The following is a 72,089-nucleotide window of genomic DNA, read 5'->3' as shown; positions in this document are numbered from 1 at the left end:
GTGTAGACATCAAGGCATCCGGTGAACGGCACTGCCCTGTCTGCACCCAGAGGCTAATTAGCATAAACCTAAAAGCATTATTTCTCTGATAAGGATGGGAGAACGAGCATCGCACATCTGACCTTGCAGCTGGTTTTAGTTACAGATTCCCTTTAATGAAATAGCACTCCATAAGTTCCGTAGAAGTGAATAGAGCGGAGGATCAATGTGCATATTCCCATACCTCATAAGCAGTACTCCAGCCATCTTGTGGTTATATTTGGCTCTTATCTTCACTCTCTGTATTTAATCAATTATTGCTCTGATTCATTCCTTTAAAGGGAACCTGTCACCAGGATTTTGTGTATAGAGCTGAGGATATGGATTGCTAGTTGGCCGCTAGCACATCCGCAATTCCCAGTCCCCATAGTTCTTTTTTATTTTATTGTGTGTAAAAAAAAAAAGATTTGATACATATGCAAATTAACCTGAAATGAGTCCTGTCCCTGACTCATCTCACATACAGGACTTATCTCAGGTTAATTTGCATATGTGGCAAATCGTTTTTTTTACACAATAGAAGCACACAGAGCTATGGGGACTGGGTATTGCGGATGTGCTAGCGGCCATCTAGCAACCCATATCCTCAGCTCTATACACAAAATCCTGGTGACAGGTTCCCTTTAATTGCTGTAACTCCTTTCTTAACGGTCTCCCCTCTCCAATCTATCCTGAAAGCAGCAGCCAGGGTCAATTTTGTGCCTATCTGCTGCCGCAATGCCTCCACCCTGTTCCAATCACTGTGTGCACCCTCACACTGTGTGCAAACACTGCACAGCTGACAGCAGAGGACAGGAAGTAGTGAGTACAGAGCCTTCTCCGCTTCTTGGTCCTCCTGTACTAATGAGCGCTTTAATAATGGAAGCGCTCATTAGTATTCGCCCCATAAGACTCAGGGGCATTTCCCCCCCCCCCCCCCCACACTTTTGGGGAGAAAAATGCATCTTATGGGGTGAAAAATATGGTACATTTTCCAAAACCCACTTTTAAAGGACCAAGTCAGTTATGAAGTCAGTTTATGGGGCCTACATATTAGAAACCACCCATAAATGTTCCCATTTTAGAAACTACACCCCTCATGTTATTAAAATAGGAGCTTACAAACTTTGTTAACCTTTTTGGTGTTCGACATAGGAGAAATTTCAAAGTTTCACTTTTTGCTGATTTTATCATCGTTATTCATTTTTTCCTGTAAGGCAGCAAGGGTTACCAGCAAAACAAAACTCAATATTTATTATGCTGATTCTGCAGTTTACAGAAGCATCCCATATGTGGTTGTAAACTGTATGGGAACATGGCAGGGCACAAAAGGGAAGGGGCAACATATGGATTTTGGAGGGCATATCGCACTGTGATAATTTTAAGTTGCCATGTCACATTTGATGACCCCCCCCTTGATGCACCCCTACAGTAGCAACTCCCAAAAGGTGACCTCATTTTGGAAACCACCTGGATAAGGTGAGTTTTGTTGTGACGATACCAAATATGTCTATTTTTATTTTTTTGTTTCAGTTTTATATAATAAAGCATTTTAAAAAAATCATGTTTTTTGTTTCCATTTTCTGAAAGCCATGTGTTTTTTTGTTTTTTTTTTTCCTGCCGATCGTCTTGTGTAGGGGGCTCGTTTTTTGCTGGAAGAGTTGATGGTTTTTATTGATACCATGTTTTTTTTAGTTCTTAAGATTCTTTGATCGTTCAGTATTACACTTTTTTAGGGCAAGATGACAAAAAAAATTTGCATAGTTTTTTTAAATTATTTTTATTTTTTTACAGCATTCATAAGAGGCAGTAGATCATGTGATATTTTTTAAGAGCTGCTTGTTACAGATGCAGCAATACCTAATATGTCTTTTTTTTTGTTTTTTAGTTCACATATTTCAGTTTTACACAATAAAAAGCATTTTTGAAAAAAAATATGTTTGTCTCTATTTTGTGAGAGCTGCTTGATACGGATGTGGCAATATCTAATGTCTATTTTTATATTTTAAAAAAAAGAGACAAAACACATTTTTTTTGTACTGTAAACTTTCACTTTTTATTTTTGTCCCAGTACAGGGACTTGAACATTTCAGAGTCTAATCCCGGTTTAAATGTAGTACAATACATGCTGTACTCTGGCATTGATCGGGCGTGCACAGCTCTGATGCCCGGACGATCATCATTACGTGCTAGTACTTCATTTTATGGGAAGTAAGGGGTTTAATCTGCCCTAACAAAAAAGCAATACACACATAGGCTTACCGAAACCAATCACATTCCCTAATCTAACTCTTCGACAACTTCCCTCCTATTCTAACCTTTTCTATTTACCCAATTCTATGTTATTCCTCATAATCTGATCCAACTGTATCACTCCATACACTGAAACGTACCTCACATTTCTTTACACACACACACATACATACTGAGTGGACTGTTGTACAAAACACTCACCATTCGTGAATGTTAAAGGGATTCTGTCACCAGGTTTCACCCCCTCCAGATAAAAATATGGTTATGTTCAGGGAGCTTTAACCATTCCTAATGTGGTCTTATAAATGTAATCTGTAGGCTCATTTTGCTAAAAATACGCTATTACTAACCTGTCATTCATAAAAATAAGGTGCCCAAGGGGATGTAAATGGCTCCAAGCTGCCGTTCGTGCCCAGCACCGCCTCATAATCTTCTGTGACGCCTCCTGCTCTCCCTCCCTCCCCCCTCCTCCTGCTGTAAGATTGCTGTGACGTCTCCTGCTCTCCCTCCCTCCCCCCTCCTCCTGCTGTGACGTCTCCTGCTCTCCCTCCCTCCCCCTCCTCCTGCTGTAACATCGCAATGTTACAGCAGGAGGAGGGGGGAGGGAGGGAGAGCAGGAGGCGTCACAGAAGATTATGAGGTGGCGCTGGGCACGAACGGCAGCAGGTGCGGGCGGCAGCTTGGAGCCATTTACATCCCCTTGGGCACCTTATTTTTATGAATGACAGGTTAGTAATAGCGTATTTTTAGCAAATTGAGCCTACAGATTACATTTATAAGACCACATTAGGAATGGTTAAAGCTCCCTGAACATAACCATATTTTTATCTGGAGGGGGTGAAACCTGGTGACAGAATCCCTTTAACCTTATTACCTCATAGAATGTAAGCTCTTGTGAGCAGATCCCTCACTCCTATTGTTTGATATCAGTTAGTTTTGTTACTCTGTAATGTCTGAGTTTGCCTGTACAAGTAACCCCTGAATTGTAAAGAGTTGCCGAATATGTTTGTGCTATCGCAGGGCTGGCCAACCTGCGGCTCATGAGCCATATGCGGCTCTTTGCCTCTTCAAGTGTGGCTATAGCGGTGGAGTCAGAGAGCAGTCAGACCGGACACACTCTACCCCAATCTCGGATCTCCTCTCCTGATCAGGCACCTTTGCTACTCTTCAGCTCCAGCACGCTCTCCACTACGTCCTGACACACACAGTGGCAAAACATAGTATGTGGAGACACACAGTATGACCTGATGTTGTGCACATCAGCTCAGAGAGGAGAGCGAGTCGAACCTGCAGAGTAGCATTGGTGTCCGATCAGGAGAAGTAGGCGATTATTTTTTTATTTTTTATTATAGAACTGAGCATGAGTGGGGTCTGATCTGAGCATGGGGAGGAGGTAGGGTTGGGCAATAAACAGGTATTGACGATATACCGCGGTATTAAGAAACGGCGATATCTCAATTTCTTAATTACCGCTGTATTTTAGTGACGTCATAGCGGCAGGCACGTCACAGTACTGAATGCCTCTAAAACATCTGGCGCACATTACAGCCGGCACAGTGGAGAAAGAGAGAGTCCCTCCCCACTGTGATCTGGCTGCCGCTGTGCCACCAATGAGAAGGTAATAGTGAGGAGGAGGGGCTGTGGCCGCTGCGCCACCAGTGAGAATTACCTTTAATGGGAACCTGTCACCGGGATTTTGTGTATAGCGCTGAGGACATGGGTTGCTGGATGGCCGCTAGCACATCCGCAATACCCAGTCCACATAGCTCTGTGTGCTTTTATTGTGTAAAAAAAACCCTATTTTATACATATGCAAATTAACCTGAGATGAGTCCTGTCCCTGACTCATTTCACATACAGGACTCATCTCAGGTTAATTTGCATATGTATCAAATCGTTGTTTTTTTTTTTTTACACAATAAAAGCACACAGAGCCATGGGGACTCGGTATTGCGGATGTGCTAGTGGCCATCTAGCAACCCATGTCCTCAGCTCTATACACAAAATCCCGGTGACAGGTTCCCTTTAACCACCTCCCGACCGCTGTACGCACCGATGCGTCCGGGAGGTGGTTGTTTAGTTCCTCCTGGACGCATCGGCGCGTCCTCTCGCGAGACGCGAGATTACGTCACAGCCGGCCCGCGCATGCGCATCGCGGGCCGGCATTTCGCAGAAGACTATTTCGTCAGCAGCCTGCCGGCCACGATCATTGGCTGGCAGGCTGCTGATTTTTAAAAAAAACAATCAGCAGCCATATAACCCCACATATTAGTAAATATGATGGGGTTATATGGCTGCTGTGCTCCTCTGCTGCTTCTTTTGGTCGGTTGGTTCCAGCAGAGGAGCACATCATTACTGTGAGTACCCACCACACCACATTTAGCCCCCAGATCACCCCAATTAACCCTTTGATCACCCCTTTTATCCCCCCCTGTCAATCACTAGTGAAAGGAAAAAAGTGATCAGTGCAAACTGTCACTTTTTTTTTTCACTGTTATTGACCGTTAGGTTTTAGGTATAGTTTAGGTCCCTTGGTTAGGTAGTTAGCGATCAGTTAGCGCCCAGCCCACCGCACCGCAGTCCGTTATTCGCTGATTAGCGTATCGCTAATCAGCATTTGTACTTTTATAGTATCTGAAAGTGATCAAAACTGATCACGGTCAGATCTATAATAGTACTAGTGTCACTTTAGTTCGCCCTCCACCCAAAACGCAGTGTTTGCCCGATCAGGCCTGATCGGTCGCCCACACGTGCGTTTGCCCACGCCCGCCCCACCGCAGTGACAAAAAATTATTTTTTTTTTTGATCACTGCACATTCACTTTACACGCACTGCGGCGATAAAAAAAATCAGTTTTGATATTTTTTATCAACCGCAGCAGCCTCCGGTACTTCGCTAGCCTCCCATTTGTAAGACAGGCATGCTTTTTTTTTCTTGGGTAGTCTCAGGGAATACCCCGAAATTTAGTTGCCCACATGTCTAACAGGGGGTATTCTTCTGAAGAGGCCTACAGGCTTCTGACCCAGTCGGATGAGGAGTGGGAACCCTCATCTGATGAATCCAGCGGGTCAGAATACGAACCTGTAGAAAGCAGTGGCTCTCTGACCCAAAGTTCGGACGAGGAGGCTGAGGTCCCTGATAGCACCAGGCGTACCCGGCCCCGTGTCGCTAGACCGCAGGTTGCGCAGGATCCGCTTCAAGAGCAGCAGAGTGGGGCTGGTGCTGTCGGATTACGTGCCAGCCCTTCCTGGACCTAGTACCAGCACTGCCGTACAACCTGGTGAAGTAGCGAGCACCAGAAGGGCAGTTGAAGCTGGTACGGTGGCACGTGCAGTAGTGACCCCGTCGCAGCCACCGCAAAGACGTGCCCGTAGAGCCCCCAGAATCCCAGAGGTGCTGGCAAACCCTGATTGGCAGTCCCCAACTTCAGCCGCACCCGTAGTTTTCCCTTTCACCGCCCAGTCTGGAGTTCGGGTTGAGACAGCTCAGATCGATTCGGCCCTGGGATTTTTTGAGCTGTTCTTGACTGCGGAGCTTTTAGACTTAGTTGTGGCAGAGACAAACCGGTATGCCACACAATTTATCACCGCTAACCTGGAAAGCTTTTATGCCCAGCCTTTCCGGTGGAAACCAGTCCAAGTTTCCGAATTTAAAACTTTTCTGGGCCTCCTCCTCAACATGGGCCTGACAAAAAAGCATGAATTGAGGTCATATTGGTCCACGAACCCGATTCATCACATGCCCATGTTCTCTGCTGCTATGTCCAGGACACGATTTGAGGTCATCCTGCGTTTCCTGCACTTTAGCGACAACACCGCCTCCCGTCCCAGGGGCCACCCTGCTTTTGACCGGCTCCACAAAATTCGGCCCCTCATAGACCATTTCAACCTGAAATTTGCAGATATTTATACCCCAGAGCAAAACATCTGCATAGACGAGTCCCTAATACATTTTACCGGGCGCCTTGGCTTCAAACAATACATCCCAAGCAAGCGCGCCCGGTATGGGGTCAAATTGTATAAGCTCTGTGAAAGGGCCACAGGCTATACCCACAAATTTCGGGTCTATGAGGGAAAAGATCAGACCCTGGAGCCGGTCGGTTGCCCTGACTACCTGGGGAGCAGTGGGAAGACAGTTTGGGACTTGGTGTCACCCTTATTCGGCAAGGGGTACCATCTTTATGTGGACAATTTCTACACAAGTGTGGCCCTCTTTAGGCATTTGTTTCTAGAACGGATTGGCGCCTGTGGTACCGCGCGAACTAGTCGCGCGGGCTTCCCCCAACGGCTCGTTAGCACCCGTCTTGCAAGGGGGCAGAGGGCCGCACTGTGTAACGAAGAACTGCTCGCGGTGAAATGGAGAGACAAGCGTGACGTTTACATGCTCTCCTCCATTCACGCAGACACGACAATACAAATTGAGCGAGCAACCCGTGTCATTGAAAAGCCCCTCTCAGTCCACGACTATAACCTCCACATGGGAGGGGTCGACTTCAATGACCAGATGTTGGCTCCGTATTTAGTTTCCCGACGCACCAGACGCTGGTATAAGAAGGTGTCTGTATATTTAATTCAATTGGCTCTGTACAATAGTTTTGTTCTCTACAGTAAGGCTGGGAGAACTGGATCCTTCCTCAAATTTCAGGAAGAGATCATCGCGAACCTCCTGTATCCAGGAGGTTCCGTGGCCCCATCCACCAGTGTAGTTAGCCGTCTACACGAGCGACACTTCCCCAGTGTCGTTGCTGGTACCTCAAACCGACCGCCACCCCGAAAAAAATGTCGTGTCTGTAGCAGGAGTGGAATAAGGCGTGACACCCGCTATTTCTGTCCTGACTGTCCCGACCACCCTGCCCTATGCTTAGGGGAGTGTTTCCGAAAGTACCACACACAGGTACACCTAGCATAGGGATCACATCTCACCAGGATAGGCACACAGGGCTATTAGGGCCCATTCACTCACAGCTGCTGCAAACGTCTCCTTTCACATGGGACAAAGTGCATAACGCACTTCGCCACATCTTTGGGCGATTTGCGCTTTGCACATTGACCCATGGGGAAGGAGAGGTTTGTTCTATAAAGGTAAAAAAACAAAAAAAAAAAAACAGGTAAGCAAACAGGTTAATGTTTAGTTCCAAAAGTTAAAGTTACATGTTCTGTTCCAAAGTTAATAAAATTATTGCGTTGCGGCCTGGTTTTTTCTTTTTTTTTTTTTTTTTTTGTCTTTTTACCTTCCAGGTGGACCAACCGATCTACTAGCTGCAGCACCGATGTGCATTCTGACAGAAGCATTGCGCTGCTGTCAGATTACACGCAAGTCGGTGTATGCGGCGCTGCAAGACGGGATTTTCTCCTCTGCAGTGACAGATACGTTTGCCGAGGCATACGAGCTGAGGAGGAGGCGGCGTTCCTATGCTTTGGCAAGCACTTTGTATATATATATATATATATATATATATATATATATATATAAAAAAAAATCCCGGCAATGATTTATTCATCCACATCGATTGATGCGAATGGAGAAATCTGGTTTGCCAGGGCATACGAGCTAAGTGGGTATGGATGTAGGGCGGAGCTCCTATGTCCTGGCAGACGCCTTTCCCCTCCATTTTTTTTTTTTGGTAGAGATTTTTTCATCCACATTGATCGATGCGAATGAAGAAATCTGTGCCATTCATTTTTTTCTTTCAGCCCAGAGGCTGAACGGAAAAAAAAATCTCATTACCTGTATGCTCAATATAAGGAGAATAGCAGAAACTCCTAATGCTGGCCATACATGTAATGATTGCGGAGACCCTCAAATGCCAGGGCAGTACAAACACCCCACAACTGACCCCATTTTGGAAAGAAGACACCCCAAGGTATTTGCTGAGGGGCATATTGAGTCCATGAAAGATTGAAATTTTTGTCCTAAGTTAGCGGAAAGTGAGACTTTGTGAGAAAAAACAAAAAAAAATCAATTTCCGCTAACTTATGCGAAAAAAAAAAATAATTCTATGAACTTGCCAGGCCCCTCATTGGGTACCTTGGGGTGTCTTCTTTCCAAAGTGGGGTCACATGTGGGGTATTTATACTGCCCTGGCTTTTTAGGGGCCCTAAAGCGTGAGAAGAAGTCTGGGATCCAAATGTCTAAAAATGCCCTCCTAAAAGGAATTTGGGCCCCTTTGCGCATCTAGGCTGCAAAAAAGTGTTACACATCTGGTATCGCCGTACTCAGGAGAAGTTGGGGAATGTGTTTTGGGGTGTCATTTTACATATACCCATGCTGGGTGAGAAAAATATCTTGGTCAAATGCCAACTTTGTATAAAAAAATGGGAAAAGTTGTCGTTTGCCAAGATATTTCTCTCACCCAGCATGGGTATATGTAAAATGGCACCCCAAAACACATTCCCCAACTTCTCCTGAGTACGGCGATACCAGATGTGTCACACTTTTTTGCTGCCAAGGTGGGCAAAGGGGCACATATTCCAAAGTGCACCTTTCGGATTTTGCAGGCCATTTTTTACACATTTTGATTGCAAAGTACTTCTCACACATATGGGCCCCTAAATTGCCAGGGCAGTATAACTACGCCACAAGTGACCCCATTTTGGAAAGAAGACACCCCAAGGTATTCCGTGAGGGGCATGGCGAGTTCCTAGAATTTTTTATTTTTTGTCGCAAGTTAGTGGAATATGAGACTTTGTAAGGAAAAAAGAGAAAAAAAAAAAAATCATCATTTTCCGCTAACTTGTGACAAAAAATAAAAAATTCTAGGAACTCGCAGTGCCCCTCACGGAATACCTTGGGGTGTCTTCTTTCCAAAATGGGGTCACTTGTGGCGTAGTTATACTGCCCTGGCAATTTAGGGGCCCAAATGTGTGAGAAGTACCTTGCAATCAAAATGTGTAAAAAATGCCCTGCAAAATCCGAAAGGTGCACTTTGGAATATGTGCCCCTTTGCCCACCTTGGCAGCAAAAAAGTGTGACACATCTGGTATCGCCGTACTCAGGAGAAGTTGGGGAATGTGTTTTGGGGTGTCATTTTACATATACCCATGCTGGGTGAGAAAAATATCTTGGTCAAATGCCAACTTTGTATAAAAAAATGGGAAAAGTTGTCTTTTGCCAAGATATTTCTCTCACCCAGCATGGGTATATGTAAAATGACACCCCAAAACACATTCCCCAACTTCTCCTGAGTACGGCGATACCACATGTGTGACACTTTTTTGCTGCCAAGGTGGGCAAAGGGGCGCATATTCCAAAGTGCACCTTTCGGATTTCACCGGTCATTTCTTACACATTTTGATTGCAAAGTTCTTCTCACACATTTGGGCCCCTAAATTGCCAGGGCAGTATAACTACCCCACAAGTGACCCCATTTTGGAAAGAAGACACCCCAAGGTATTCTGTGAGGGGCATGGTGAGTTCCTAGAATTTTTTATTTTTTGTCGCAAGTTAGTGGAATATGAGACTTTGTAAGAAAAAAAAAAATAAAAAAAATCATCATCATTTTCCGATAACTTGTGACAAAAAATAAAAAGTTCTATGAACTCACTATGCCCATCAGCGAATACCTTAGGGTGTCTACTTTCCGAAATGGGGTAATTTGTGGGGTAGTTATACTGTTTGGGCATTGTAGATCCTCAGGAAACATGACAGGTGCTCAGAAAATCAGAGCAGTTTCAAAAAGCGGAAATTCACATTTTTGTACCATAGTTTGTAAATGCTATAACTTTTACCCAAACCATTTTTTTTTTTTGCCCAAACATTTTTTTTTTATCAAAGACATGTAGAACTATAAATTTAGCGAAAAATTTATATATGGATGTCGTTTTTTTTTGCAAAATTTCACAGCTGAAAGTGAAAAATGTCATTTTTTTGCAAAAAAATCGTTATATTTTGATTAATAACAAAAAAAGTAAAAATGTCAGCAGCAATAAAATACCACCAAATGAAAGCTCCATTAGTGAGAAGAAAAGGAGGTAAAATTCATTTGGGTGGTAAGTTGCATGACCGAGCGATAAACGGTGAAAGGAGTGTAGTGCCGAAGTGTAAAAAGTGGCCTGGTCATGAAGGGGGTTTCACCTAGCGGGGCTGAAGTGGTTAATAAAAATATAGGCTGCGGGTGACTGCCATATCACATACCCGGGATCCGGTCTCAATGACAGGAAGAGGCGATCCCACAAACAGAGGCAATTTACCCCTCAAATTCACCTGAGGGGTTAATTGGCACAGTATGGTGGGATCCCCGTCATTGAGGCAGAGTGCCGGCTGTGTGATATGGCTGGCACCTGCAGTCTATATTTGTATTGTGAGGTTAATTACATTCATTGGTGGCGCAGTGTGCCCCCCCCCCCATACCCCAGAATTATAAACATTGGTGCACCCAAGCCCCCCAGTATTATAATCATTGGTGGCAGTGGCTACAGGGTCCCCTCCCCTCTTCATTGGTGGTGCAGTGGTAGCTTCTGATCGGAGCCCCAGCAGTGAAATCTCAGGGCTCCGATCGGTTACCATGGCAGCCAGGATGTAACTGAAGCCATCCATGGCTGCCATGCTAATTCCCCTGCTGTCGTGTGCACAAAGCACAAAGATTTCTATTAGGGTGCATAGGACAAGGGATGAAAAGATCCCAGGTTCTAGCCCCATAAGGGAGCTAATAGTTATTAAACTAAAATTTTAAATCATCCCCTTTCCCGATTTACATAAAAATATATATAAACAATTAAAAAAAACAACGAATTGGGTATCGCCACGTCCGAAAAAGCCCAAACTATTAAAGTATTAAAAAATATCTCTTATGTGGTGAATGCCAATAACAGAACTTAAAAAAAAAAAAAAAAAAAAAAAAACACGATTCTCAATTTTTTTTCGTTTTCTTCTCCCCTAAAAAATAGGATAGGACTGTTCCATTATGGGCCGCACATTCCATAAATTGCGGAATGCACACTTTTTTGGGAATTTAATTTTTCTTTTGCGTGGTATCGAGTATTGCATTACTTTTTTATGGGACCGAAATTTAATCAAACTTTTGGTATTGTGACAACCCTAGTCACGGGGCTAAGAGTCCTTTAGGTCACAAAGAAATGGCATCTAGTGGCTGTAAACCCCCAGAGCCAGGAGACCAGCGCTGGATAACAGTCGCTGCACTCTGGGGGTCGCTGCAAAGAGAGGCCGGGCTGAGAACAGTCGCTGCACTCTGGGGGTCGCTGCAAAGAGAGGCCGGGGCTGAGAACAGTCGCTGCACTCTGGGGGTTGCTGCAAAGAGAGGCCGGGCTGAGAACAGTCGCTGCACTCTGGGGGTCGCTGCAAAGAGAGGCCGGGGCTGAGAACAGTCACTGCACTCTGGGGGTTGCTGCACAGAGAGGCCGGGGCTGAGAACAGTCACTGCCCTCTGGGGGTTGCTGCACAGAGAGGCCGGGGCTGAGAACAGTCGCTGCACTCTGGGGGTCGCTGCAAAGAGAGGCCGGGGCTGAGAACAGTCGCTGCACTCTGGGGGTTGCTGCAAAGAGAGGCCGGGCTGAGAACAGTCGCTGCACTCTGGGGGTCGCTGCAAAGAGAGGCCGGGGCTGAGAACAGTCACTGCACTCTGGGGGTTGCTGCACAGAGAGGCCGGGGCTGAGAACAGTCACTGCCCTCTGGGGGTTGCAGCACAGAGAGGCCGGGCTGAGAACAGTCACTGCACTCTGGGGGCTGCTGCACAAAGAGGCCCGGGTTGAGAACAGTCACTGCCCTCTGGGGGTTGCAGCACAGAGAGGCCGGGGCTGAGAACAGTCGCTGCCCTCTGGGAGCTGCGGTAATATGGCTGTAGTGTAGGGACTAAGACCCATATGGGAAGCGCCAGTCTTTAGTAAATGACCCCCAATGTTTTATTTGACTGAAAGGCATTATAATGTATGGGGGCAACAAGGAAACACGAGTACATGTTTTGAGTGTTTTTTTTTTTTTCTAAATGAGCATTTATAGCGATATATTTTTATTGGGATTCTTAATACCGTTATTGTGGGAATATTTTTGATCTGAGCACGGGGGAGGTCTGAGCTGAGCACGGGGGAGGTCTGATATTGGGAGTCTGATTTGTGCCGTCTCCTCTGAGCGTTAGGGATCTTATTTTGGAGGTTTGATGAGGATTGGGGGTCTTCTCTTAGGTCCGATGAGGATTGGAGGTCCGATTTAGGAGTGTGATATGAGGCCTGATGCAAAATATATTTTTTCGGATTTTTCTCTGCTAAAACCTAGATGCATCTAAAAGGGCGAAAAATATGGTGACGCGTGTGTTAAATGTATAGCTTGTGGCTCCTGGTAGTCATACATTTTTTTTTCTGGCTTTTTGTGTCTGAAATTTAGGCCACCCCTGTGCTATTGAAACAAAGATTATGGAGGGAATTTTCACACCCTGCATCTCAGAATTCTGCCTTCAAAAAGTCTGACATTACACCCTTATGCCTCATTCACACAGTCAGTGTTCAGTAAGAGGATTTCATCAATGATTATGAGCCAAAACCAGGTGCAGCTTTAGGCCGAATGCACACGGCCGTGAGAGGTCCGTGGTTACACGGCCTGGATTCCTGCCGACAGCAGGAGCGCACAGCGTCATTGGTTGCTATGACGCCGTGCGCTTCATGCCGCCGCTGCACTACAGTAATACACTCATATAGATCATACGAGTATTACTGTAGTGCAGCGGCGGCATGAAGCGCACGGCGTCATAGCAACCAATGACGCTGTGCGCTCCTGTTAACAGCAGGAATCCAGGCCGGCATACTACGGAACACGGCCCTGTGCATTCGGCCTTAAACAAAGAACAGCAGCAGACCTTTCCCCTATACCTTATCTATGTAGAGGCTCCAACCTGGTTTTGGCTCACAATCACTGATGGAAATCACTGACCAAAATCCTGACATGTAAATAAGGCTTTACTTGTCATGTTGTAAATGATCCAAAGAAAATGCTACAAAAAACCCAGCTGATTGCTTGAGATAGTCTTAAGTTTTATTAGGAAGACAATATTTTAGCAGAGCTTAAAGGGAACCTGTCCATCAACTGTATGCTGCCCATACTAACGGCATCATAAAGTAGAGACAGATGAGTTGATTTTAGCGGTCTGTCATTTAAAAGTTAAAAGTAGTGGTTGCCGAGAACCAACATCACAATCATTGCAGACTGGGCCGGGAAAAGAGTCCTGGCCACCTGAGAAGAGTCATGGTTATTCATGAATTCCTGTCCACCTGCTGATGACTGACAGTCTCCTACCGAGTTTTCTCCCTTTCTGTCTAGGAGAGAACTGCCAATCATCAGCAGGTGGGTGAGAGAGCAGGAGATTATGGCTAACCAGGACTCTTCTCAGGTAGATGTGACTCTTTTCAAGGCCTGGGCTGCAATGTTTATGATGCTGGTTCTCAGAAACCACTGACTTTTAGCTCATGAGTGACACACTGCCGAAATCAGCATTTCTGTCACTATTTTATGCTGCCCTCATCGAGGTCAGCATAAAGTTGATGACAGGTTCCCGGCATTGATCAACAAAAATATTCATTCAAATATTGACATATTCTGGTACCAATGACTTTAATAATGCTTAAAGGGGTTTTCCCATCACAGACAATGGGGGCATATCGCTAGGATATGTCCCCATTGTTTCATAGGTGCAGAACCCACCTCTGGGACCCGCACCTACAACGAGAACAGAGCGGGGAGAGCTGTGGCTGGAGGACACCAGATTTCCCAGGGTCCGTCCACCACCAAGCGCTGCTCCCCTAGAAGTGAATGGGAGCGCACCACGCACGCGCAGCCCCTGCTCCCATTCATTTCTATGGGGAAGACTGAAATGGATTTCGGCGGCCCCATAGAAATAAAGGGAGGGCGGCTGCGCATGCGCAGTGCGCCCTCCGTTCATTTCCCTGCTCCGTTCTCATTGTAGGTGCGGATCCCGGAGGTGGAATCCACACCTATCAGACAATGGGGGCATATCCTAGCGATATGCCCTCACTGTCTGTGATGGGAATACCCCTTTAATATTTTCACAAGAGCCAATATCAAGCATGTTTAGAACTATTCAAAACTAACTAAAACTAGCTGAAAAATAACTTATTATTAAGATCAGAACAGCAAATCAAACCTTGCTTTTCTTCCATGCAACATAACAAAATGAGGTATAACAGAACAGAAAGCATCAGAAATGAAACGTGTCCAAAATCCCTCTCAGGTCATTTAAACATTGTGTGCAACATACGTCATCCCTCATCCCAGAACTATAAAGGCTCCTTCACACACATTATTTTTGCAGCGTTTTCAAAAGCTTGTAAAAAAACTTTTTAAACCTATCTTTTTGGTGGCTTTTTTTTTCTCTCTAAAAAGGGGTTATCCGGTAAAAGATACCGTTGACCTGTCCTTAGGATAGATCAATATCAGATCTGCAGGGGCCTGACTTCAGCCAGTAACGTCACCGTACATCAGTCTGGCTTAGTTGCAGCTGAGCCCCATTTACTTGAATGCAATACCGAGCACATCCGCTATACAATGTACAGCGCTATGCTCGGTAAGCTGCCGCGGAATGTCGCAGCTCCCTGAAACAGATGATCGGTGGGTGGGAGGGTGCCAGGATTCGGATAGGTCATTATAATTTTCCGGATAAATGCTTTAACAAGTGCTCTTTCTATGCCAATCCATTCAAAAGTCTATATTTTAGCTGATTGTGGCATTTTCAATAATTTATCATTAAAACGGACCTTTCACCTGGATATCTATAATCTAATTATTATACTACCTTATAGTGCGTCCCCCAGTGATGTCTTGGCAATTATTTTATTTTTTCTGTGGTCCCCGTATCTTTTGGTGCCTCATATGCTAATGAGGCGACTTGGTTATACTAGCCGTGGCCTTGAAGTTCTCCTGGGCGCGGTTATCTTCTCCCTGGCTGGGAGCGCATCCAATCAGAGCGCCCCGCTCTTAGCCAGGGAGAAGGCGCTCAAGTTCTCGCGAGAGATTCTATAAGGTAGTATAATTAGATCATAGATATCCAGGTGAAATGTCCTCTTTAAAGTAATATCGGGCGGCAGGGATGGACATCTCCCAAAAACGCTGTTTAAAAACGGCCACAAAAACGTGTTGCAAAACACTACTAAACATGTGTGACTAAAGCCTTCTACCTACTGTGCAATACTACTTATTCATGTAAGCCATCACTTGTTCTGTTAGCATCTTACACAACTCATTGTGTACCACATACACACTGCTTTCCTCCATTCTTTGATCATTTGGAAGCATTACCCACTTGGGTAGATCACAGAGGAACCATAATTCTGACACCAGAAGTTACAGAACAGTATTTCTGAAATACGAATTCAAGCTTCTCTTTTCATCCGAACCGCGCAGAGCATACCGATGGTGACAGGTGGATATGCATGTAGAGAAGTCATGCTTTAGGTGCAAACCCCAACAGATAGCAAGTACCTTGTGTTCTTATTAAAACAAACAAGAAAAAAAGCGCTAACCGTATAGCAGTTACTACAAAGTATTATTCAGTTCTTCACAAGAGTAAAAATCTCTAAAATACAGGAGTAGGAAAAATAGCAAACTTTGTAAACTTTTTATCTTGGTTTAAGTCTCTGCCTTTTTATTGGCATTGGAAAATACCAGGCCCATCTTAGCTCAGGAGAAGTATATGATCTTCAAACTCATAGAACGACATGGAGCTGGTCTGACTTTCTCCAGAATCTGAATCGTAAGGAGTCTCTGGCAACTCAGAAAACGTATATGCCATCTGTTCGTCTTCAACTTCAGATCGCGCATAACAAGGGCTCGAGGACTCCTCTTCTGCCGCAGTATTGAAATCTTGAGGGATGTAGAGCATGTCTGGATAGTTCCTCGTAATCAAATCACTTGTTGTTTTCAGGGAGGTTTTCCGAAATGCCATAAAATGCATATGAGAAGCTTTGCAGTAGGCCATACGTTTGAAGCCAAGAGATTCGATTGCAATCTTCCAGCTTTTCATTATCATTGCGTGCCGATTTTGGTGAGAAGAATCTGGGGTGATAATGAGCAGCAGGCCATTGAGTTCAAGGAGCTCATGAGCTTTCTTACAACAAATCCATCGCTGGTAAGGCGAAGGGAAGTAAGTAAGGAGAAGAGAAAAAACGACAACGTGGAATAGTTCAGCAGGCAGGTCATCTATGGGACTCTTCAGCTGTTTCAGGAAGGCATCAACCGCATCCGGTGCAAGCTGAAGCGGTCTCTGGATCTGCAAGTTCAGGAAGTCACATTTATACACGGTCTATAAAAAAAAAAAAAAGAAAATATTAATAAACAACTGCAAAAATAGAATTGATGATGGTTTACCCTGCAAGGGTGCCAAACATTCAAGCACACAGCATATTGATGCAAACAGCAGTTATAGATCACCCATTTACAAGTGCTCCAGAGTCAATAGCTGTCGACGGCTGCAGATACCACTATGATACTGGTGAAGCCTGGCACCATATCTGGCAGATTAATACAACATTGGTCTATTGAGACCTAGAATCTCTGTAGGGGTCCCTAACTAATGTTAATTTTTTTTTTTTTCTTTATTGATTATTTATTTAAAAATAAATTTTAGGGAAACACACACACTCTGAAGAAGAAAATTCTTTTAAAATTATCAGTGTCTAGTATCATATGGGATAGATCCGGAGTAGTGTAATTGCGTTCACCATTGTTTCATGGGGTCCCTTGGTGGGTGTGACTCATCCCACCTTTTGTTATAGGGTGGTATTCACACTAGCAGTTGTGATACTAGTTGTTTTCTTGTGATCACATATGGTGTACTAGTGAGGGTATCGCTCCTGCTGAGAATCTCTGTTATCTAGCCTCTGTAATCAACATATACCCCACATCCCCTGACGAAGCCACAGCGTGTGGTGAAACATGTCGGGAGGGGTGGTATAGTGTTACATGTTTTACAGTGTCTGGTTCGCAGGGAGAAACAGTTTTCAGTACGCCGCAGCAGCAGCATAGTATACAATAGGAGAGTGTTAGAGCGAGCCTAATAGGCAATCACAGTGCTAACTGAGACCTCTATGAATATTAATAGAGGACCCAGCAGAGTTTGAGCAGAGAGAGATAGAAGGGAACTAGTAGAGAGAGAGGGAGACTAGTGATTCAGAGGCAGCCCTGCGGTTGAGGCAAACAGTTACATTAACACAAGAACAGCAACATTGTTAGCTGTATCTTGATTACAGAGGCTAGATAACAGAGATTCTCAGCAGGAGCGATACCCTCACTAGTACACCATATGTGAGCACAAGAAAACAACTAGTATCACAACTGCTAGTGTGAATACCACCCTATAACAAAAGGTGGGATGAGTCACACCCACCAAGGGACCCCATGAAACAATGGTGAACGCAATTACACTACTCCGGATCTATCCCATATGATACTAGACACTGATAATTTTAAAAGAATTTTCTTCTTCAGAGTGTGTGTTTCCCTAAAATTTATTTTTAAATAAATAATCAATAAAGAAAAAAATGTTAACATTAGTTAGGGACCCCTACAGGGATTCTAGGTCTCAATAGACCAATGTTGTATTAATATAAATATCCCGAGGGTCTCTAAAAGGGATTTTGACTAATAAAATATCTGGCAGATCACACCAAATCCTGGGTTAAGAGCTATGGGTTTGGCGCCACTGCCAGGACTATAGAATTTTGGATAATTGCCTATGTTAATTAACATTTGGTTGGCCTCACTCATGTATCTTTGATAAGCTATTTTCTTTAATAGTGAATGTAGATGATGGTAAAAAAAAAGGGACAGGACTAAGGGGTAGTATAGGGTAAGCCATTGTAGGGTGCCTTTTGTGAGCAGTACCTATGCTTGTCAGGCAGGTAGGAACATTGATTTGCCATCTACCACAACCATAGGATTTAGAATTTCTAAGTAGCAATGAGTGAATGTCTGTTTTCAAGTTTGGCGTACAAGTTTTGGGTTATCTAAGAATTCTGTCATGGATTCCGCTACCGCGGACCATAACTTATGGTTCGTGGTAGCGTAATCCCTAACGGAATTCTGAGATGACCCAAACCTTGAACACCGAACTTGAAAACAGACGTTCGCTCATCACTATCTCTTAGCATCTAAGCAGATTGTGAACAGTAGTGGAGGTTTCCTGTGAGTCGGTGAGCAGGGATCTGGGATTTTTTATGCCAATCTTTTTTTATGCCAATCCAGTTTTTAAAATAATTACAAAACTAAAAAACAGACTAGAACACCCCTTTAAAATGAACCTATAGATGCTGTTTTTGGGAAGTTCCTTATTCAAAATCAAAACAACTGACTTATTGAATGAGCATGTAATCTACGGTCTGTGATATGTGAAATACATTTTTTAATTTTTAGCAGCAATATTACATAGGATGGTATAACAGCACACAGATATTCATACATCTTTAAGAAGAAGTGAGGAGAAATCAAGGGCATAGATGGTATTCTGTACTTCAAAAAAGGAAACAATAAGCGCTGCTACCAGGCTTAAAACCGTATTAAACCTATTACCATCTACTTTATCATTACCACTTGGCCTAGCATAACAACGTCTTGTACATATAACATCAATTGATCCACAAAATTAAATGACTCAGATCCGCATTTTAGATGTACTAGAGTAAAGGTTACCTCAACAGCGGGCACAATATCGATGCCAACAGCCAGAAAGTCTTCATACTTCTCAAAAGGATTATAGCAGCTTCCTACATCAAGCAGTCGGATCTTGCCAGGGAGATGAAAGCTAAAAAGAAGGATCAATTGTATTAGTTTATCCAAGAAATTAATTGTCCACCTGATCAGTAATTATTGTATATGATAGTTTGTATAACTAGAAGTTATTATTTAGTACCAAGCATTGGGGCAGCCGAGAACCGCATCGGTTTGTCTGACTGTTAATGGCCGCATGGTTTTGGAGGCGATGGCTCTTTTCTGGCCAAATCATGCAACCACTTACAATCCATCTGAAAACCACGAAAGCCCCTCCAGTGCGTCTCCACGTGTCCTTACCTTCAGTACCTCTCAAGAGCTAGAGCCAAGTTGCTCATTTTGCTGACACGGCCATAAAATAAGATCTCAGAATTGTGCTTTTTTTTTTTAGGTCATGCGTTTATGCTGTGCATTTTGTAAGGATTTATTCTTATTACAACGTACTATATTTATGGCACCTTGATTGGATCATGGGGTTTAGTTATTTTTTGTTGTATATTTACTGTATCACTTCCTCCTGCTTTCCAGGATCTACGCTTGTGATCTTCCACTGTTTATTTCTGGTCAGGTGATGGACACACCGGTGGACGGCTCCTTACAATACACCGCTATAACTGTACCCAGTCCTGTGCGTCCATCACATGTCCAGGACAGGTTTTTCTACACTGGAAGTAGATACTGAATGGCAGCAAATGTAATTGGTACAGAAGTCATACTGGAAAGCTGAACAACATGATAAAAAGCACGCCATTTATCTGCTGAAAGCAGAATAACGCGAATAGTCCTTTAAGGCAGGACTGCCACATTCCACCTTGGAAGTCATGTATCAAAACTGGTGGCCATGGCAACTTATTGTATTCCACATCTCATGTTCCAGAGGACATTTTATAGCCTAATTGGTTGTCAAGGGCAATTGAATCTATTTTCAGTTGTCAGTCTTACCTTCCCAACCGGCTGTGATGCTTTAAACCTTTCACTTCTATAATGGATATTATTTTGTTGCACAAGTCACACGGCATTTTGGTTTAGTAACTTTTTGGAGACTCATTAAATTTACTACAACGTAATACAAGTGGTGAGAAATGTAACACCTGTTTCTACAATGTTCAGCAGATTATGCTGTGCCATCAGCTTGGCAATGACAAATTTCAGCCCTGCTGAGGTCAGGGTTTTTCTATGCCGTATAATTGAGTAACTTGTGAACTTTGGTAGCGGCTTCTGCTACCCCCATCAATCCAGACTCTGGATTCCAGAGCTACCACTATTTTATTCAAGCTTGACAAGAACAGACGTACCATTGATTTTTTAGCCTGAATATTCATAAGAATGCAACATCTCAGTTATCTAGTAACTGGTCATTAGACCCTAGCAAATGAACAGGCGGTTTATGGATTGATCCTACAAGATGGCGGTTCTACAGACCTGCACTAGATATCAGTGGTGTGAACAATAGTCAGCTTAACCCTTTAAAAAACAGGGTTTTGGTCCAAAATGACCAGATACTCTCAAGTGATTTTACACAAGTGGTGGTTTAACAGCCCTTTTTTCCCTACGGCAACCAAAATAATTTTTGCAGTATTTACAGTGTGTTCAAAATTATTCAACCCCCACTGAAATTGAGTGTTTTGGCCAGTTTGACATTGATTTTGATCATTTCAGTAATCTTGTTTACAATTAAATCAAAGAGGCACTTGTAAGTCTGACAAATATAACATAACATTTATAATGAAATGACCACAAATGTATTTTCTGTGCTCACATCATTATCAGTTTTATTCAACCCTAGTACTTAGTACAACATCCTTTTCCAGTTATAACAGGTTTTAAACGTGAAGCATAGCTTGACACAAGTGTCTTGCAGCGATCTACGGGTATCTTCGCCCATTCTTCATGGGCAAAAGCCTCCAGTTCAGTCACATTCTTAGGCTTGCGCGCTGCAACTGCTTTCTTTAAGTCCCACCAGAGGTTCTTAATCGGATTTAAGTCTGGTGACTGCAATGGCCACTTCAAAATGTTCCAGCCTTTAGTCTGAAACTACGCTCTAGTGGACTTGGAGGTATGCTTGGGATCATTGTCCTGTTGAAAGGTCTAACGTCTCCCAAGCCTCAGGTTTGTGACGGACTGCATCACATTTTCATCCAATATCTCCTGGTACTGAAGAGAATTCATGGTACCTTGCACATGCTGAAGTTTCCCTGTACCTGTAGAAGCAAAACAGCCCCAAAGCATGATTGACCCCCCCCCCCCCGCCCCCGCCATGCTTCACAGAAGGCAAGGTGTTCTTTTCTTCATAGGCCTTGTTCTTCCTCCTCCAAACATAGCGTTGATCCATGGGCCCAAACAGTTCTAATTTTGTTTCATCAGTCCACAGAACACTATCCCCAAACTTTTGTGGTTTGTCCACATGACTTTTGGCATACTGCAGTCGACTCTTCTTATTCTTTGGAGACAGCAAGGGGGTGCGCCTGGGAGTTCTGGCATGGAGGCCTTCATCACGCAGTGTGCGCCTTATTGTCTGAGCTGAAACTTCAGTACCCACATCTGACAAATCTTTTTTCAGTTCCTCAGCAGTCACACGGGGACTTTTCTCCACTTTGCGATTCATGTAGCGCACAGCAGTCGAAGTCAGCATCTTCTTTCTGCCACGACAAGGTAGCATTTCAACAGTGCCCTTTGCCTTGAATTTGCGAATGATGCTTCCTATGGTGTCTCTTGGTATGTTTAACATCTTCTTATAGCCATTGCCCTTCCTGTGAAGAGAAATCACCTCTTCTCTTGTCTTCCTGGACCATTCTCTTGACTTCACCATGTTTGTAAACACACCAGTAAATGTCTAGAAGGAGCTGAGTATCACAGTCCTTTTAAATCTGCCTAATTGGTGCTTATTATGCTTGATTGCTGCTCCTTGACATCCACAGGTGTTTTCAATACCTGATCGAAAACACTTGAATGAACCTCTGTTCTTAAGAGTGGTAGTCTTTAACCACTTAAGGACCACAGGTTTATACCCCCCTAGTGACCAGGCCCTTTTTTACAAATCGGCACTCCACAACTTTAGCGGTTTATTGCTCGGTCATGCAACTTACCACCCAAATTAATTTTACCTCCTTTTCTTCTCACTAATAGAGCTTTCATTTGGTGGTATTTCTTTGCTGCTGACATTTTTACTTTTTTGTTATTAATCGAAATTTAACGATTTTTTTGCAAAAAAATGACATTTTTCACTTTCAGTTGTAAAATTTTGCAAAAAAAAAACGACATCCATATATAAATTTTTCGCTAAATGTATTGTTCTACATGTCTTTGATTAAAAAAAAATGTTTGGGTAAAAAAAAAATGGTTTGGGTAAAAGTTATAGCGTTTACAAACTATGGTACAAAAATGTGAATTTCCGCTTTTTGAAGCAGCTCTGACTTTCTGAGCACCTGTCATGTTTCCTGAGGTTCTACAATGCCCAGACAGTACAAACACCCCACAAATGACCCCATTTCGGAAAGTAGACACCCTAAGGTATTTGCTGATGGGCATAGTGAGTTCATAGAACTTTTAATTTTTTGTCACAAGTTAGCGGAAAATGATGATTTATTATTATTATTTTTTTTTTCTTACAAAGTCTCATATTCCACTAACTTGTGACAAAAAATAAAAACTTCCATGAACTCATTATGCCCATCACGAAATACCTTGGGGTGTCTTCTTTCCAAAATGGGGTCACTTGTGGGGTAGTTATACTGCCCTGGCATTCTAGGGGCCCTAATGTGTGGTTAGTAGTTTGAAATCAAAATGTGTAAAAAATGGCCTGTGAAATCCGAAAGGTGCACTTTGGAATATGTGCCCCTTTGCCCACCTAGGCGGCAAAAAAGTGACACACATCTGGTATCGCCGTACTCAGGAGAAGTTGGGGAATGTGTTTTGGGGTGTCATTTTACATATACCCATGCTGGGTGAGAGAAATATCTTGGCAAAAGACAACTTTTCCCATTTTTTTATACACAGTTGGCATTTGACCAAGATATTTATATCACCCAGCATGGGTATATGTAAAATGACACCCCAAAACACATTGCCCAACTTCTCCTGAGTACGGCGATACCAGATGTGTGACACTTTTTTGCAGCCTAGGTGGGCAAAGGGGCCCACATTCCAAAGAGCACCTTTAGGATTTCACCGGCCATTTTTTACAGATTTTGATTTCAAACTACTTCGCACACATTAGGGCCCCTAAATTGCCAGGGCAGTATAACTACCCCACAAGTGACCCCATTTTGGAAAGAAGACACCCCAAGGTATTCCGTGAGGGGCATGGCGAGTTCCTGGAATTTTTTATTTTTTGTCACAAGTTAGTGGAATATGAGACTTTGTAAGGAAAAAAAATAAATAAAAAATCATCATTTTCCGCTAACTTGTGACAAAAAATAGAAAAATTCTAGGAACTCGCCATGCCCCTCACGGAATACCTTGGGGTGTCTTCTTTCCAAAATGGGGTCACTTGTGGGGTAGTTATACTGCCCTGGCATTCTAGGGGCCCTAATGTGTGGTAATTAGTTTGAAATCAAAATGTGTAAAAAAGGACCTGTGAAATCTGAAAGGTGCTCTTTGGAATGTGGGTCCCTTTGCCCACCTAGGCGGCAAAAAAGTGACACACATCTGGTATCGCCGTACTCAGGAGAAGTTGGGGAATGTGTTTTGGGGTGTCATTTTACATATACCCATGCTGGGTGAGAGAAATATTTCGGCAAAAGACAACTTTTCCCATTTTTTTTATACAAAGTTGGCATCTGACCAAGATATTTTTCTCACCCAGCATGGGTATATGTAAAATGACACCCCAAAACACATTCCCCAACTTCTCCTGAGTACGGCGATACCACATGTGTGACACTTTTTTGCAGCCTAGATGCGCAAAGCGGCCCAAATTCCTTTTAGGAGGGCATTTTTAGACATTTGGATCCCAGACTTCTTCTCACGCTTTCGGGCCCCTAACATGCCAGGGCAGTATAAATACCCCACATGTGACCCCATTTTGGAAAGAAGACACCCTAAGGTATTCCGTGAGGGGCATGGCGAGTTCCTAGAATTTTTATTTTTTTTTGGCACAAGTTAGCGGAAATTGATTTTTTTTGTATTTTGTCACAAAGTCTCCCTTTCCGCTAACTTTGGACAAAAATTTCAATCTTTCATGGACTCAATATGCCCCTCATGGAATACCTTGGGGTGTCTTCGTTCCGGAATGGGGTCACATGTGGGGTACTTATACTGCCCTGGCATTTTAGGGGCCCTACAGCGTCAGAAGAAGTCTGGAATATAAATGTCTAAAAATATTTACGCATTTGGATTCCGTGAGGGGTATGGTGAGTTCATGTGAGATTTTATTTTTTGACACAAGTTAGTGGAAATATGAGACTTTGTAAGAAAAAACCAAAACAAACAAAAAATTTCCGCTAACTTGTGCCCAAAAAAATGTCTAAATGGAGCCTTACAGGGGGTGATCAGGGAATCTATATGGGGTGATCACCCCCTGTCATGGATCACCCCCCTGTCATTGATCACCCCCCTGTAAGGCTCCATTCAGACGTCCGTATGATTTTTTACGGATCCACGGATCTGATCCGCAAAACACATGCGGACGTCTGAATGGAGCCTTCCAGGGGGGTGATCAATGACAGAGGGGTGATCACCCATATAGACTTCCTGATCACCCCCTGTCATTGATCACCCCCCTGTGAGGCTCCATTCAGACGTCCGCATGTGTTTTGCGGATCCGATCCGTGGATCCGTAAAAAATCATACGGACGTCTGAATGGAGCCTTACAGGGGGGTGATCAATGACAGGGGGGTGATCAATGACAGGGGGGTGATCAATGACAGGGGGTGATCAGGGAGTGTATATGGGGTGATCACCCCCCCTGTCACTGATCACCCCCCTGTAAGGCTCCATTCAGACGTCCGTATGTGTTTTGCGGATCCGATCCATGTATCCGTGGATCCGTAAAAATCATACGGACGTCTGAATGGAGCCTTACAGGGGGGTGATCAATGACAGGGGGGTGATCAATGACAGAGGGTGATCAGGAAGTCTATATGGGTGATCACCCCTCTGTCATTGATCACCCCCCTGTAAGGCTCCATTCAGACGTCCACATGTGTTTTGCGGATCCGATCCATGTATCCGTGGATCCGTAAAAATCATACGGACGTCTGAATGGAGCCTTACAGGGGGGGTGATCAATGACAGGGAAGTGATCAGGAAGTCTATATGCGTGAGCACCCCCTTGTCATTGATCACCCCCCTGTAAGGCTCCATTCAGACGTCCGTATGCGTTTTGCGGATCCGATCCATGTATCCGTGGATCCGTAAAAATCATACGGACGTCTGAATGGAGCCTTACAGGGGGGTGATCAATGACGGAGGTGATCAGGGAGTCTATATGGGTGATCACTCCTCTGTCATTCATCACCCCCCTGTAAGGCTCCATTTAGACGTCCGCATGTGTTTTGCGGATCCGATCCATGTATCAGTGGATCCGTAAAAATCATACGGACGTCTGAATGGAGCCTTACAGGGGGGTGATCAATGACAGGGGGGTGATCAATGACAGGGGGGGTGATCAGGGAGTCTATATGGGCTGATCAGTGGTTTATAAAGGGTTAATAAGTGACAGGGGGGGTGTAGTGTAGTGGTGTTTGGTGCTACTTTAGTGAGCTACCTGAGTCCTCTGGTGGTCGATCCTAACAAAAGGGACCACCAGAGGACCAGGTAGCAGGTATATTAGACGCTGTTATCAAAACAGCGTCTAATATACCTGTTAGGGGTTAAAAAAATCACATCTCCAGCCTGCCAGCGAGCGCCGCTGGCAGGCTGGAGATCCACTCGCTTACCTTCCGTGCCTGCGTGCGCGCGTTCACAGGAAATCTCGGCTCACGCGAGATGACGCCTATTGGCGTTAGTGTGACCTGGGAGAGCCGCCGCGATGACGCCTTTCGGCGTTAGCGTGGCGGCAAGCGGTTAAGGAGTTGAATAATTGTGTCAATGAAGAAATCACAAAAAAAAAACATTTAATACTGTATTACAAAAACAATTGATGTCATTTTAGTTGCATTTGGTTCTTTAAAAAGTCCTTGTAAGATTTCATTCTGAACACAATTACAAATGTACACTAAATTCCCTAAAACCCTTTACAGCATTGGGGGTTGAATAATTTTGAACACAACTGTATTTTGTGACACATAAGGCTGTTTTTTTTAATACCCATGTTATAGATTTTCTTTTTACTTTTAATTTGAAAATGGACACTAAAATAAAGTATTAGGCTACTTTCACACTTGTGGCATAGTGATCCGGTAAGTAGTTCTGTCGCCGAAACTGCCTGCCAGATCCGCCAACCTGCATGCAAACGGACAGCATTTGTAGACGGATCCGGATGCGTCTCACAAATGCATTGCAAGAACGGAATCATACGGACAAATGGATCCGTTTAGATTTTTTCTTCTTCACATTTTTAAAGGTCTGCGCATGCATTCAATGTAAATGCAACTGATCCGGAATTTTGGACGGAGATAATACCACAGCATTAAGTGACTGAACTGAAGACATCCTGAACGGATTTCTCTCCATGCAGAATGCATGGGGATAAAACTGATCAGTTCTTTTCCGGTATTGAGCCCCTATGACAGAACTCCGTGCCGGAAAAGAAAAACGCTAGTGTGAAAATACCCTTAGAAAGGTTTCTGACTTAGTATCCATGGTTTTTATTCATAATATGTATATTATTGGGTTATGGAACTGCAAGCTTTTTTTTTTCTTGACTTGCATTGTATTTTAGTAATTTTTACTTTTGTGTGTGTATAAATATATAGTTCAAAAAACGGGCAGCACTCCAGGCTTGTAATGAAAAATGTAAAACTTTATTCCCCCATGTGACAAGGCAACGTTTCGGCTCAATGTGAGCCTTTAAGAAAGGCTCACATTGAGCCGAAACGTTGCCTTGTCACATGGGGGAATAAAGTTTTACATTTTTTCATTACAAGCCTGGAGTGCTGCAGTTTTTTTGGACTCTATACATTGGGTAAGCTTATTCCCATTGGGCTTTGCACCCAAATTTTTTTCCTCCATTTTTGTAGTGTTGCCATCTTTTGCATTATATATATTTTAGAAAAATGGCAGCACAGACAAATGTAAATAAATGGGTGTGTGTCCAATGGGAATAAGCACTTACCCACAATATAAAAAGGAAAAACGGACAGCACTCCAATGTTCCAAGGATAAAGTAAAAAAAAAACTTTTATTCACCCATGTGGTAAAACAACATTTCAACTCAACAATAGAGCCTTTCTCAAGTTTTTTTACTTTATCCTTGGAACATTGGAGTGCTGTCTGTTTTGTTACATATGTCCCCAGTAAGTCAGAAGAGCTAGGACATTCACTCTTTATATTTATTTCTTTTCATTTTGTAGAATTCCACTGTAGCTGGGACATCCATAGAAGCCCCTGCTAGAGATGACATCAGTCAATGGCAAAAGTTATCTTGGTCTTCTAAGATCTTGCTGCTCTTCTAATATCTACCTGTACATATTGCCCTGGAGCCCCCTTTAAAAGGGGTTTTAAGGAATTAAATATCAATGAACTCAGGATAAGTGAACAATATCTGTTTGGTGGGGTCTGACTCCCAGCACCCCAGCCAATCAGCTGTTTGAAGGGGCCATGGCACTGGGATGAGTATTGGGAACTCTGCATATCATGCAAAGCAAAGTGCTGTACATTGTATACCGGTGGTGGTTGGTAATGCCGCTTGATCCCATTCATTTGAATAGTACACAGTTGCACAATAAATATCTAAGTCAAAATAAATATGAAATATAAGAATATTTGTACTTCTTCTTCCTGCTGGATGCAGTTCTGGCCTTGGCTCACAAAATTACAGTGGCATTCTTCCAAAAACAGCTGTGTGTGAAACCAGAAATAAAGATCTTTTACTGCACCATAAAGTCTGGACCAGGTAAGACAGTCTAAGTGTCACTACAGAGGAGATACCGCCAGACAAATAAATCACCACGGGTGGGTGATGCCCGAGAAGAAGCGGATCTGGAGAAAACCAGGGTTTGGCATGTTATACTCTTATCTTGTGAGAGCAATAAAAGCACCTTCGCGATTTATCTATCTGATGGTACTGCATTATGTACCATTTATTTAACCCCTTAAGGCCTGGGGTTTTTTGGTTGTTTTTTTTTGCTTTTTCGTTTTGCACTCCCTGCCTTCCCAGAGCTATAACTTGTTATTTGTCTGTTCACATATGAGGGCTTGTTTTTTGCGGGACAAGTTGTACTTTCTAATGCCACCATTTAATATTGCATATCATGTAGTGGGGGAAAAAAAAAATATAAAAAAAAAAAATCCAAATGGGGTGAAGTTGCAAAACACAAAAAGCAATTCCACCACCACAGTTTTGCCATTTTTTTTTATTTATTTAAAACATGCGAGATAAAACTGACCAGTTACTTTTATTCTACAGGTCAGTACGAATCCGGTGATACCTTATATGTATTAGTTTTTCTTGCGTTTTGATAGTGATAAAAAAAAAAATTCTAAAGTGTGGAAAAAATAAATAAATCTGTTTTATTTTTTTGTCGCCATTTTTTGACCCCTATAACTTTTTTGTAATTATGTATACGGAGCTGTATGGGGGCTCATTTCTGCGGGACGTTCTGAACTTTTCATTGATACCATTCTGGGGTGTGTATGACTTCTTGATCACTTTTTATTATTTTTTTTGTAGAAAATGAAGTGACCAAAAACGGCGACTCGGCCATTTGGACGCTTTTTTCCATTACCCTGTTTGCCTTATGGGGAATATATTTTTATACTAGGGCGTTTTCATACATTGCGACACCCATGATGTGTATTTTTTTGTTTAAGTTCTTTTATTTTGGGAAAAGGGCGTGATTAGAATTTAACTTTTTTTTTTTTACACTTTTTTATAGTTCCCATAGGGGCCCTATTAAAGGCAAATACAGGAAATACTATGCAGCAGCCTCCTGTCATTTATAAAGACACGGGCTGCTGCATACATGCAGTGCGGTTTCAGCGCGCTCAAACGCCCTGGTCAGGATTGACCACAGCATCTGAGGAGTTAAATGTCCGCGATCGGCATTACTGCCAGTCGCGGATATTAGCCACGGGTGTCTGCTAGAAGAAGCGGCGGACTCCATCTTTAAACACCCAACCAGCGCCATACATGTACGGTGCTGGGCGTGAAAGGGTTAAAGGGCTTCTGTCAGCAGATTTATAGCTGTAAAATAGGCTGACCTGACATGTGCGCTGGTCAGCAGAAGCCATCTCGTCTTGTTCCCATCCTAATATGTGCCGCATTTCAGCTGCCGCATGCAAATCAGCCTCTGTAATGGCAATAGAGGCGTGGCCATTACATCTAGGGGCTCTGCTTTCTCTGCAACTGCCGCGCCCTATCTACTTTGATTGACAGGGTCATCACGCCTGGCCCTGACTTCTCCTAAATTCCCACATCTTTGCCATGCGCTTCAGTACCTGACCCTCTTTCCTGTACTGTGCCTGTGGGGGAGTACTGATGTGCAATGCAAAGGCTCAAGACTTTACGAGACGTCAGAACCAGGCGTGATGACAATGCCTGACCCTGTCACAGTGCAGAGGCTAATTTGCATATATTAAAAGTTCAAATTACTCTGAAATGTGGGCACATATCAGGATAGGAAGAAGACAGATGGCTTCTGCTGACCATCACGTGTCTCACGTCAGCTTGTTTTCCTGTTATAAAGCTGCTCTGTAAAAGGGCAATGGTGGGCAAGTCCACACGGCATTGGACGAATCTGAGGTAGTGGGGGACAGTGAAACTACACTGATAGAGATGAGCGAACTTCTGTTTTAAGTTCGGCGTCTAAAGTTCGGGTTTGGATTAGCGGAGAATCCCGATCTGGATTCCGACTTCCGTTGTGGTCCGTGGTAGCGGAATCAATAATCGGCCATTATTGATTCCGCTACCACGGACCACAACGGAAGTCGGAATCCATATCGGGAACCATATCGGGATTCTCCGCTAACCGGAAGCCGAACTTTAGACGCCGAACTTAAAACAGAAGTTCGCTCATCACTATACACTGACAAAGTAACAACTTCACAGCAGCATATGCTCCATCTATGGTGGGGTGTTGGAGGCAAAGTCTCCATTGGTAGTGACACTTACCCTGCCTATCTGGTCCAGAATGTATAGGGCAGTAAAAAAATTATTAAAAAATTATTTTTGTGACTTTAGGTATGTTGGACTGGACCTTATTTTACGTTTTTTGTGAAGAATGTTCTGCTGCGGACAATCAGGTCAATTCCCAACTTCCCTACCTTCAAATGTGCCTTAAAAACACGTCTTTTCAGGCAGGCTTATCATGACTCTTCCCCAACCATTATTCATCAGAAACTGAACGCTATCTTCCGACAGTAATCCGCACGCTGAAAGCACTAGCTCACGCAGCTAGGCCTGCACAACTTCTAACAACCTTTACCTTTTGTGTCACCCCCTCTTCCTCACATTGTAAGCTCATGCGAGCAGGGCCCTCAGTTGTATATTTACCTATAATGTTGTGATGTCTTTTGTTTTGTACGTGAACCCTCTGAATTGTGCTGTGGCATATGATGGCGCTATAATAATGAAGATTATCATTATTAATGACCAATTTTCCCACACTCTTTTCGACATTTCTTCTGAGGGGTCACTAAGGGTACACCTAGATGATCGGGGACTCCCTGTAAATAATGATGCTTTTATACAAAAACCAAATCTGTCAAGCTAAAATAAGCAATATTCAGCTACCTGGCAGCTGCACGCAGGCTAAAATGTACCAATGTGCCTGGGTTTACCCAGGGGCACAGAGAGCAATTGAGAAAAGCACCAATTATAATCCCCACACCCCTTTCAAAGTAAAATTAGAGATTTCCCTTCTGGTCAAAACAGCTGAAGGTCGGATTATCGTCTTACCAATGCATTTAGCTAACAGTTTTGCCATGCTGCAGGCAAACGCTTGTATAAGTATTAATCTACGCCTGGACATAAAATAAAAGCAGTATGTTTCATTGCTCCTGCCCAGCATGGATCAATATTGTTTGTTTCAACCCAATTTCTGTGCATTAACAGTTTAAGCTCCAATCTATGGCACAGTCCAAAGACATACGTACTCTTGACTTGCTGCGCTGGCATTGGAGACATCAAGGCCAGGCAGAAGGAAACGCTCAGAGCCAGGAGGCTGGGGATTATTTAAGGCGGCTCTCCTTGCATCTTTTTCTATTGCTTTTCTTTTGCCTCCATTGAAGAAATATTCTTGACAGACACTGGAAAAAATATAAAACTGTTAATAGATTCATAGTACGCAGAGGTGCAAGAAATCAAAATTCTATAAAATAAGGAATTCAACATTAAAGTGCAAATGTCACCTTCCCTGACATATCTGTTTTAATAACTACTTGCATTCACCATGTAATAACTCTTATGACGCTAAGATGTGCCATTCCTATATTATTCCTGCTAGAAGTCAGCAATGAAGGTCCAGATGGATGTTACAAGTTGTGGGCGTGTCCCTGCAAGTCTGACACTGGTGGCACTGATAACTGGTAATGCCTATCTGGACCTTCACTGAAAACTGCTAGTAAATTATTTGTAACTTTCAGCAGGAATAATAAAGGAATGGTACATCATAGAGTCATAAGAATAGATGCTCCAGAACTATTATTACATGGAGAATGCAGGTAGTTACTAAGACAGACGCGGCAGGAGACGTGACAGGTGGTCTTTAACCTCAAACGTAAAGTAATAAAATAAAACATAACAAAAATAATAACTAATATATACGTTTAAGAGACTACATAAAAAATAATAATGGGCGCACTGTGCCACCAATGATAATTAATCTTTAATACAGGAGGCTGGTACTGGCAGCAGAACAGCGGCAGTTAACCCCTCAGGTGCCGCACCTTAGGGGTTAACTGCCGCTAATCGCAGCTTCCTGTCAGAGGCAGGGTGCCGACTATGTGATTCTGCTGCCGGCACCTGCCTCCTGTATTATGTGTTAAAGAGGACCTTATATGGGTCCAGACTTTAAGTATTAGGCTACACAGAGCAGCGCCCAGAGCTGTCCCAGCACTTACTATTATTCCTGGGTGCCGCTCCGTTCGCCCGCTGTGCCCTATTACTGTCTCCTGCTCCATATGCTAATTACTATTGGAGCGATGGGGAGGAGACATCAGCTTCTCTAGTGGGCGTTCCTTCTCCCTGCGCTGCGCTGCGATTGGACAGGGAGAAGGAACGCCCACTAGAGAAGCTGATGTCTCCTCCCCATCGCTCCAATAGTAATTAGCATATGGAGCAGGAGACAGTAATGGGGCACAGCGGGCGAACGGAGCGGCGCCCAGGAATAATAGTAAGTGCTGGGACATCCCTGGGCGCCGCTCTATGTAGCCTGCTACTTAAAGTCCGGACCCAGGAAAAGTCCTATCATTGGTTGCGCAGTGCGCCCGCCCCTCTCTCCCCATTGGTGGCGGTGGCACAGGAGGGAGGAAGAGACTGCTTCCTTCTCCCCTGTGCTGCTGAGGGAATATGAGCGCGCTGACAGCAGCACGCTCATGTTCTGTGATACTAGACTGCGCAGCAGCGTAGCCCAGTATCGAAAAAATGGAAATCCCTGTATCATATCGATACCGGGACAAAAGTATCGATTGGGTATCAAAATTTCAATACCCGCAACAAATCTACTTCAAGGACAGCATTCAGTAACAGTCTAAAAGGTAGAAAAAAATTAAAAAACATCCATCCAGTTCAGCGTATTATCCTGCAATGCAGATCCAGGAAAAGTAAAAAACCTCATGAGGCAAAAAGCAAAGTTTCCTTTCCGCCTCCAAATCTGGAAATCAGAATAAATCCCTGGATCAACGACCTTTTCCAAAATTCTAGTATCCAGGTCCCTTCTGAGTTCACCATCACCACCACAAAGTCCTGGATCTCACTGCTCTTACCGTAAAGAAGACCCTTCTATGTGGAGAAACATTCCTCTAGAAGCAGAGGATGTCCTCTTGTTATAGCCCTGGGTACCCCTAGATCTTGAGTAATTCCTGTATTCATCTTTGATATTCTAACATTATTAGGTCTTCTTCCCTGAGTTGTATTTTTGGCAGGGTGGATAAAAATCAATAATTAAAAATAAAATATTAACTAATAATAATAAAAATAAATAAACATTTTTTTTTATTTAAATCAGATTTTTTTTTATATAAAATGCTTTTTGAGGAAAATATATTACCATCCAAAGGTTATTCCATCATGAAATAAAGATTAGTTTTTTAATTATGTAGAATAAGGCTGTACGTGGACTCCCATATTGTTGAATGGATTAGGCAGTGGCTGAGGGACAGACAACAGAGGGTTGTAGTCAATGGAGTATATTTAGACCATGGTCTTGCTACCAGTGGGGTACCTCAGGGATCTGTTCTGGGACCCATATTGTTTAATATCTTAATCAGTGAAATTGCAGAAGGCCTCAATGGTAAGGTGTGTCTTTTTGCTGATGACACAAAGATTTGTAACAGGGTTGATGTTCCTGGAGGGATACACCAAATGGAAAAGGATTTAGGAAAACTAGAGGAATGGTAAAAAATCTGGCAACTAAAATTTAATGTTGATAAGTGCAAGATAATGCACCTGGGCGTAAAAACCCAAGAGCAGAATATAAAATCAGTGATACAGTCCTAACCTCAGTATCTGAGGAAAGGGGTTTAGGGGTCATTATTTCAGAAGACTTAAAGGTAGGCAGACAATGTCATAGAGCAGCAGGAAATGCTAGCAGAATGCTTGGGTGTATAGGGAGAGGCATTACCAGTAGAAAGAGGGAGGTGCTCATGCCGCTCTACAGAGCACTAGTGAGACCTCATTTGGAGTATTGTGCTCAGTACTGGTGACCATATCTCCAGAAGGATATTGATACTTTGGAGAGAGTTCAGAGAAGAGCTACTAAACTGGTACATGGATTGCAGGATAAAACTTACCAGGAAAGATTAAAGGACCTTAACATGTATAGCTTGGCAGAAAGACGAGACAGAGGGGATATGATAGAAACTTTTAAATACATAAAGGGAATCAACAAGGTAAAAGAGGAGAGACACTGCTACATGACGATATAGTTTTAAATTAGAGGGGCAAAGGTTTAAAAGTAATATCAGGAAGTATTACTTTACTGAGAGAGTAGTGGATGCATGGAATAGCCTTCCTGCAGAAGTGGTAGCTGCAAATACAGTGAAGGAGTTTAAGCATGCATGGGATAAGCATAAGGCCATCCTTCATATAAGATAGGGCCAGGGGCTATCCATAGTATTCAGTATATTAGGCAGACTAGATGGGCCAAATGGTTCTTATCTGCCGACACATTCTGTCTCTATATGTGTATTTTTTTGGTAAATAAATTCCATTAATCCATTCACAATGTCATGCTCTTCCAGAGGTTTTTGTAAGATTATTGGGCAGTTTCTCTGCCTACAAGATATTATCACAGATGCTTGGTTTACTTTTGCAGTTCTCAAAACTGAATTTGACTCAGCAGAGATCACATGCCTCTTCCTCACAGCAAAAATGTTAAAACATGAACAGAGTTGAGAAAAATACCTTAACCCCTTAGTGACCACCAATACGCCTTTTTACTGATGTAAACAAAGGGGGTTTAAGACAGATAATCATTGATTAACACAAAGCTATATGTACCCAAAATGGTGCATTAAAAACTATAACTGCAAAAATAAGGCCTCATAAAGGTATATTGATGAGAAAACGTTATAGCTCTTGGAATCCAATTTTGAACAAATGTGCGTGGTCACTAAGGGGTTAATCCTAACTTCTGCAAACCTATGAATGCAGAATCAACCTAAACAAATTAATATGAAAAGTTGTTATTCTAAAAATCTTCATCTACTTGCATATTATAAGTTATACCAGCAAGAATTAGTCTTTATGTAAAAAAAATTATGATTTAAATCAAGCCTTACTGACTAGTGATTTAAATCAAATCCACCCTGATTTTTGGTAAACTAAATGACCCTAATTTAGTACCATAGTCTGCACATTTATTTCTTTGGTCACCAGCCTTTGAGCCCAATCAAGGTCCACCCCGCACAACATTCCAGGTCTGTTTTGTAAGGCGGTGGAACAGCCACTTCTGATCATATCCCTTTTGATGCTCCCCATGATCTTATTTTCTTCTGAGTCAATGCTAGTAGTTGCAAGTAGACGTATAAAGAGAGGTGACCGAAAACTTAAAGAGAACCTGGTCAGTTTTATGTTGTGTAATAAAGCATTTGTTAGGGGCAAAGCCATGATTAACCCTGAATAGAAAATGTATTTAGGCACACTGGGTAGAAACATAGGGGAAGATTTATCACAACTGGTGTCAAGTAGAACTGGCTTAGTTGCCCATAGCAACCAGATTCCGCCTTTCATTTTTCACAGCTCCTTTAAAAAAAAATTAAAAAAAGTTTTTTTAAAGGAGCTGTGAAAAATGAAAGGTGGAATCTAGTTGCTAGGGGCAACTAGGCCAGTTTTTTTTACTTTATACCAATTCTGATAAATCCCCCCCCCCCAGTCAATATTATAGTAATGTACAAAATAATTGTTAGTTACCTGAGACACCATTCAATTCGACTTTCTCCTTCACACCTCTTCACCCAGTGATTATCTGCTAAGTTTTTCATTGCCACAGCATATTCGCATAGCCTTTCTTCATCTTTGCAGTGTTCTTTCCATATTCTATCAAAATCACCAGCTAAAACAATTGAAGGTTGCACTATGTAAATTAAGTTTCTAATGGCATAGTCCTAAATAAGAAAACACGCAAAACATCTATTATAACCATAAAACCACTGCATTGTATACTGCCATTTGTATTGAAGCAGCCTGACTGAGCACACACAGGCTAGGGCCCTGTTCCCGATTATGTGGCCCTTAGTGCTGCGTTATGGCCCCCGATACACTGCCCGAACATTGGTTAGATTATGGATAAAAAGCGTTTGTAGGATATCACAAGGATCCTGAATAGGGTCACCAGATATCCTAATAACAGTGCATACCGCTGCATAAACATATGGTGGTAAACAAGTGGCAGACATGGCATCGGGTGCCCTATATTAGAATAAATTCTCCTCATAAGCCCTTAGAATATGGCACTGCTCTGTTCTGCACACAGGGTGTAAGCATGTGACCCATGTCAAACCAGAAGTTGATGTGGGTATACCAGCGATCTGCAGAAGTGGCAGGGATTTGATAAACATGACTCCCTTCGGAAGTTCTAGCCACGGTGGGGTTTCTGCCCGAAAGGCCCCCGGGGAGAACAAACCCTTTAAGTCACCTGTGTTGTGCACCAAATATATTAGACATAAATTCAAAATCTACAATAAAAGAGTGACACATTTCTGGTGGGTTTTTCCAGATGTTGTTAGGCTACATTCACAAGAACCAATTGAACTCAATAGGTTATTCACATGGATTTTTTTTTTCAACAGCCAGTGAATAGCGGGCGTAAAAAAATAGGACATGTCCTATTGTTGGTCTGTTTTCACGGCCAGACAGACCCCAATGAAATCAATGGGAGCTGTTTTTTTAAATGGACGCTTAGATAGGAGTGCACCTGTCCAATGGCTATTAAAACGGGTACACTAACAGCTATTTGGGGGGGGGGCACCCGCTCATAACTGCAGGCTTTAGGACCTGACGTTCCTAGCGTGGTGAGGAAGTGTTCCATCTTGTGCAAGTAAATTAGGTATATTATTTTACATGAATCTGATACTACCGGAGCTGGGGTTGGGGGAATATATACTGGGAGCACAAATATATGATGGGCAATTACTCATTCTGGTGGCACTCTCTCTGGGGGACATAAAATACACTGAGGGCCAGGTAGAGGTTAGGATTTTTAAAAAAAGAAAATAAATAAAAATTACAATAAACTACACCTGTTTTTAATGGCCGTTAAAAACTGATACAACACGGCGCACACACTGATGCAAATGGCCATGAAAAACTGTGCATTTTTAATGGCCTTTTTTTTTTGTGTTGTCTGAATTTAGTCTTAGGGAGTTGGGTTATGCTACTGATCAGGCATGTTTGATTTCAACATGCCCAATCCAATATTTCTACACTAAGTATGATGCTGCTACGAGGGGTCTAGCAGTGACTTATTCCCATCTCCCATCTTTGCAGACAAAGATTCACCTTCTGGCAAAACATTTTTTAAGGAGCAGAAAACCCTCTAAAGTAGTATAATGCCCACTAACAGGATGCCGACAACTTTCAAGGATTCTCCAAAGTGAAAAAGCTATCAAAAGCATTGAAAAACACATTTACCCAAGTCAGCAAACAATATATTACAGTACAGCCAAGCTACTAAATACATATCTTAGGGCAACTACAAGGATCAAAGATGTCTTTTAGCTATAGGGTAGAACAAAACGTGTTTTTTGCGGACCATGGAACTGAGCAATGGATGCGGACAGCACACAGAGTGCTGTCCGCATCTTTTGCGGCCCCATTGAAGTGAATGGGTCCGCACCCGAGCCGCAAAAACTGCGGCTCAGATGCGGACCAAAACAACGGTCGTGTGCATGAGGCCTAACACTATCGATACGACACCCCACTAGACACTGAGTACAGTTCTATGTATTAAATAGCTCTTTCCTCCCCCAAGAGCCAAACAGAGGGGCTGAAGAATGAAGCCGTTTCTTGTCACACCATCTATCTGCTAGTTACCGTATTTGGAGTGGATCATGTTATGAGGGAAATTACTTTCTATGCACTGATAGAACAGTACTATCCTTGTCTATTATGTGGACAATAATAGGACATTTTCAATATTTGAACGTAACGGAAAAAACGGAAATGGAAGGCATACAGAGTACTTTCCGTTTTTTTGCGGAACCATTGAAATGAATGGTTCCGTATACGGAACGCAAAAAAAAAAAAGAAAAAAAAATGTTTGTGTGCAAGAGGACTTAGGGCATGGCTCTAATTTAAACCTGGCTGTCGTGGTGATGGGTTCCCTATAAAGACGATCCACTAGAAGAAAATGAAAGAAAATATCTGAAAATGTTGTTATGGGGATACGTTATGAAGAGAAGAGAAGCATGACTAATTACACAAGCTTGTACGCTGAGAAGGCTGCAAAAGAGAAGACAGCGAACCTTGGGTATTATCGTTTGTATAGGGTGTGGGATTGGGTGGTCACCTTCTGTGGCTGTACTAACAATAGGCACGTAAGCAGACACCCAACTGCTGCGTCACCCTCTGAATAAAGTTACAAAGAAGAGGTAAGTAGGGACCAGACCGCCCTGCCGGTACTGAGAAGTCCTCAGATGAAGTTCATCCAAGACAGAGGCTTTATTGGGACAACGCCAGTGCCTCTTTGTTCGAGAGGGTGACAGAGACTTGGGCTCATAAGACATCACACTTGACAACGTTTCTGACCTTCAATAACAAGACAGACAGTGGTCACTACAGACTTAGGGTCTATTCACACGTCTGTTTTTTCTTTCCTGATCTGTTCCGTTTTTTGCAGAACAGATCTGGACCCATTCATTTTCAATGGGTCCTGAAAAAAAAACGGACAGCACAATGTCTGATTTTTTTTCAGGACCCATTGAAAATGAATTGGTCCAGATCTGTTCAGCAAAAAACGGAACAGATCAGGAAAGAAAAAACGGACGTGTGAATAGACCCTTAAATGTACATAGACTAACATGCCTTTTATATATTTCTTCTGACATTATTGCAGCTTCCAGCATCTCAAAAGCAAACAGAATATGTGCTCTGGGGGAGAAAATATTAACCCTTTCGGGACCTTTTTGGGGTCTTTAAGGGTTTTTCCAGGATTACTATGGTTCTTAACAGATATGCTTATGTAGATGCTTATGATCATCTTCCCCATGCTTTTTCATTCTCAATTTGGACTCTCCTGACCCCTTTTCACCATGTAATCCCATCACTCTGGTTTGTTACATCCTGTATGTAGCACTTCCTGTTGATGTATCCAACCAAACCCATGATGCACTTCTCCTTTCTGTGCCACAGCACCAGCATCGCCCCTAGTTTATAGCTCCTCCCACCCAGCTACACTGACACTCCCCTATCACTGCCCTACCCATGGACATAACATCACGGAAAATAAGAAGGAGCTGCGTGGACATGGTCATGTGACCACAGCCCGGAATGGAAGATAGGAGGGATAAAAAGGTAAAAAAAAATTAATTCCTTAAAAAGGGCTGTTGTCTGATCAGTAGGGGTCCGACCTCTGGGGCTCCCACCGTTTATGAGAAAGGGGGCCATTATTCCCCTGTTTTAATGGAGCCGTGGTCACGCATACGTGCTGTCGCTCCATGCAGCTCTAGGGGACTGCCAGAAGTGCTTGGCTAGGCACTATATTTCAAGGTAGCCACATGACTTGAATGTAATGGCGCTACATAATATGGGTGGTGGAGGACCACTTTTTTATTATTTATCCATGCTTCAGCATTCATCTGATACTGAATCATGACCATCCAAACCTAGCACTAGGCCTGTATGATCAATCACTGTTCCATACCAAGCGTTCCCTTTAAAAAGACTCCATAAAATCAGTCAGAAGATCATCTTCTCCTCACTGAAAACATGTTTATGCAATCTGTATAGTCACATAGCAATGAAATGAATAGGGAGGGGGAAATGCTTCATGACTAACCAAATATTACACACACCGCACCCAACGGCTCAGCTTAACTTTCCATTATATCCATTGCGATACCTGAAATGTAACCCTTTAAATACTAAAGTGTGAATGAGGCCTAAAGCTGACCAAGTATAAAGATAGCTGCTGACAAAGAGACTATCGCATGGATGTTATACTCCATAGAGGGAGACGCTACTGTGGTTTATGTAAGGAATTGGATTATTACAGTCTAATCTGCCTGAGCCTCATTTCTTTTAACAGGTGACATAAGGGAACAGTGGGATTGTATGAATTAATTTTAATATCTGCATCTGAACAGGCAGGAATAGTGGCAGGTAAGGCTTCATTCACACAGGCAGTAGAGCAATCTGGCAGGCAGGTCTCCTGATCCGACATAGGCAAATCGTGTCGCACCCCATAAACTATAATGGGATCCGATGGAATCTGGCCGCTCCCCTGCACACAATAGTTTTTGTCCATCCAAATCCCAGCATAATGGTGGGGAGTGGCCAGATCCCCACCGGTTCCCATAATAGTCAATAGACTCCTGTGGTGAACAGCAGTATCCAGCTAGGCCAGATGCAGAGAACTCCTGCAGGCTGTTCTTCTGACGCTTGTGTGAACACGGAGGTGATTTACAGAAGGTGCGAGTTGTGCACCCCTGATTAGCCTGTCTGCCCTATAGGCTGATTTTAATTAGCTGTCCAGCACATGGAAAGGTGTGGAGTGGGCTCGGCATGCATGTTGATACCTGCATCCGTTGTAAGTAATGGAGGCCATTTTGGCACCAAAAATAGTAAAAGGCAGAGTGGACCCAGCATGCATGTGGAACCAACACTTCCTGAACTTTGTGCGGCCATTATGACGCATAACAAGTAGTATTTAGTGTTAGGACCCGTCTTGCAGAGATCGCCTTGACGTTCGGCAGACGGGCTCAGATGGTTTTGTACAAAATGAATTTGCCAAGCATCTCACTTTATAAATAAGCGTAGCATTAGCACTATAACATTTTTTGTGACTATGGCATTATTGTACTTTATCTGGTTTGCAGGGTGGTTTTCAGCCCCGGCAGCGTGCACCTGCGCATTGGGAGGTGCTGACTAACCCCCTTTTCTTTGCAGATTTACAGAAGGTGCCCAAGACAACAGTGACATATCAGTATTGTCATGAGAATATTTTAGCAGTGCAGTCTTAGGCTACTTTCACACTCGCGTTTGGTGCGGATCAGTCATGGATCTGCACAGACGGACCCGTTTGTATTATCTGTAACATAGCCAAGACGAACCAGTCTTGAAAAACCATTGAAAGTCAATGGAGGACGGATTTGTTTTCTATTGTGCCCGATTGTGTAATAGAAAACGGATCCGTCCACATTGACTTACATTGTGTATCAGAACGGATCAGTTTGGCTCAGTTTCGCCAGACGGACACCAAAACGCGGAATGGAGACTGAACGGAGGCAAACTGATGCATTCTGAGCGGATCCTTTTCCATTCAGAATGCATTAGGGCAAAACTGATCCGTTTTGGACCGCGTGTGAGAGCCCTGAACGGATCTCACAAATGGAAAGCCAAAACGCCAGTGTGAAAGTAGCCATAGGGTTCATGCACACAACCGTGATCAGAAACACAATCTGTGTGTCTGCTGGATCTCCTGGGATGACCGCGGCTCCCCTGGACTAACTGTATCAGAGTGTTTTATGATTTATACCTGTGAGTTCATTACAAGAGATATGCGATCAGATATGAACTGACTGCATCATAAAACACTATGATACATTCACTTCAGTTCAGGGGAGCAGCGGTCAGCCCAGGAGATCCAGCAGACACACAGACTGCGATCAAAGTCGTGTGCGTGAGCACCTTAAAGGGGTTGTCAGAGTTAAATAAAAACTCAAGCACCCCTTTTATCCCATGCCACTGCCAGCGATGCGCTCTAGTCCTCCTTGTGGTTGACATCACCTTCTTGCCTGTAGCAGCAACATTCTGAACACACCAATCATTGGCCTCAGTAGTATATTGGATATCACTGCTGAGGTAATTGGCTGCAGTGGTGATCCGTGAGTAGCCAGGAGAATGAACAATGGCAGGGAGGACCAGAGTGCAGTACAGGAAGTTTTAGAAGGAGAAATGGGGTAAGTATTCATTATGTTGTTATTTACAGGCCTCTACAGGGACCTGCCAGAGTTTTTATTGAACTCTGACAACCCCTTTAAGGCCTCCATACACATTAGTGTATTGGCGGGTTCAGGCGACAGTCTAATGTGTATGGGGGCAGAAAGATAGGACTAAGTGAAAAATTTCCCCGGATCCTTTAGATTTCTCGCTGCCTGAAGTGTCTGAAAGCAGCCTTCTCCTCTGTGTATGGGGGAGAGAGAGTTGTTCGGCCGACAGCTACTGAATGTTCAAAGCCAGATATAGGCTTTAGGTCTGTAACTTAGCGATATTTCAAAAAAGTGGTTTATGATTTTGAGAATACACCAAGGGGACATCCACACATAGCGGAATTGCTGCAGATTTGCAGGTTCAGATTTTCATGTGGCAGATCTGCAGCGTTGTACAGTACCAGCAAAGTGACTGTGCTTTAGGCAATTCTCATCCACACGTGGACATACCCTAAAAGGCCCATTCAGAAAACATTATCCCACCTCCATATTTTCATTTGTCTGAGCTTCCTAGTGACTGAGACCAGTAGCGTCTCTTATAGGGGTTCTATATGGTTTTCTTACTGATGATCTATCCTTTGGTAGGTCATCAGGATCTGATCGGCAGGGTCTAAAACCTGAAACCCCAGGTGATTAGCGCCTTCTCACTGCTTTCCACAAGCCAGTGACATCACAGCTATGTCACATGGCCTGTGCACAGCTCAGCTCCTACCATATGCTGCCATTACCAGCTCCGTCCACTACACAATGAATGGCGCTGTGGAGTTCTGGAGCTACGGGGAGTCAGCCTCCTGCTGGTCTGATATTGATGGTGTATCCTGTGGATAGGCCATCAATATAAAATCCTGGAGAACCCATATAAAGTGAGCATACACATATTTTAAGGGTATGTTCACATCCACGACAGTGGATCTGAAAGGCTATTCCGGCAGAGAGTAGCCTGACTGATTCTACAGATCACCGTCACATCCTCATTGACTAACAGGATTCAGACGCTTTCTGGCATAAATGCCGGGTTTCAAACAAATATCTCTGCGTGCAGCATTTTCTGTTTGGCTGACAGACATCATTTATGCCAAAACAGGCTCTGGAACAGCCTGCCAGATCTGAACTGCAACTGTGAATGTACCCTAATGTGTATGGGGGTGTGAATGTTGAAATCCAAGAAAACCTAATCCCCCTTCCCGTTTGAATCTGCTGTGTATGTGGGATTACAACATGCTTGATCCTTTGTTCTCAGGGGAGATAAGCGGTGGCTTAAAGGGGTTTTGTCAATTCAGCAAGTGGCTTTTATCACATAGTGAAAGTTAATACAAGCAATTACTAATGTATAGTTATTATCCATATTGCCTCTTTTACTGGCTGGATTCATTTTTCCTCCAAGTTATACACTGCTCGTTTCCATGGTTACAACCACCCTGCAATCCACCATGGTGCTCGTGCTTGCACACTATAGGAAAAAACACTGGCCTCTATGGTGACCGGGACCGTGGGAGCGCACATAGGCTGGTGCATTTTTAATGGTATGCAAGCATGGCCACTGCTGATGGAGTGCAGGGCGGTCGTAACCATGGAAACAAGCAGTGTATAAAGTGATGGAAAAATGAATACAGCCAGCAAAGGAGACAATATGGACAAACACAATACATTAGTAAGTGCCTTGTATTAACTTTCTCTACATGATAAATGTCACTTGCTGAAGTGACAAAACCCCTTTAAGGCTGTATTACACTGGCTGCCTTTTCGGCCAATAATCGCTAACGAGTGATCATCTTGCAGTGTAATACTGCCGCCGATTGCCGGATGAATGAGCAAATACTCATTCATTGGGCAATTCTTATTATTAAGTATGCAGATCATGCTGCCTAATAATGATCTGCCGTTGGCAAACTGGTAGACAGAATGGGGCCATGCTGCGGAGGAGATCTCTGCATGTAATAGCAGCGGTCTCCTCAGTAAGTTAGCAAAGGAGCTCTTGCCTCCCGACAATCGCTTGCTCAATCGGCCTGTGTGATGCAGGCATTACTCTCTTCTGGAGACCACCTGCACGTTTGGTGGACTGTACATGTGCATGGGGGAGCTGGGAGGACTAGGCACTGATGAGAGTTCAGACTACAGCTACTGACTGTATGGCTACCTTGAGATTTGAGGAAACTTTGAACTCTTTAAATTACAATGTAGATAGCTTTTATCTGGAGGTAGACAATGATAAAAAAGGGGTTAAAGAATAGTTCACAAATGCGTACACATCTTTTGCTAAAAAAACATATACACACAAAAAAAAAAAAAAAAAACTCAGATAGTGAAAGAGCTGACGAAGATACAAAACAGCCTCACACCACTAATTCACATGATGTTGCAAGGCTATCAGAATAAACAGATTGTTGCAGGAGGAGAATTATAAGGTCATAGAATCCGTCTGAACGTCTTTGATCGCCTGTGAAGCAGACACTTAAAGGGAACCTGTCACCGGGATTTTGTGTATAGAGCGGAGGACATGGGTTGCTAGATGGCCGCTAGCACATCCGCAATACCCAGTCCCCATAGCTCTGTGTGCTTTTATTGTGTAAAAAACACAATTTGATACATATGCAAATTAACCTGAGAGGAGTCCTGTATGTGAGATGAGTCAGGGACAGGACTCATCTCAGGTTAATTTGCATAAGTATCAAATCGTTTTTTTAACACAATAAAAGCACACAGAGCTATGGGGACTGGATATTGTGGATGTGCTAGCGGCCGTCTAGCAACCCATGTCCTCAGCTCTATACACAAAATCCCGGTGACAGGTTCCCTTTAAGAAGCAAAGTACTTGAGAGGAAAGACGGTACGGGTCTCACATTGATGTCGCACAATGTACAATACCATACAACTGTGGTATCTACAAAATGAGGAACTCTTGGAGTTTTCTAACAGTTGCATAAATCGCCCACACAATGTAGGGCTTGTGTTACACTGTACTTCTGCCGGCTTCCTAGACACTTCATTTGTGCTAAACACCATATTTATGATGCCTCAGCACCTCGTCCAGACACCATCAGATCAGATGAGTAAAAGGGCTTTAGAGTTGTGCCAAGAATCCTTTATAAAAACCAAAAAGCTGGGGCTCTAGGTCACAAGTCGATTGCGGATGAACATGTCACACCAGGTGAGGAACAGTTCACTGTTCGTATGCTGTGCTGGTATCCAAATACCAAAAGACTGGTCAATACGTGTGCACACTTCCATATATCAAATCCCACCGTGTGAATGGCCCGAAATGTTTCCCTACTACAACATATACCCTGCTGCAGAGCCCAAAATAAAGGGGCACCACCTTGGTTGTGTGATCATTGACCAAGCACTACTAGCCGTTTATACTTAGTCTCGGCTCAACTGCATAAAAGGGGTTGTTTAACCCCCTGTTTTGCCCCAGCTCCAGCAGTGGGAAAAGTAGCTAACTGGAGGGGGAGGGCTGCTTTAGATGCTGCTATCTCCTGAATGGTAGCAGCTAGAAACATGCAACTGGTCTTGTTTGAAAGCTGACCGTCCAGGCTTTCATAAGACACAAGACCAGTGATATCTACCCCTGTACTGAACAGATTGCATGTTTCTAGCTGCTACCATTCAGGAGATAGCAGCATCTAAAGCAGCCCTCCCCCTCCAGTTAGCTACTTTACCCACTGCCCGAGCTGGATTCGGGCAAAACAGTTAGGTGGTTAAAGGGGGTTTCCAGGCTTTTAACACTTTAAATATTGATGAACTATCTTCAGGTGAGGTCATCAATATGAGATCGGCGGGGATTAACTCTATGAAGCGGAGGCAAGCTCCCTGCACACATTCCATTTCCTATCTCTCTTCCTGCTTGCTGTCACCTGCCGATCTGATATTGATGACCTATCCTGAAGATAGTCCATCAATATTAAAAGCCTGGAAAACCCCTTTAATACTGATAACCTATTCTCAGGATAAATCATCAGGACATGATCAGAGGGGGGTCTGACTCCTGACTACCATGCAGCACTCCGGTCTCCTCACAGCTCATCAAGCACAGTGCCGTCCATTTGATAGCAGCTGTGCTTGGTATTGCGGCTCCATGCACTTCAATTGGTCTGAATTGTACATAGGCCATGTAACCGATGTATGCTGACATCACTGCAGTGAAAGTATTGTGTATATTACATCACCAGTACAATTCAGTATGGGTATTATGTAGGGGTGCACCGAAATGAAAATTCTGGTCCGAAACCGAAACTTCAGGATGTCCCTTGACCGAAACCGAAACTGCCTTTTTGCCCAAATACTTTTAAAAGACCCCCCACCCCATAACAGTGCCATCCACAGACCCCCCCCACCTCATAACAGTGCCATCCACAGACCCCCACCCACCCCATAACAGTGCCATCCACAGACCCCCCCCACCTCATAACAGTGCCATCCACAGACCCCCACCCACCCCATAACAGTGCCATCCACAGACCCCCCCCATTGCCACTCCAGTACAGACTAGTTATAAAATGTGTACAATTAATAGAAAATAGCGGGGAGGGACTGGGAGGAGGAGCTGGGGGCCGGTGCGTTCACTGTGCTCCGGCCCCCAGCAGTTATAAAACGTGTACAATTAATAAGGATTCTATTCATGAGGCCCCCTCTGCAGTAGAACATTCAATATAGCCACATCCTACTCACAGGGCTGTTATCTTAATGCTGGCCGGCCGGGCAGACGAGCGGCAGCGTCACGACTGACGTCATGTGCCCGGCCTACTTTCTGAATGAAGGAGGCGGCGCAGGCATGTGACGTCAGTCGTGACGCTGCCGCTCGTCTGCCCGGCCGGCCAGCATTAAGATAACAGCCCTGTGAGTAGGATGTGGCTATATTGAATGTTCTACTGCAGAGGGGGCCTCATGAATAGAATCCTTATTAATTGTACACATTTTATAACTACTGGAGCTGGGGGCCGGAGAACAGTGAACGCACCGGCCCCCAGCTCCTCCTCCCAGTCCCTCCCCGCTATTTTCTGCCGATATGTACAAATATCGGCCGAAATGGATTAGGTGCATTTTCGGACGATATTTTCGGCTGCCGGAATTTCGGTGCACCCCTAGTATTTTGTCACTTGTACGTTATTGCACAACCAGTACAAAGCAGAAGAGTACTGGTTTTATGCTACCAGTATCATGCAGCTCAGTACCAGTAATAAGTGAACAGACCATTATTATATCAGTCCAGTGTTGCATTTTATACATACAGTAGGTATTATGTCTCCAGTACAGCGCTGCACTGTATTTACATGTATTATAATGTCTCCAGTACAGCGCTGCACTGTATGTATAGGCAGGGCTCCAGATGGCGAGCAAAATGGTCACCAATGCGACTTAGAATTGCAAAATGGCGGAAAAACTTTATTGTCATTTGCGGATCCAAATGACAATATAGAATGAAAAATTTTCTATCAGGATTTTTCCATTCTCTTTTGATTAGAGCTTCAATATTTTTATGAACGGGGAAAACTCTATGCTTTCTAGGGCCAAGACCCTCTAAAACCTGATCAGCAATAGATTTAGGTTGTTTTACATCTTCTAATTGCATGGTGGCTTTGACAGCTTTCAGTAAAGGCTTGGTATCTTCCGGTGGAAAAAAATGCCCTCCCCGCTGAGTCCTCATCTGAAGAGAAAGAATCCTCTGATAGGGCCTGGCCAGATTTTATATCCTCTTCTTCATCTGAAAAAACTGAATCAGAGTCCTTATAATAAGACCTGTCTAGAGACCTTTGGCGACTCCGACCAAGTAATGTAATGGACGCTTTAAGCTCTGACCGCATTAAAGCGCTCATATTTCTAGATAAGTTGGTTATGGAAGAGTCTCACAACTTATCTATACATGCTTGACATAGCGGCTTAACGTAGGAGGCAGCTAAGGCTACTCTACATGCTCCACACTCTTTATGCTTAGTTTTCCTGGACGATTACTTTGGTGTTTTTGCTGCCTATAACAAAGCAAAACAAAACCCCCATTAATAAGGAGAGGATAATTCTCACCAAAGCAGAGTCAAGTTTCCCCACTCCTCAGGACCAATACCGGGCCTCGAGGGTTCCAGGGGGTCGGCGCGTCCTGTATCATCTGGTTCCGTCATGCTGGTGGGAACCCAGATCCTGTACAGCACTGTGTGCATCCAAGGCTGGCTGTCTTCTCCTGCCACCAATTTATATTCTGCACCTTGGTTCCTTTAAACCAATAGGTCCCCTTAGAGCACCTAATCCATGCCAGAAGATGCCTCCACCTCCTCGGGCAAGCGCCCGGATATGACGCCTAAGTGCCTGAAGAGGCCGTCCCTGCGCGCATGCGTAGAACGCCTCAGAGAGTGGGCCGCCATCTTGGAAGCGGGACGCCGGGCATCCCACAACAACGGTCTGGGAGCTGCCTGAACATGGCCACAGCGGCTTCCTGGGAGGCAAGGGGGAATGCAGGAGGAAGATCAGTCCCAGGCAGCGGCTTCCCAAGGAGACTGACGCCGCCAGGGATAGGTCCCTTTACAACCTCCCCAGCCCCCGAAGGCGAGAACCAAAAAACATAGAAGAAGCCAGAGCTCCTCAGGTACCTCTTATACAGGAAACCTGAACTGAGGTGTGGTGGGGGTGTGAACCATTTTATCTTCTCAGGTTTCCTGTCCTGGATGGGAGGTTCTGGTCGCATGGGTGCCGTCAGGAGTGAGGGGAAAAAACCCTTAGGGGATCATTTATCAAACTGGTGTAAATTAGACTGGCTGAGTTGCCCATAGCAACCAATCAGATTTCACCTTTAATTTTTCACAGCTCCTTTTGAAAGTGAAAGGTAGAATCTGGTTGCTATGGGCAACTAAGTCAGTTCTACTTTACTCCCCTTAGTTCTTAGTAAATCCTTTACAGTAATTCTGGTGTCTAAGGGTGTGTTCACACGTGGCAGATTTATTGGAGACATTTCTGTGACTGTCCCATTCAACTGAAGGCAGTAAACTATGCACCTGCTGCAGGAACAACACCATTCAGATGACTGGAAGTGTGTTTCGGTCACAGACATTTCTAGAACAAATCTGATGTGTGTGAATACACCCTTAGGCTACATTCACACGAACGTATTTTGTTTCCGTGTCCGTAACGTAACCCCACAAAAAATAAATATAGAAATTGTCAGTTTTGCAGACAAGGATAGACAATTTGCAAAATGGCGACAAGACTTTGTTTTCTTGTTGCCATTTGCGCCTAGTTAAAAAAAAAAAAAGGCTTTCATCCAGCAGACATACGCTGCAGACGTCTGCTGGGTGAAGATCCGCCCCTCGCACTGTGGCCAGTGATTGTCTTGATGTCACTGCAGCCAAACGTTTTCATGGAGAAACCCAAGATAAGCAGTGGAGGCCTGGAAGCGAGTGAGCCAAGGCCCAGCATCTAGGGATTAGCAACGCGAATCTGGCTAGTCTGACAGGGAAATGAGTGCACAACCCCTTTACCTGCGTGGGCTGTAGCTTAGAAAACCCCATGCTCCTAAGCATCCCAGCTATATTATATGTATTTTAAATTTGGCGACTAAAAATTTCTCAGGTTATGAGCCAATGGCTCCTTGATATTATTATTTTTTTAGTCTGGAGCAGAAAGGTATTGCTATGTCTCCAGTACAGTGCTGCACTGCATGTACAGGTATTATAGGTCGCCAGTACAGTGCTGCATGTACAGGTATTATAGGTCTCTAGTACAGTGCTGCACTGTATGTACAGTTATTATAGGTCTCCAGTACAGTGCGCACTGTATGTACAGGTATTATAGGTCTCCAGTACGGTGCTGCACTGTATGTACAGGTATTATAGGTCTCTAGTACAGTGCTGCACTGTATGTACAGTTATTATAGGTCTCCAGTACAGTGCGCACTGTATGTACAGGTATTATAGGTCTCCAGTACGGTGCTGCACTGTATGTACAGGTATTATAGGTCTCTAGTACAGTGCTGCACTGTATGTACAGTTATTATAGGTCTCCAGTACAGTGCGCACTGTATGTACAGGTATTATAGGTCTCCAGTACGGTGCACACTGCATGTACAGGTATTATAGGTCGCCAGTACAGTGCTGCACTGCGTGTACAGGTATTATAGGTCTCCAGTACAGTGCGCACTGTACGTACAGGTATTATATGTCACCAGTACAAGTGATGCACTGTACATACAGGTATTATATGTCACCAGTACAAGTGATGCACTGTACGTACAGGTATTATAGTTCTCCAGTACAGTGCTGCACTGTACGTACAGGTATTATATGTCACCAGTACAGTGCGCACTGTATGTACAGGTATTATAGGTCTCCAGTACTGCACTGTATGTACAGGTATTATAGGTCTCCAGTACAGTGCACACTGTATGTACAGGTATTATAGGTCTCCAGTACAGTGCACACTGTATGTACAGGTATTCAGTACAGTGCTGCACTGTATGTACAGGTATTATAGGTCTCCAGTACAGTGCACACTGTATGTACAGGTATTATAGGTCTCCAGTACTGCACTGTATGTACAGGTATTATAGGTCTCCAGTACAGTGCACACTGTATGTACAGGTATTATAGTCTGACAGGGAAATGAGTGCACAACCCCTTTACCTGCGTGGGCTGTAGCTTAGAAAACCCCATGCTCCTAAGCATCCCATATATTATATGTATTTTAAATTTGGCGACTAAATTTCTCAGGTTATGAGCCAATGGCTCCTTGATATTATTATTTTTTTAGTCTGGAGCAGAAAGGTATTGCTATGTCTCCAGTACAGTGCGCACTGTATGTACAGGTATTATAGGTCTCCAGTACGGTGCTGCACTGTATGTACAGGTATTATAGGTCTCCAGTACGGTGCTGCACTGTATGTACAGGTATTATAGGTCTCCAGTACAGTGCTGCACTGTATGTACAGGTATTATAGGTCTCCAGTACAGTGCTGCACTGTATGTACAGGTATTATAGGTCTCCAGTACAGTGCTGCACTGTATGTACAGGTATTATAGGTCTCCAGTACAGTGCTGCACTGTATGTACAGGTATTATAGGTCTCCAGTACAGTGCACACTGTATGTACAGGTATTATAGGTCTCCAGTACAGTGCACACTGTATGTACAGGTATTCAGTACAGTGCTGCACTGTATGTACAGGTATTATAGGTCTCCAGTACGGTGCTGCACTGTATGTACAGGTATTATAGGTCTCCAGTACTGCACTGTATGTACAGGTATTATAGGTCTCCAGTACAGTGCACACTGTATGTACAGGTATTATAGTCTGACAGGGAAATGAGTGCACAACCCCTTTACCTGCGTGGGCTGTAGCTTAGAAAACCCCATGCTCCTAAGCATCCCATATATTATATGTATTTTAAATTTGGCGACTAAATTTCTCAGGTTATGAGCCAATGGCTCCTTGATATTATTATTTTTTTAGTCTGGAGCAGAAAGGTATTGCTATGTCTCCAGTACAGTGCGCACTGTATGTACAGGTATTATAGGTCTCCAGTACGGTGCTGCACTGTATGTACAGGTATTATAGGTCTCCAGTACGGTGCTGCACTGTATGTACAGGTATTATAGGTCTCCAGTACAGTGCTGCACTGTATGTACAGGTATTATAGGTCTCCAGTACAGTGCTGCACTGTATGTACAGGTATTATAGGTCTCCAGTACAGTGCTGCACTGTATGTACAGGTATTATAGGTCTCCAGTACAGTGCTGCACTGTATGTACAGGTATTATAGGTCTCCAGTACAGTGCACACTGTATGTACAGGTATTATAGGTCTCCAGTACAGTGCACACTGTATGTACAGGTATTCAGTACAGTGCTGCACTGTATGTACAGGTATTATAGGTCTCCAGTACGGTGCTGCACTGTATGTACAGGTATTATAGGTCTCCAGTACTGCACTGTATGTACAGGTATTATAGGTCTCCAGTACAGTGCACACTGTATGTACAGGTATTATAGTCTGACAGGGAAATGAGTGCACAACCCCTTTACCTGCGTGGGCTGTAGCTTAGAAAACCCCATGCTCCTAAGCATCCCAGCTATATTATATGTATTTTAAATTTGGCGACTAAATTTCTCAGGTTATGAGCCAATGGCTCCTTGATATTATTATTTTTTTAGTCTGGAGCAGAAAGGTATTGCTATGTCTCCAGTACAGTGCGCACTGTATGTACAGGTATTATAGGTCTCCAGTACGGTGCTGCACTGTATGTACAGGTATTATAGGTCTCCAGTACGGTGCTGCACTGTATGTACAGGTATTATAGGTCTCCAGTACAGTGCTGCACTGTATGTACAGGTATTATAGGTCTCCAGTACAGTGCTGCACTGTATGTACAGGTATTATAGGTCTCCAGTACAGTGCACACTGTATGTACAGGTATTATAGGTCTCCAGTACAGTGCACACTGTATGTACAGGTATTATAGGTCTCCAGTACAGTGCACACTGTATGTACAGGTATTATAGGTCTCCAGTACAGTGCTGCACTGTATGTACAGGTATTATAGGTCTCCAGTACAGTGCACACTGTATGTACAGGTATTATAGGTCTCCAGTACAGTGCTGCACTGTATGTACAGGTATTATAGGTCTCCAGTACAGTGCTGCACTGTATGTACAGGTATTATAGGTCTCCAGTACAGTGCGCACTGTATGTACAGGTATTATAGGTCTCCAGTACGGTGCTGCACTGTATGTACAGGTATTATAGGTCTCCAGTACGGTGCTGCACTGTATGTACAGGTATTATAGGTCTCCAGTACAGTGCTGCACTGTATGTACAGGTATTATAGGTCTCCAGTACAGTGCTGCACTGTATGTACAGGTATTATAGGTCTCCAGTACAGTGCTGCACTGTATGTACAGGTATTATAGGTCTCCAGTACAGTGCTGCACTGTATGTACAGGTATTATAGGTCTCCAGTACAGTGCTGCACTGTATGTACAGGTATTATAGGTCTCCAGTACAGTGCACACTGTATGTACAGGTATTATAGGTCTCCAGTACAGTGCTGCACTGTATGTACAGGTATTATAGGTCTCCAGTACAGTGCTGCACTGTATGTACAGGTATTATAGGTCTCCAGTACAGTGCTGCACTGTATGTACAGGTATTATAGGTCTCCAGTACAGTGCACACTGTATGTACAGGTATTATAGGTCTCCAGTACAGTGCACACTGTATGTACAGGTATTCAGTACAGTGCTGCACTGTATGTACAGGTATTATAGGTCTCCAGTACGGTGCTGCACTGTATGTACAGGTATTATAGGTCTCCAGTACTGCACTGTATGTACAGGTATTATAGGTCTCCAGTACAGTGCACACTGTATGTACAGGTATTATAGTCTGACAGGGAAATGAGTGCACAACCCCTTTACCTGCGTGGGCTGTAGCTTAGAAAACCCCATGCTCCTAAGCATCCCAGCTATATTATATGTATTTTAAATTTGGCGACTAAATTTCTCAGGTTATGAGCCAATGGCTCCTTGATATTATTATTTTTTTAGTCTGGAGCAGAAAGGTATTGCTATGTCTCCAGTACAGTGCGCACTGTATGTACAGGTATTATAGGTCTCCAGTACGGTGCTGCACTGTATGTACAGGTATTATAGGTCTCCAGTACGGTGCTGCACTGTATGTACAGGTATTATAGGTCTCCAGTACAGTGCTGCACTGTATGTACAGGTATTATAGGTCTCCAGTACAGTGCTGCACTGTATGTACAGGTATTATAGGTCTCCAGTACAGTGCTGCACTGTATGTACAGGTATTATAGGTCTCCAGTACAGTGCTGCACTGTATGTACAGGTATTATAGGTCTCCAGTACAGTGCTGCACTGTATGTACAGGTATTATAGGTCTCCAGTACAGTGCTGCACTGTATGTACAGGTATTATAGGTCTCCAGTACAGTGCTGCACTGTATGTACAGGTATTATAGGTCTCCAGTACAGTGCTGCACTGTATGTACAGGTATTATAGGTCTCCAGTACAGTGCGCACTGTATGTACAGGTATTATAGGTCTCCAGTACAGTGCACACTGTATGTACAGGTATTATAGGTCTCCAGTACAGTGCACACTGTATGTACAGGTATTATAGGTCTCCAGTACAGTGCACACTGTATGTACAGGTATTATAGGTCTCCAGTACAGTGCTGCACTGTATGTACAGGTATTATAGGTCTCCAGTACGGTGCTGCACTGTATGTACAGGTATTATAGGTCTCCAGTACAGTGCGCACTGTATGTTCAGGTATTATAGGTCTCCAGTACAGTGCGCACTGTATGTACAGGTATTATAGGTCTCCAGTACAGTGCGCACTGTATGTACAGGTATTATAGGTCTCCAGTACAGTGCTGCACTGTATGTACAGGTATTATAGGTCTCCAGTACAGTGCTGCACTGTATGTACAGGTATTATAGGTCTCCAGTACAGTGCTGCACTGTATGTACAGGTATTATAGGTCTCCAGTACAGTGCTGCACTGTATGTACAGGTATTATAGGTCTCCAGTACAGTACTGCACTGTATGTACAGGTATTATAGGTCTCCAGTACTGCACTGTATGTACAGGTATTATAGGTCTCCAGTACAGTGCTGCACTGTATGTACAGGTATTATAGGTCTCCAGTACAGTGCGCACTGTATGTACAGGTATTATAGGTCTCCAGTACAGTGCGCACTGTATGTACAGGTATTATAGGTCTCCAGTACAGTGCTGCACTGTATGTACAGGTATTATAGGTCTCCAGTACAGTGCTGCACTGTATGTACAGGTATTATAGGTCTCCAGTACGGTGCTGCACTGTATGTACAGGTATTATAGGTCTCCAGTACTGCACTGTATGTACAGGTATTATAGGTCTCCAGTACAGTGCTGCACTGTATGTACAGGTATTGCTATGTCACCAGCCCAGTAGGACAGTGACATGCCAGCAGAGAGCAGCCAGGATTGGCAGTGCTCATGTGACCGGGCCTGCCTGTGAGCCGTACCTTCCAGATACTTCCTCCGCAGTCTCCGGTGCATGCTCTTCACCACTCCTGACAGTTTTTTCTGCTCCAGCTTCTTGTCTGCGGCAAGCGGCACTGGCATTGCAGGTGTACCGGTCTCCTCCCGGTCATTACCGGATGACACCAGCCCGCCGCACTGTACCGCTGTGCCCTGCTCCATCGCTCTTCCCCGGCTACAAACAACAGCCATCCACACCCCCTCACTTCCACCAAGAGCCAGCAACAGGCGTGTCACCGCTAGAGCAGCTCGCCATTGGCTAGACTGGCAGGAGCTGCTGCCGAGCCTGACCAATGGAAACCCCCTCTCGTTTAACAGGCCAGCAGCGAGCCAATCAAAGCCTGTTTTGTACTGCTCAGGGATTTTTGACTTGTTTGCAGAAATGTTAGTCCGGAGATCCCCGCGAGGGGGGCGGGGCTGAGTGAAGGAATGACTATTGGCTCCGCCAATGAGCCTCCTGGACACGCCCCCTATGACCGCACACTGCTGCTCTTTGTTCTGTTACCGGCGGTGTACGTGAGGCGCCCCCTCACTCCTCAGAGGAGATGACTGGAGCGGTGCAGTGCTTGCTGCGTCATGTCTTGTACTGATCTCCATGGTTCACAGTAGCCTTTGTCGGGGGTGGGTGTGGATAAGGTGACAGTTGGAGTGTGCTCTCACAGCGTGACCAGAGGCTGCCCAATGGCTATGTGTTAGTACCTACAAGGGTAAATTCATACATTCAGGATTTATCTGCGGAGATCTGTGGGTATTCGCAGGCGGACAATCTCCATCTATTGGTGCGGATTTTCTGCATGCAGATTTTACTCTCCCCATTGAAGTGAATGGAGAAAATTCGGTCAGGAAAAATAAAATAAGTTGACATGCTGCGGTTTTTTTATAATGTTCAAAATTTGCACGGAAGAAATCTGAGAATTTCAAATTCTATGGCTAAATGCACACGATCAGGATTGTGTGTGGATTTTCTGCGCTGAAAACCTGCACCTTAGGTCATCTATATATTTTATTTGAAATTCTGATGCACACAATGCAGATTTTTTTTGTGTGTGCGCGGATGTTGACCTACAAGTGCGTATTTTAAAATCCTCTGCATGTCAATTTACTTTATTTTTCCTGAATGGATTTTTTCCATTCACTTCAATGGGGGAGAGTAAAATCCGCACCAGTTGATGCGGATTGACCGCACAGATTTCCCTGTGAACACCTGCAGATTTCAGAACGGATTGTCCTCGCATAAATCCTGAACGTGTGCATTTACCCTTAAAGGGATTCTGTCACCAGGTTTGACCCCTGTCAGATAAAAATATGCTGATGTTCAGGGTGTCTTCACGATTCCTAATGTGGGCTTATAAATGTCATCTGTAGGCTCATTTAACTTAAAAGACAGCTATTACTAACCTGTCAGTCAAAAAAATAAGGTGCCCAAGGGGATGTCAATGGATGCAAGGTGCCGGCCGCACCCGCCGCCGTTCGTGCCCAGCGCCGCTTTTCTTGACCTCTGTGCCGCCTCCTAATCCTCTGTGCCGCCTCTAGCTCTCCCTCCCCCTCCTTCTGCTGTAACGTCTCGCGCTTGCGCACAGGGCTCTGCCTGATGCGCCCATGCGGACTTCTCCATTTGGATTTATATAGTGAAGTGCGCATGCGCCGGCACTTCGCTCAACCCTTGTATGCGCGAGATGTTACAGCAGAAGGAGGAGGGAGGGAGATTAGAGGCGGCACAGAGGATTAGGAGGCGGCGCAGAGGTCTGGAAAGGTGGTGCTGGGCACGAACGGCGGCGGGTGCGGCCGGCACCTTGCATCCATTAACATCCCCTTGGGCACCTTATTTGTTTGACTGACAGGTTAGTAATAGCTGTTTTTTAGCTAAATGAGCCAACAGATGACATTTATAAGCCCACATTAGGAATCGTGAAGACACCCTGAACATCAGCATATTTTTATCTGACAGGGGTCAATCTTGGTGACAGAATCCCTTTAAAGAATACAATGTGCATGACCTACGGTGCGGATTTTCCGCATGCAATACTGATTATGTGCATTTAGCCCAACAGTGCTCTTTGGAAGCGGATTTCCAGGCTACATGCTGGGGATACAAACTGTATGGGGGTTGAATGATCGTCACTCCTAATGATCGTTTCTGTGCTCATGTAAAAGGCACTTTAATGTCACTCGGTCCGACCTGTTACAGCACCAAGTCAAATAAAGAACAACTATGGTCACATCTACCTTCTGAATTCCGATTATCTGTTCCGTCAGACATTTGGTACAACCAATATGATCGTGGGGATCATGGTGGTTGTACCAAATGTCTGACGGAACAGATAATCGTAAATTATGAAAACTGCCACTAAACATTGTTTGCAGTATGAATAAAGGGCTTGTCCCATGACAAAGGCTCAGCCCCTGTACACAACATAGAGAATAAGTGCCTGATGGGTGTAGGCGCGTCATTTATCACGAGAACGGGTCCCTGTGTTTCCTCCATGAAATAGAATGCGTGATCTCTGCTGTGTTCAAAAGGGGGAACATGGGGGCAACCCCTTTATATCCGTTTTTGCTCTGTGACATACTGTTACAGCAGGGAGCATCTATACCTGCAGTGTGATGTAATAGTATGTTAAGCCCCATTCACGTGTTGGTGCTCAAATCTGTGAGCAGGTGGTCAGCGATGCATCCGTGAAGCTGTCCGTGAAGGATCCGTGTTGGGTCCATGTATCCGTTTTTGCTGTCCATGTTGCATCCGTGTTTCACTGACAATGAACAGGTGAAAAATAATTTGCAAAGCATCTCTTCCTAATGATCCGTGAAACACGGATGGCATCCGTTGTTTTCTCGACCCATAAACTATAATGGACGTGATGGATCCGTGAACATGGACAAAATAGAGCCTGCACCCGTGCTAAAATGTCAGACTACACACATTAAAATGAAGGGGGACGTGTGCTGTCATTGGAGCAACACACTATATGTGTGGGGTCTGCGCTCCTGAACATAAATGCATAACGGCATAGGCAGGTTTAGCGTATGACCCGCCTGAACTGAGACCACCTTGTCTCTTGCTAGGTGGGCACAAATGTATTTTGATTAAAATGTATTGGCTAAGTGTCTCAGATTTTATTGCTAGAGTGAGGGCTTAGCCCATATGTTATGTTGCATCTATTACTATAGTGCATTATTCTCTGTGACTTCACTATGAGATCACTAGAAGGATAGACAGCAGGGGGCGCTAACAGAGGAAAATGTAATGTATATAAGAAAAATATATATTTTTATTGCATGTGCATTGCAGTAATACTTTATTTGAATACTTTTTGTAGGGTAACCCATTTAAGGGTATGGCCACAGATATCCGACCTGCGGAAGATTTTCTGCTGCCTAAAATCTGCAGGGGATTAGGCCAAAATGCCTGAAATTGGCTGTTTTCTTGCTGTGCCATAGCTGCCAGGAGAGATCACAATAACGACTGTACATAGACAGTAGGGCTGCACGATATGGGAATTTTGTGCGATTAGGGCCCTAAAAATTGCGATAACGATATGTGATGCGATCTTTTAAGGGAATTGTGCTAGAGGTCTATTTGCTTGGATTTTCCCATATGAGCCGCTGACGCGGCTGGGTATGACATAGTTATGGGGGATCTGTGGATGGCACTGTTATGGGGGATCTGTGGATGACGCATTGTTATGGGGGATCTGTGGATGACGCACTGTTATGGGGGATCTGTGGATGACGCACTGTTATGGGGGATCTGTGGATGACGTACTGTTATGGGGGATCTGTGGATGACGCACTGTTATGGGGAATCTGTGGATGACTCACTGTTATAGGGGATCTGTCGATGACTCACTGTTATGGGGGATCTGTGGATGACGCTGTTATGTGGGGGATCTGTGGCTGACGCTGTTATGTGGGGGATCTGTGGATGACGCTGTTATGTGGGGGATCTGTGGATGACGCACTGTTATGGGGGATCTGTGGATGACGCACTGTTATGGGGAATCTGTGGATGACTCACTGTTATGGGGGATCTGTCGATGACTCACTGTTATGGGGGATCTGTGGATGACGCTGTTATGTGGGGGATCTGTGGATGACGCTGTTATGTGGGGGATCTGTGGATGACGCTGTTATGTGGGGGATCTGTGGATGACGCTGTTATGTGGGGGATCTGTGGATGACGCACTGTTATGGGGGATCTGTGGATGACGCACTGTTATGGGGAATCTGTGGATGACGCTGTTATGTGGGGGATCTGTGGATGACGCACTGTTATGGGGGATCTGTGGATGACGCACTGTTATGGGGAATCTGTGGATGACTCACTGTTATGGGGGATCTGTCGATGACTCACTGTTATGGGGGATCTGTGGATGACGCTGTTATGTGGGGGATCTGTGGATGACGCTGTTATGTGGGGGATCTGTGGATGACGCTGTTATGTGGGGGATCTGTGGATGACGCTGTTATGTGGGGGATCTGTGGATGACGCACTGTTATGGGGGATCTGTGGATGACGCACTGTTATGGGGAATCTGTGGATGACTCACTGTTATAGGGGATCTGTCGATGACTCACTGTTATGGGGGATCTGTGGATGACGCTGTTATGTGGGGGATCTGTGGCTGACGCTGTTATGTGGGGGATCTGTGGATGACGCTGTTATGTGGGGGATCTGTGGATGACGCACTGTTATGGGGGATCTGTGGATGACGCACTGTTATGGGGAATCTGTGGATGACTCACTGTTATGGGGGATCTGTCGATGACTCACTGTTATGGGGGATCTGTGGATGACGCTGTTATGTGGGGGATCTGTGGATGACGCTGTTATGTGGGGGATCTGTGGATGACGCTGTTATGTGGGGGATCTGTGGATGACGCTGTTATGTGGGGGATCTGTGGATGACGCTGTTATGTGGGGAACTGTGGAGGACGCTGTTATGTGGGGGATCTGTGGAGGACGCTGTTATATGGGGGATCTGTGGAGGACGCTGTTATGTGGGGGATCTGTGGAGGACGCTGTTATGTGGGGGATCTGTGGAGGACGCTGTTATGTGGGGGATCTGTGGAGGACGCTGTTATGTGGGGGATCTGTTGAGGACGCTGTTATGTGGGGGATCTGTTGAGGACGCTGTTATGTGGGGGATCTGTGGAGGACGCTGTTATGTGGGGGATCTGTGGAGGACGCTGTTATGTGGGGGATCTGTGGAGGACGCTTGTCACGGAAGGAGTACAGGAAACAAGACAATGCAAAATGAATATATGACTCACTGGATCCAAAACTAAGGAACAAAAAGGGAGACCCCTGCATCAGAACTGGCTCTCTCCCTTACTGCTCAGCCTATGCGATAATCCCAATGGTGGATGATCGCATATCCTCGTACCTCGACTATATAACACCTGAACACCCTACAATAGTGAAGGGACACGACCACCGGCTCCCTACACTAGACACGGAGGGAGTCAGGGTCACCTGGGATCCAGCAAACAGAAAATGAATGTACAACACTTAACTTGTAGAAGACTGGGAAATAGGCTCAGCATGCACACACACTCCAGGAAGCTGTATAAACCGCACACTAATGCATTATGGGGAGGAATTTAAAGGGATGCAATCAGTCCAACTACATGACAGCTGAGAGAGGCTAACGAGATGAGGAACTGAAAACCAAAAACAAAGAAAACTCAAGGAGGAGGTTCTGAAAGGCTTCTGTCAGAGCTTCTCAGCTGTCTGGTTGTGACAACGCTGTTTTGTGGGGGATCTGTGGAGGACGCTGTTATGTGGGGGATCTGTGGAGGACGCTATTATGTGGGGGATCTGTGGAGGACGCTGTTATGGGGGATCTGTGGAGGACGCTGTTATGGGGGATCTTTGGAGGACGCTGTCATGTGGGGAATCTGTGGAGGATGCTGTTATATGGGGGATCTGTGGATGACGCTGTTATGTGGGGGATCTGTGGATGACGCTGTTATGTGGGGGATCTGTGGAGGACAGTGTTATGGGGGATCTGTGGAGGACGCTGTTATGTGGGGGATCTGTGGAGGATGCTGTTATGTGGGGGATCTGTGGAGGATGCTGTTATGTGGGGGATCTGTGGAGGACGCTGTTATGTGGGGGATCTGTGGAGGACGCTGTTATGTGGGGGATCTGTGGAGGACGCTGTTATGTGGGGGATCTGTGGAGGACGCTGTTATGGGGGGGATCTGTGGAGGACGCTGTTATGGGGGGGATCTGTGGAGGATGCTGTTATGGGGGGGATCTGTGGAGGATGCTGTTATGCGTGACCTGTGGATGGCACTGTTATAGGGGATGTGTGCTATGACACATAGGGCCATGAGGGGGGCCAGCATAAGACACACATATAGCATCTTATGCTGGTCCCCCTCATGGCCCTATGTGTCCCCTCATGTGTCCTAAACTGCGCACATAACTGGCTTTGTGTGTAAAGTATTTTACTACTGTGTGAAACAAGCTCTCTCCTATTGATAAAATGGCCAGCCTCTGTACTCCCTTTCACTATGAATGCACGGCAGCGAGCTGGCTGGCGCGTGACTGACGTCACTTAGTAACGCTCCTCCCACTTCAGGAAGCAGGAGTGTTACTAAGTGATGTCAGTCACGCGCCGGCCTGGCCCACTCGCTGCCGTTCGCTGCAGTGCATTCATCGTGAAAGTGAGTAGAGGCTGGCCATTTTATCAATAGGAGAGAGATTGTTTCACACAGTAGTAAAAATACTTTACACACAAAGCCAGTTATGTGCGCGGGGCCCCTTCATATATCATTGCAGCATTTTCGGGTCGGCCAAATCGCCATATCGCATTTGGCGATTATCGCGATTCGATTATTTTTTCGATATATCATGCAGCCCTAATAGACAGCTAAAGAGCTGCGGGATTCCTATGGGGGAAACATGGACAGTCACACACGTTGCATACATTAACTTTAGTGTGGACAACAAAAATGGTGAGATATTCTCCAATAACAAACTCTGGCTAAACTCTGATATAAAAGCTCTTCTCAAGGAGAAGAAGTGGGTCTTTAGGTCAGGCAACAAGGAAAAGCTGAGGGATGTGCAAAAGAATCTGAGTTGTCAAATCAGGAAGGGGAAAGCCAGATATAAGAGGAAGATGGAGGAGCAAATTGAACAGAAAAACATGAGTGAGGTCTGAAAAAGTCTTGTCCGGTCCCAAAATCAAAATAATTTTTATGTGTTCCTAACACCCCTCACCATGCATACATATGCCCCCAATACCTGTTTTTCATGTCTGAGCTTTCCTTCCCCCCTGGAAGACATTACATTATCCTGGCAGATCGGTTTACTTTCTCCCCTTCTTGTTTTGTTGAATACATAACTTTATTGATACACAATCCTGGCTGCACTGCACAGTGATGAGTCCCAAGCTGGCCACGCCCCCCACACTGCTCTGTCTGCAGCAGCTACTCCATCTATAACTCCTGTGTCTATCTTTCTACACCCAGACATGAATCTACTTCTCATTCAGTGTCTAAATCCCATCACTGACAGTCTACAGGCTCTGCCCTCACATGTGTATCTAATCCTATCCTGTGTGATACAGCCTGCTGAGCTGTGTATCTAACCCCATCACTGGCCGTCTGCAGGCTCTTCCCTCATCATCTCCAGAGTGTGAAAAACAGCTTGAATCAACAAGCATATCCAATCACATCTGTATCTAATCCTATCCTGTGTGATACAGCCTGCTGAGCTGTGTATCTAATCCCATCACTGACTGTCCACAGGCTCTGCCCTCACCATCTCCAGAGTGTGAAAAACAGCTTGAATCAGCAAGCATATCCAATCACATCTGTATCTAATCCTTTCCTGTGTGATACAGCCTACTGAGCTGTGTATCTAACCCCATCACTTACCGTCTGCAGGCTCTTCCCTCATCATCTCCAGAGTGTGAAAAACAGCTTGAATCAGCAAACGTATCCAATCACATCTGTATCTAATCCTATCCTTTATGTGTGCCTGATACACATCCTGTTGTGTGTGCGATACTGCCTGCTGAAGTGTATATCTAATCCCATCTTCTATGATACAGTGTGCTAAAATGTGTTTCTAATCCCATTTTGTATGATACTGCCTGCTGAGCTGTGTATCTAATCCCATTTTGTATGATACTGCCTGCTGAGCTGTGTATCTAATCCCATTTTGTATGACACAGCCTGCTCAGTGGTGTATCTAAGCCTATCTTGTATGATCCTGCCTGCTAAGCTGTTTATCTAAACCCTTATGCACACGACTGTATCCATTTAGCAATCCACAATTTTGGCAGTTCCATTGAGTTCTATGAATTTCAGGTCCTCATTTTAAAGACCAGAATAGGACATGTTCTGTCTTTACTGGAACTGACATACGGATGTAAAAAACACACTGATGACGTCCATGTGCTTTCCAAATCCGTATGTCAGTTCTGCGAAAGATGGAAGATGTCCTATTCTGGCCCTCATAATGCAGATCTAAAACCCATAGAACTCAATGGGACTGCAAAAAAATGTGAATCGCACACGGACAGTAAACTTATTTAGTGAATCCGCGACTTGCAGACCGCAAAACAGATACGGTTCTGTTTTGCGGTCTGAGCACCCATAACAGTGACATCCACAGTGCCCCCCAAAAAATTGCGACTTACCCGCGAACTCCTGCCTACGGTTATTCAATGCAAATTCTGCTAAGGACAAGAATGAGGACCAGTCCTCCTGATTCTCAGCCACAAAGCACCTCAAGTAGGTCTCCAGGTTTTGATTAGTACGCTCCGTCTGACCATTCAACTGCGGATGAAAGGCCGAAGAGAATGAAATTTGAATGCCAAGCCGAGAGCAGAACGCCCTCCAAAACCTGGAGACAAACTGCGTGCCCCTATCAGAGACCACATCCGAAGGAATACCATGCAATTTCACAATATTATCCACAAAAATCTGCGCAAGGTCTTAGCATTAGGCAGACTCGTTAGTGGTATAAAGTGAGCCATTTTACTGAAACGGTCAACTACCACCAAAATCACTGTTCTCCCGGAGGAACTCGGCAGATCCGTAATAAAGTCCATAGACAAATGTGTCCAAGGACGAGACGGAATAGACAATGGAAGAAGTGAACCAGGCGGTCGAGTATGAACAACCTTTGACCGAGCGCAGGTTTCACAAGCTGTCACGTAATTCTCAATGCTCTTACGTAACCCTGGCCACCAGAACCTCCGGGATACTAGATCACAGGTGGACTTACCACCAGGATGTCCAGCAAGAACAGTATCGTGATGTTCCTTGAACACCTTGTATAGCAGGCCCTCAGGAACAAACAACCTCCCTGGGGGAAAAGAACCAGGAGCCCCCTCCTGGGATCCCAACACCTCCATCTCCAATTCAGGGTACAGAGCGGAGACCACCACCCCATCCACCAAAATCGGCGCAGGATCTTCTGAATCACCTCCCCCAGGAAAGCTGCGAGACAAGGCTTCTGCCTTGACATTCTTGACCCGGGCAAAAGGTAACCACAAAATTGAACCTGGTAAAAAACAGTGACCATCTGGCCTGCCTAGGGTTCAGACGCTTGGCAGATTGCAGGTAAGCCAGATTCTTATGGTCAGTATACACTGTAACGGGGTGAGACGCCCCCTCTAACCAGTGATGCCATTCCTCAAAGGCCAACTTGATAGCCAACAACTCTCTATCTCCAACATCATAATTCCTCTCTATCCAGGTTCAATTTTGTGGCTTCTTGGAGAAGAAGGCACATGGGACCCACTTGCCAGGAGATGAACCCTGTGATAGCACCGCCCCAACCCCCACCTCTGATGCATCAACCTTCACTACGAATGGCTGAGACACATCCGGCTGCACCAGAATGGGAGCAGACTCTAAACGCTCCATAATAGCCGAAAAGGCCTGCAATGCCTCATCCGACCAGACAGAGACATCGGCGCCCTTCTTGGTCATATCAGTAAAAGGTTTTACCATGGTAGAATAATTCAAAATAAATTTTCTATAATAATTCGTAAACCCCAAGAACCGCATCAAAGCTTTCTGATTCTCTGGTCGGTCCCACTCCAGAACTGCCCGGACCTTTACGGGGTCCATACGAAAACCGGAATCAGAAAGCATTTATCCGAAGAATGGAAGCTCTTGCACCGCAAACAAACATTTCTCCAATTTGGCATATAACTTATTCTCCCGAAGGATCGTCAAAACCTGTCTCACATGATCCTGATGGGTCTTCAGATCAGGAGAATAAATTAAAATGTCATCGTAAACTACTACGAACCTCCCCACCAAGTGATGAAAAATGTCATTGACAAATCGCTGAAATACTGCTGGCGTGTTCGTCAACCCAAAAGGCATTACCAAGTTCTCAAAATGACCCTCGTGCGTATTGAAGGCCGTTTTCCACTCATCCCCCTCCTTGATTCTGATCAGATTGTAGGCCCCTCTCAAATCCAACTTAGAGAACACCTTGGCTCCAATAATCTGATCAAAAAGATCAGAGATCAAAGGCAGGGGATATGGATCCCGGACTGTAATACGGTTCAATTCCCGGAAATCCAAACACGGTCTCAGTGATCCATCCTTTTTCTTCACAAAGAACAAACCTACTGCCACTGGAGACTTAGATGGTCTAATATGACCCTTTGCCAAACTCTCGGTGACATACTTTCGCATGACCTCTCTTTCAGGTTGAGAGAGGTTGTAAAGCCGAGACTTTGGCAACTTGGCCCCCGGAATGAGATTAACTGGACAATTATAGTCTCGATGAGGGGGCAATTCCTGAGCCCCACCCTCCGAAAAGACATCTGCAGAATCCAAGAGATACTGAGGTAAAGCCGTAATGGACACACCAGAGATAGATGTGCCAAGACAATTATCCGAACAAAACTCACTCCAACCAATGATTTGTCTCGCTTGCCAGTCTATAATTGGGTTATGTCTAGTCAACCATGGCAACCCCAAAACTATAGGAGCTGGCAAATCCTTCATGACAAAACAATAAATAATTTCAGCATGTGAATCACCCACCCTTAAGTGAATACCATGAACAATGTGAGTAAGGTTCCTTTGAGAAAGAGGGGAAGAATCAATTGCAAAAACACAAATCTCGTTCTCTAAAGTGCAAGTACTTAGTCCTAGGTTTTGAAGGAAAAGAAAGTAAATTAGGTTTACCCCAGCACCACAATCAAGGAATACATCAACAAACACATTTTTTGACTCTAGCGCCACCATAGCTGGAAGGAAAAAACGGGAACTGCAGGGAGCTTGCATACCTGTCTGCTCCACCACACCATTCATACTACCAAGTGTGAGGGAAGTTTTTTTTCTTTTTCTCTTCCACCTGTGGTTTAACATAAGGACAAGAAAAAATAAAATGACCCCTCTTTCCACAATAGTAACATAGATTGTGCACTTTTCTAAAGTCTCTACTATCAGAATGGCAAGATATCTGACCTAACTGCATGGGTTCCTCCCCTACCCCAGAGTTATAAGTAATATCACCCTGGGTAGCAGGTGAGACAAAACCACACGCAGGAGGGATCCCCTGCACGGAGGGACCCTTACACCTCTCTCTGATACGTCTATCCAACCGTATAGCCAAAGACATTGCATTCTCTAGAGTATCCGGGTACTCATGAAAAGCCAGGGCATCTTTCAACCTTTCAGATAACCCCTGACAAAACTGACTACGTAACGCGGGGTCGTTCCACCCCGACTCAGTAACCCATCTCCTAAACTCTATGCAGTAACCCTCTGCAGTATGTTTACCCTGTAGTAAGTTACACAATTTCGCTTCTGCCATCGAGACCCGATCTGGGTCATCGTAAATCAATCCCAGGGCTTTGAAAAATTCCTCCACCGACCGGAGGGCCAGAGAACTGGGCGGCAGAGAAAAAGCACAGGATTGCGCGTCCCCTTTAAGCAGAGACATGATGATACCAACCCTCTGATTTTCATTACCTGATGAAAATGGACGCAGTCGAAAATACAATTTGCATGACTCTTTAAAGTGGAAAAAAATTCTCGGGAACAGCGACTTTAGGCTCCCCACCAATTTGACCTGTACCTGATGCCAGAACCCTCTGACACTGTGTGACCAAACTACGCAGATCCGCAACCTCTAGGGATAAACCCTGCATGCGGTCAACCAGTGCATCAATTGACACCATCACAAAACCGCTGAGTAATGGCAGTCACAGTATGGCGGATTATAATGTCATGGTGGGCATGCACTCAGACTCACAGATAACCCACCAACCAGGCTCTGGGCGAGAGACAGGGGAAGGGTCACCTCCTAGCTAATCCCTGACCTCTTTCCCTGCACTGCTCAGCCCACATGCAGACCTTAAAGGTAGGTAAGATGTGTCCTCGTACCTGAGCTGACAAAACCCTAAATTCCCTGAGATGGTGAAGAGGGGAAATAGGAGCAGCCTGCTCGCACAGAACCTGGATGGGAGAGATGACACAAAACAACCAAACTAGAAATCCCACTTATCTTTCTGAGCTGGAACAGACAGATAACCTTCCTTCCTAACTTCCAAGACCACAATGATTAGTATAATCCGCTCAGAACACTGGGCTGGTGTGCTATTTAAACTAATGACCCCACCCAGTGCACCTGATGAGAGGCGGATCCAGGACGGCTCCAAAACAACACTAAACTCGTGCTGCTATCCTGGCCGACCTCCGCACATCGTCAGAGTGGAGCATGACAGTAAGGTGACAAAAAATTGCTTTTTTTTATGGTGTTCATCTGAGGGGTTAAGTCATGTGATATTTATAGAGTAGGTACTTACGGACGCGGAAATACCTAATATGTATACTTTTTATTTATTTATTTTACCTTAACACAATAAAAGCATTTTAGGAAAAAACAAACATGTTTTAGTGTCTCCATAATCTGAGAGCCATATATTTTTTATTTTTTTTGGCGATTGTCTAATGTAGGGGCTCATGTTTTGCAGGATGAGGTGACTGTTTGATTGGTACTATTTTGGCGTACAGATGACTTTTTTGATCACTTTTATTACCTTTTTTGGGAAGTGAGATGGGCAAAATTTCTATTTCATCATAGTTTTTTTTTTTATGATGTTCACCATGCGGTGAAAGTAACATGACCCTTTCAGAGATCAGGTCGTTACAGACGCAGTGATATCAAACATGTTTAGTGTATTTTATTTTTTGCATTTTTAATCAGTGATAAATGTGCGGCTATAAGAAGAAATTCATTTTTTTTATTTCTTTTTTTCACTTTTTTTTTAACATTTTTTTTTACCCAGACTCACTTGGTTTTTGAAGTTCCAGTGGGTCTGATGCCTATATAATACCCTACAGTGCACTATATAGTGTACTGTAGTGTATTGTGACTTTACACTTAGCCTGATCAGGCTGCTATACCATGGCAAGCCGGAAGCCTGTGAAGTCGGTTACGACGACGAACTGCAGTCAGGTCTAGACCCCAATGAGGACGACAAGCATGCAGATGAGCTTCCCTGAGACGGTTTCTGACAGTTTGTCCAGAAATTCTTTGGTTATGCAAACCGATTGTTGCTGCAGCTGTCCGGGGGGCTGGTTTTAGACAATCATGGAGATGAACATGCTGGATGTGGAGGTCCTGAGCTGGTGTGGTTGCACATGGTCTGCGGTTGTGAGGCCGGATGTACTGCCAAATTCTCTGAAACGCCTTTCAGATTAATAACACTGAATTTAATGCTGTAATGTAACAAAATATGAAAAAAGTCAAGGGAGTGAATACTTTTGTAAGGCACTGTAGGTTTAGAATAGGATCTGCCTTGGCTGAGACCACCTTGGAGCTGGTAGGTGGGCACAGATATGATTTGATCAAAATATATTTGCTGAGAGTCTCAGATTTTATCATGTCAGAGTGCTTAATCCATATATAAAGTTTGCATCTATTGTGTTAGTGCATTATTTTCTGTGATTTTTCTTTTATCAATGTAGCTATATATATCTGCATATTAATTTATCATATTGTGCAGGATGTGTATCTTTTTCTGTGATTTTTGATTGTTAGTGCATTATTTCTGTGATTTTTCTTTTATGATCCTACATATATAAGAAACTTTGTGTGACTATGATATCTCATGTAAATCAGTAAAGTCCCAGTTTACTGCCATATGTCTACTTTATAGTCAAAAACATAGTGAGAGTTTTTTTTAGGGAACTTGCCACTAGGTTTCCAGCCACTGAACCACCAACATGTGGTTAAGCTGCTGGTTTTTAGCTTTTTAACCACCTCAGCCCCCCTAGCTTAAACCCCCTTAATGACCAGAGCACTTTTTACACTTCTGCACTACACTACTTTCACCGTTTATTGCTCGGTCATGCAACTTACCACCCAAATGAATTTTACCTCCTTTCTTCTCACTAATAGAGCTTTCATTTGGTGGTATTTCATTGCTGCTGACATTTTTCCTTTTTTTGTTATTAATCAAAATTTTACGAAATTTTTGCAAAAAAATTACATTTTTCACTTTCAGTGGTAATTCTTTTTAAAAAAACGACATCTATATATAAATTTTTCTCTAAATTTATTGTTCTACATGTCTTTGATAAAAAAAATGTTTGGGTAAAAAAAATGGTTTGGGTAAAAGTTATAGCGTTTACAAACTATGGTACAAAAATGTTAATTTCCGCTTTTTGAAGCAGCTCTGACTTTCTGAGCACCTGTCATGTTTCCTGAGGTTCTACAATGCCCAGAAAGTAGAAAACCCCCACAAATGACCCCATTATGGAAAGTAGACACCCTAAGTTATTCGCTAATGGGCATAGTGAGTTCATAGACCTTTTTATTTTTTGTCACAAGTAACGGAAAATGATGATTTTTTTTTTTCCTTACAAAGTCTCATATTCGACTAACTTGTGACAAAAAATAAAAACTTCCATAAACTCATTATGCCCATCACAAAATACCTTGGGGTGTATTCTTTCCAAAATGGGGTCACTATTGGGGTAGTTATACTGCCCTGGCATTTTAGGGGCCCTAATGTGTGAGAAGTAGTTTGAAATCAAAATGTGTAAAAAATGCCCTGTGAAAACCTAAAAGTGCTCTTTGGAATGTGTGCCCCTTTGCCCACCTAGGCTGCAAAAAAGTGTCACACATTTGGTATCGCCGTACTCAGGAGAAGTTGGGCAATGTGTTTTGGGGTATCATTTTACATATACCTGTGCTGGGTGAGATAAATATCTCGGTCAAATGCCAACTTTGTATAAAAAAAAGGGGAATAGTTGTCTTTTGCCGAGATATTTCTCTCACCCAGCACGGGTATATGTAAAATGACACCCCAAAACACATTGCCCAACTTCTCCTGAGTACGGCGATACCACATGTGTGACACTTTTTTGCAGCCTACATGCGCAAAGGGGCCCAAATTCCTTTTGGGAGGGCATTTTTAGACATTTGGATTCCAGACTTCTTCTCAAGCTTTAGGGCCCCTAAAATGCCAGGGCAGTATAAATACCCCACATGTAACCCTATTTTGGAAAGAAGACACCCCAAGGTATTCAATGAGGATTTTTGAGGGGCACAAGTTAGCGGAAATTGATTTTTTTTGTTTTTTCTCACAAAGTCTCCCTTTCCGCTAACTTGGGACAAAAAGTTAAATCTTTCATGGACTCAATATGCCCCTCAGCAAATACCTTGGGGTGTCTTCTCTCCGAAATGGGGTCTCATGTGGGGTATTTATACTGCCCTAGAATTTTAGGGGCCCTAAAGCATGAGAAGAAGTCTGGAATATAAATGTCTAAAGAATTTTACGCATTTGGATTTTGTGAGGGGTATGGTGAGTTCATGTGAGATTTTATTTTTGACACAAGTTAGTGGAATATGAGACTTTGTAAGAAAAAAAAAAAAAAATCAATTTCCGCTAACTTGTGCCAAAAAAAAGTCTAAATAGAGCCTTACAGGGGGGTGATCAATGACAGGGGGTGATCAGGGAGTCTATATGGGGTGATCACCCCCCTGTCATTGATTACCCCCCTGTAAGGCTCCATTCAAACATCCATATGTGTTTTGCGGATCCGATCCATGGATTTGTGGATCCGCAAAACACATATGGACCTCTGAATGGAGCCTTACAGGGGGGTGATCAATGAAAGGGGGGTGATCAGGGAGTCTATATGGGGTGATCATCCCCCTGTCATTGATCACCCCCCTGTAAGGCTCAATTCAGACGTCCGTATGTGTTTTGCGGATCCGATCCACCCTTACAGGGGGGTGATCAATGACAGGGGTGATAAATGACAGGGGGGTGATCAGGGAGTCTATATGGGGTGATCACCCCCCTGTCATTGATCACCCCCCTGTAAGGCTCCATTCAGACGGATCCGATCCATGGGTCCGTAAAACACATACGGACGTCTGAATGGAGCCTTACAGGGGGGTGATTATCCCATATAGACTCCCTGATCACACCCCTGTAAGGCTCCATTCAGACGTCCGTATGTGTTTTGCGGATCCGATCCATGGATCCGTGGATCCGTAAAACACATACGGACGTCTGAATGGAGCCTAACAGGGGGGTGATCAATGACAGGGGGGTGATCAATGACAGGGGGGGTGATCAGGGAATCTATATGGGGTGATCAGGGGTTAATAAGGGGTTAATAAGTGACAGGGGGGGTGTAGTGTAGTGTGGTGTTTGGTGCTACTTTACAGAGCTGCCTGTGTCCTCTGGTGGTCGATCTAAGTAAAAGGGACCACCAGAGGACCAGGTAGCAGGTATATTAGACGCTGTTATCAAAACAGCGTCTAATATACCTGTTAGGGGTTAAAAAGATTGCATCTACAGCCTGCCAGCGAACGATCGCCGCTGGCAGGCTGTAGATCCACTCTCTTACCTTCCGATCCTGTGAACACGCACGCCTGTGTGCGCGCGTTCACAGGAAGTCTCGCGTCTCGCGAGATGACGCATAGATGCGTCACTCTGCCTGGGACAGCCGCCTCCGGACCGCGATCCTGCAGTGAGGTGGTCCGGAGGCGGTTAAAGATGGCATGTCAGACGGGTCATATTAGCTTTAGGTCATAAAAGAACATATAGGTTACCCAAGGTGAGTCTGGGCTAATGTACATTGCACAGAAAATGCTAAGGACAGTATGCACGTGCGGTGAGGAGAGGTGTACTGTCCTTGATCAGTGCAA

At 44.2% G+C, this 72,089-nt stretch overlaps 1 protein-coding gene across 1 annotated transcript; it reads right to left on the bottom strand.

Moving 5' to 3' along the window:
* Window positions 1-15,883: 15,883 nt before the first annotated feature.
* Window positions 15,884-55,118, bottom strand: BMT2 (base methyltransferase of 25S rRNA 2 homolog). Its single transcript, XM_044277029.1, has 5 exons — window positions 54,913-55,118; window positions 35,667-35,808; window positions 31,190-31,342; window positions 18,916-19,027; window positions 15,884-16,531 (listed from the first exon to the last, which is right to left on the bottom strand). Exons 1-5 carry the CDS (start codon window positions 55,088-55,090, stop codon window positions 15,905-15,907), a joined length of 1,212 nt encoding a protein of 403 aa, XP_044132964.1. The 5' UTR covers window positions 55,091-55,118; the 3' UTR covers window positions 15,884-15,904.
* Between the last annotated feature and the right edge of the window lie 16,971 nt (window positions 55,119-72,089).

This window comes from Bufo gargarizans, chromosome 2 (assembly GCF_014858855.1).
Source record: "Bufo gargarizans isolate SCDJY-AF-19 chromosome 2, ASM1485885v1, whole genome shotgun sequence".
In the NCBI taxonomy this organism is placed as follows: domain Eukaryota; kingdom Metazoa; phylum Chordata; class Amphibia; order Anura; family Bufonidae; genus Bufo; species Bufo gargarizans.
This window is presented reverse-complemented; position numbering and strand designations above follow the sequence as displayed.

Excerpts from the sequence above, each read along its gene's own strand:
- BMT2 (XM_044277029.1), bottom strand. The coding sequence starts at position 55,090 with ATGGAGCAGGGCACAGCGGTACAGTGCGGCGGGCTGGTGTCATCCGGT. Across the intron at positions 31,343-35,666 it reads CGAATTGAATGGTGTCTCAG|TGTCTGTCAAGAATATTTCT; the intron begins GTAACTAACAAT and ends TATTTTTTCCAG. Across the intron at positions 19,028-31,189 it reads GCCAGCGCAGCAAGTCAAGA|CTTTCATCTCCCTGGCAAGA; the intron begins GTACGTATGTCT and ends CCTTCTTTTTAG.